Source organism: Dipodomys spectabilis, unplaced genomic scaffold, assembly GCF_019054845.1.
Source record: "Dipodomys spectabilis isolate Male_0828 unplaced genomic scaffold, ASM1905484v1 ptg000039l, whole genome shotgun sequence".
Classification (NCBI taxonomy): domain Eukaryota; kingdom Metazoa; phylum Chordata; class Mammalia; order Rodentia; family Heteromyidae; genus Dipodomys; species Dipodomys spectabilis.
In genome coordinates this window covers 2,270,484-2,340,048 of record NW_024870716.1, presented here as the reverse complement: position 1 = coordinate 2,340,048, position 69,565 = coordinate 2,270,484, and the positions used below count along the sequence as shown (strand labels likewise).

The window sequence follows — 69,565 nt, the reverse complement described above, 5'->3', positions numbered from 1 at the left end:
GTTAGAGTTCTAGCTGTCAAGGTAGCAGGTGTACATTGCCCAGGGCACATGGAAGACATTGTATCCCACACATGAACATTGCTGTCATGATTGTTGAGGGCAGGAAGCAGGTTGAGATCCGCTGGTTGGTCATGATGGTAATTTGTGTGCATGCTTTTACATAAGGACCCCTAAAGCCAGGCCCATCTGGATTTCACCCCAGCCTGTGAAATCAGATGCATTGTTCTCAGCCTCTGTGAACACCCTGAAGCAGATTAGGAGCAAGATCAGGAGCAACCCCAGGTTTTCACATAGCAGCCTAGAATCAGACACTAGCACACCAGACTTTCCTCCAAATGCTGCCTTTCAGGCACTGAGTTCCTGGTGGTTCTGATTCCCATCTTGACCTGACCAACCACTGCTAACTTAACATGAATCCCCCCCACCAAATGGACCCTCTGGTGAGGTAGGCTGAATAGGCTGTGGGTAGCTGGGCATGGGGACATAAAGATGCTGATTGTCCATGGGAGAGGGGAACTGCCCAGTACAGAGTTCCAGCCAGGGCCAGCCCTGAGCCTGTGGTGAATGAGCTAAAGGGGGAGCTCATAGGCTGGCCAAGGGAGAAATGTGTCCCCACACTCAGGCACAGCTGGGAGCCATGTGGCCCGCCTGGGTCAGGGCCAGGAGCACAGGCAGACTAGCAATCAGAGGCCAGAGGAGGAGACATGAAACATCTGGCTATACAAATAACAGCTTCCAGGGAGACTGCTTCGTGTTCCACAGAATGAGCGCAAGGATGTGAATCGCTATCAACCCATCAGTCCTACCAGCTAAGTCAGCAAAGCAAAGCCCAGCAACCCCAAAACAATGTTAACAAACACGTTTGAGATACTGTATTGTGTCAAATACATGGTCTCCTAGGGGCTTCATGACAGCCTCTGGGGATGTGGGTATTTAAGACTATTATTATTTTGAAAAAGAAGAAACTGAGTTTCAGCAAAGATAAGAAACTATGGACATATGTCATTCTTGGAACGCCAGGCCCGGTGTATTTTCTGTCTTTGCTTGTATGGTTCACCAACCAGCAATATCAACCTATCTGGGAGCTTCTTGGAAATTCAGAACCTCAAACCTGAACCTAGTGAACCAGAATTTGCATTTTAACAAGATCTCTGACAGTTCTTGTTTGGTGTACACATAAAAGTTTGCCAGATGCTTTCCCCCCATATCAGATTCGCACTTGATGATCTACTTGAGTGATAAACTCGGGAGATATTTCAGTATTTTCTTCCCTTTCCTTATCCTTTTCCCTTTCCTTCCACTCCTCTTCTTTCCCTTTCTCTCTGCTGAGAGATTGGACTCAGGGCCAATCTCTTGGGCAGAGGATAGTACTCAATATTCAAAACCTTCCACTTTCTACATAAGCACTGTACCAGTCCCAGACCTTTTGCTTCTTGGATTTTGTTTGTTTGTTCATTCATTTTGTTTGTTTGTTTTTTGAGTATTTTTTCCAGGTAGGGTTTCACACTGACTGCTTGAGCTGGCCTCAGACTCTGATCTACTTATCTCTGCCTCCCAAGAACTGTGCATCATTACCCCTAACCTGACATCTCAATATTTTAGAGCTGGAAGACTAATGTTTAAAGCAAGCCCCAAGCAGATATAAGGGGGGAAAAGCTTTCTTTTGACACAAAAGACTCCAATTATACATGCCCTTTTGCCATTTATTTGCTTTTATTGTTTATATTTGGGGTTCTTTCCTTGGCACTGCAATTTAGACTAATGGCAAACATATCTCATTTTTGGAGCACTTGTTAACAGAGAATGCAAAAAAAAAAAAAAAAACCCAGCAGAAGCAATTTCTAGCACGCTTTCTTTCAGTGTTTTCATGCTCAGGAGCAGTCACGTGACATACAGTGGCAGAAAATCAGCTGGTATGAAAGATGAATCCCAGATAATCTGGGACCATTTCCAAGTCAGTTGCAAATACATATTAGATGTAATAACATGTGGAGAGATATACTTAATAATAAGGTATAGGGAGATATCTTTGTATCTGCAAAAATACAGGCCACCCTAAAGTGTCCCAAGTTCAAGACTTGGGACAATTTTTGGATTAATTTGCTAAGTATAAGTGGCCAAACCAGATCATTTAGGCACGTAGTTAGTAGATCTTTTAAAAATTATTACTTAAGTATTATATATTTTCCAGGTTTTTAAAATCAGGTTAATGTTTGTTTCTAATCAAATGTTAGCATGCTTTTTAAAAAATTCAGTATCAGGGCTGGGAAGGTGGCTCAGTGGTAGAGCACTTGCTTTGCATGCATGAGGCCCTGGGTTCGATTCCTCAGCACCACATAAGCAAAAAGAAAAAAGCCGGAAGTGGGGCTGTGGCTCAAGTGGTAGAGCACTAGCTTTGAGCTGAAGAGCTGAGGGACAGCGCCCAGGCCCAGAGTTCAGGCCCCACGACCGGACCAAAAAAAAAAAAATTCAGTATCAGTTTATGAGTACAATGTTTTTTATTCGTGGGGGAAGGGGGGAGTGCGTGCATGCACACGTACTCGCGCGCACACACACACACACACACACACACACACGCTCAAGCCTAGTGTTCTGCCACTTCAACCACACCTCTACTTTCAACTTTTTGGTGAGTAATTGGAGATAAAATGTCTCACAGATTTTCCTCCCTTCAAATCCTGATCCTCAGAAATCAGCCTCCTGAGTAGCTAGGATTACAGGCATGAGCCACCTGCACCTGGTTGCGCCTTGTTCAATGTCACCCCTTCTATCATTCTCCCCCATCTCCCCTAGCCCCACCCACACCCTGAAGTTACCCAGTTCAATTTCCACATATGTACATTCAATATCCTCTCTTCATTTGTGTCCCCTTCCCTTTTTGGCCAGCCCCCTTCCCTTTGGTAAAACATGTTTCAGCTTCCTGGTTTTCATTTTGTTAAACTGTAAGTTAATTGTTCAAAATAGTTACACCACTATAATCCTCCTGGCATGTACCATACTTCAATTTGTTTGTGTATCTACATATATGACCCTGTATATGCTTTCATATCTGTTTTTAATTTAGATCTAACTTGCAAGGGTTCGATTATTGTGTGTAAATATTCTACTTTGGTGGTCTTCACTTATAAAGTCCACATGACTTGCCATATCTCTGCTTGTGTCGTGCTTTAGGAAAGGGAAAGAAATGCGTGTGTGAATGTGATCACACACACGTGTTTCCTGTGTACTTTTGGAGTGTAATGTGAACTCACATATTCCTTTTATTTCCTCCTAACATCTCTATGAATGCCTTGGGTGGGAGTGGGGTTGCATTTCCATTTTTTTCCCCAGTCACCTCTACTATGCATTTCTGCTTCTTGGAATTTTCTCTCTGTTATAGTGTCTTGTGTCTTGTAGGAATTGCCTCTTTCTACTTACATTTATTCAAGCATGCAATTCACATTCCTTGGTAATTTCTCTAAAACATCACTCACCAAGGTGAGTGAAAGTCCATTGTGTGTAGACTCTTCATAAATCTGGAAGCATCTGAAAGTGTAGTTCATAGTAGAAGAGTCTGGAATGTCAACTTGCAGAGTCTTGCTCCTTAAAAGTCTTGAGAACTACTCAGCTGGACACTGGTGGATCATACCTGTAATCCTAGCTACTCAGGAGGCTATGATCCAAAAAGTATCATGATTCTAAGTCAGCCTGGGCAAAAAAAAAAGTCCATGAAACTCTTATCTCCAATTAGCCATGGAAAAGCTAGAAGCAGAGATATGGCTCAAGTGATAAAGCATCAGTCTTGATTAAAAAAAAAAAAAACTAAGATATAGCACCCAGGCCCTGAGTTTTGAAGAAAAAAGTCTTTAGACCATTCTTTCTCTTCATATTCCAACAATGTTCCTCTATTTGAGCTTAATTTTTCTTCCTCATCCAATCTACTGCTAAGCTAACCAGCAATTCCTAGTTTGATATATATATCCTATATAAATATATAACAACTACAAATATATATAATATTATATATATAAACCATTGTAACACGTGTGTGTGTGTGTGTGTGTGTGTGTGTGTGTGTGTGTGTGTGTGTGTGTTGCTGGTCCTGGGGCTTGAACTCAGGGCCTAGGCACTGTCCTTGAGAATTTTTTGCTCAAGCCTATCACTCTACCACTTTAGTCACAGCTCTACTCCCAGCTTTTTGGTGGTTAATTGGAAATAAGAGTCTCATGGATTTTCCTGCCTGGGCTGGCTTTGAATTGTGATCCTCAGATCTCAGCCTCCGGAGGAGCTAGGCTTGCAGGTGTGAATAATTGGTGCCTGACCCAGAGAATATCTTTAATGTCAACTGTATGTTGTCAAATGTTGGCTTGCACTACTGCACATCCAGGAAGCTTGGCCAGGCGTGTTTTAGAAAGTCCTTCTTCCATTCACCTCCTCCAACCCCACCAGACAACTCTGACGCTTTGATCCTCCAGATGGATCTACTTCTCCAAGGAATCTGGAAAATAGTCTGCATCCCAGCTCCATGGCTTACTTCCTATGTAATCTTTGCTACATGACTGGCCATCCTGCACATCTGTTTCTTTTTTTGAGAAGTGACCATTGTAATGTCTACCCTGATGGTTAAATGACATGAGTCTAGGGAAGCACAGAACTTTGTATCTTGGGGAGGGGGCTGTGAATGAGATGATGACTTCCCCCCCCCCCCCAACATCATGATGTTTCCGATCTCAGGCACTGAGTACCTGAGGGCAGATGTTTAGTACCTATAGCTCCTGGCAGAGTGCTCAGCATGCCCTAGGGCATCCAATAGGCTTACACTGACAGGAGCTACATTTGACAAGTCAAAAGAGAAGGAAGCGGGTTGGGAAGGTGGCTCAGTGGTAGAGTGCTTGCCTTGCATGCCTGAGGCCCTGGGTTCAATTCCTCAGCACCACATTAGCAAAAAGAAAAAACGCCGGAAGTGGTGCTGTGGCTCAAGTGGTAGAGCGCTAGCCTTGAGCTGTAGCGCTGAGGGACAGCGCCCAGGCCCAGAGTTCAGGCTCCACGACCGGACCCAAAAAATAAAAAAATAAAAGAGAAGGAAGCATCCAGTGCTGGTAGCTCATGACTGTAATTCTAGCTACTCAGGAGGCTGAGATCTGAGAATCCCAGTTCAAAGCCAGCTCCAGGAAGGAAAGTTCATGAGATTCTTATCTCCAATTAATCACCAAAAGGCAAGAAGTAGCATTATTGGCTCTAGTAGCAGAGTGTTACCCTTGAGCAAAAAAAAACAAGTTCAGGGACTATGCCCAGGTCCTGAGTTCAAGCCCCACAACTGGCACAGAAAATAATAAAGAAAAGAACAAAGAAAGAGAAGGAAGCAACTGAAACTGTCTGCAACCTCAGGACAGGGGCTAAATCTCCACCCCAACCCCAGGATCCAACTCCAAATTTCCCTACTGAGTCTATGTCTCTCAGAGATTGCTCTTTACCTCCTTTCTCTCTGGCCTTCACCCTGGGAGGGCTGCCTACAGAAGCCAGGTTTTGATATGCTCTTCCTCCATCTGACCCACATACAAAACAGCCTAGGCTAGGACCCTCTCCCACACCACCCCTCCGTCATCTGGTTGCTAATAAAATATAGGATGCCCGTTGACACTGTATTTCATACATATGAAAAAGTGATTTGTTATTTGTTGTTAATCAAGCATTCAGAGGCTCGTCTTTGGGCTAGATGGAAGGAAAGAGGCCTTGGGGTGAGGGAAGCATGCCTTTGCTCTGGAAATAGAAAACCAACCCTGGTAACTGAGTAACTCCTGGAGAAGGGGGACAAGGCACTGGTAAGATGTGAAGAAACAAAAATAACCTGTCCTGCTTGGGCAGCGAAGTGGATCGGATGTGAAAGGGCCTTGCAGGGCCCCTTATGGCCCTTTTCAGCTTCTCAGGGCCACAGCTAGGATCAATGGGTCTTGGTGGGAAGTGCATCTCCAAGGAAAGGCTCAGTGGCCAGGACAATAAGTTCTAGTTCCTCTTCTCGTGGCCATTGTCTTCTCTAGATTATAAACTGAGCCCCCACACAGACAAACAGATGGACAAAACAGGGCCCTACCAAACTCCATCCACGTAGCTGGAGTGCATGGGAATCTAGAGGTATCTCCCTTACTCTTCAAGTCTACTTTCCTCTCCCTGCTGGATTACAATGGCTAGCCAGTCACAGCTCACCTCCACCCTCAGGAAGCAAGAAATCCTGACTCCCCACTCCCAATCTCTCTAACTTCTCTCTCCTGGATATAGAAGGCTTAAAGCTATACCTGGCTTTATATACAACCTCTATAGGTACCAGATGATGTTTCTCCCAGAATAAGATGATTTCCTAACAGCATCTATGATCTTACCAAGCCATCCCGGGTGGTGTTTTTAAAATTTTTTTATAGTTATTATAAAGATGATGTATAGAGGGGTTACAGTTACATAAGTCAGGTAAAGAGTACAATGCCACCCCTTCCCTCTCACTCTCTCCTAGATTTTCCCTCCCATCCCCACCCACAAGTTATACAGTTCATTTGAGTATCATTGCTGTATTTGTTCATCCTTTGTCCTGGGTATTGTTGTTTGAGGATGATCTCGGCCTTCCTATTGCTTGTTTCTATATCTTTGCCCTCCTTCACTTGGGGCTGGGACTTGTGTATGTCCGTATGTACCCATCTGGGGCTTGAACTCAATACCTCACACTCAAGAGCCACAGCTCCACCTCCAGTCTTTTGACAGCTAATATAAGAGTCTCAGGAGCTTTCCTGCAAGGGAGTGGGGGGGAGGGTGTGCTCGGGTGGCTTCAAACTGAAATCAGCAGATCTCAGCCTCCAGTGTACCTAGGAGTACAGATGTGAGCCACTGGTGCCTGGGTGGGGCTGGAGCTTTTGTGACCCTGCCTGGCTTCCTCTTCCCATTCCCTGGCTCCCCTGTATGGTTATGGGGAGTTCCCTCCCTGGGATGGAGGTAGGAGAGGGGGCTAGGAGGCCCCAGCTCTAGGTTTAGCCCCAGGCCTACCCTCCCCTGTAGCTCCAGGACAGCAAGGCTGTGAAAGAATGAAGGTGCCAGGCCAGGGAAGAGAAGTTGGCCTTGCTCTCCTGAGCAGGAAAGGAAGTTGAGAGTCACTGACCTGAGACGTTTCTATGAACTGTGACCATGAAGGAGAAAAGGAGGTGGAAGGAGACCACAAGGAGAGGCCACCTTGGGGGAGAGGGGGTGGGGAGCACCCCCACAGAGTTCGTTCCTTGCCACCAACTTTGCCTTCTTAATTCAATAGGTGTAGTTAGTCTCTAGGAAAGGATAAAGGTGGCTGGGAACTACTCCCCATCGCCCATGGCACTAGAGGAATTGGAGGTGTCTAGAATATAGGTCTTTGGCTCTGGTAACTTGGGGTTCAATCCAGGTGGCTCTGGTAACTTGGGGTTCAATCCAGGTGGCTCTGGTAACTTGGGGTTCAATCCAGGTGGCTCTGGTAACTTGGGGTTCAATCCAGGGCAGCTAGCCCTGGAAGGACAGTCAGGGTTGTATCCACACACACACCCATATCCCCTCCCTCCTTCCCTCCTCCCAGGGCCTCTTCTGTAGAAGTGCAGGTTGTTGATGGGTAAGTAAGTGTGTGTGAGAGAGAAGGCGGGAGGAGAGGGGAGGGGAGCCGTGGGGAGAGGTCATTTAGGTCCAAGGAAGTACCAAGTTCCTACCCCCAGAGGCTGACTCAGCCAACTCCCCTCCCCTCCATTAACACCTCCCAAGATGATGAGAACAAAGACACACCGAAAGATTCCAGTTATAAAAATGGGGGAGGAACCATGGGGAACAAAGATCAAGGCTTCAGATTTTCCATGACATTGGTAGCAGGGGCGGAGGCACAGCTACAATTCCCACCCCCAATGCCCTCTGGGAAGAAAAGGACAGCTACCTGGGCGTGGCAATGCCTCCCCTTATTAGCATAGCTCCTCCCCTTGGGTCACCCTGGGCAGAAGGTTGTGCTCACTTCCAGGTAGGCTGTGAGGGCAAAACCTTCTGACTCCAGGTCTTTCAAGCCTCCTGGATCTTTGAGATCAGCCCCAGAAGCCAGGGAACCTAACACAGCAGAATCCCCCACCCCAAACTTGGTGGCATGAGTCAAAAGTTAAGGGTGAGGAGGGAGAAGGGCAGAGAACAGAAGACAAGAGGTCAAAGGGCAGTTGGAACTCTCTGGTCAAGGGGAGCTGACATCTTGGCCTCTGCTTCTAATGGGGGGCTACAGAGGGGGATGTGTCCAGCCCAGTTTATCTTTATAAGAGTGCCTCCAGCTGTTGAAAGTAAAATAAGTACTGGCACAGGTGGTTCACACCTGTAGTCAGGAGGTTGACATCTAAGGATCACACTTCAAAGCCAGCTGGAGTAGGAAAGTTCATGAAAGTTGTTTTAATTCACCACCAAAGAAAAGCCAGAAGTAAAGCTGTGGCTCAAGTGAAAAAGCTAATGGACAGCATCCAGGCCCTGAGTTCAAGCCCCAATACTGACATAAAAAGAAAAGGAAACAAAAAGTGAAATTAGTCCATTCTACTAGGACTGAGAACAAACATATTAAGTGGGCAAAAAATAGTAGATTTTTAGCTGGGCGCCAGTGACTCACACCTTTAATCCTGGCTACTCAGGAGGCTGAGATCTGAGGATCATGTTCAAAGCCAGCCTGGGCAGGAAAGTCAGTGAGACTCTCATCAGAAAACATGGAGTGGAGCTGTGGCTCAAGTGGTAGAGTGTTTGCCTTGAGTTGAAGAGCTCAAGGACAGCACCCAGGCCCAGAGTTCAAGCCCTACAACTGACCAAAAAAAAAAAAAAAAAGTTGTAGATTTTAATATATTTTTGGTAAATCAATAAACAATATTACTACATTTGGAGATATGTGCCTACATTATGGGCATAAAGGCTTTTATGCATTAACTTCTAAACATAGCCTGTGGGTTTTATATTCATTCAAAAGAGGTGTGGGGGAGATAGTTCAGAACAATTTGAGCCTGTGGTAGATCTGGGCACCCCCCCCCCCACACACACACCTCAAGCACACCTGGTCTGCCAAGGATGGCACACCTGGTAGGGCTGGCACCACTTAGACAACACCTGGCTCAGGTGCATACTCACAGTCCTCAGTTCCCTTGAATTGTACCACTTAGACAACACCTGGCTCAGGTGCATACTCACAGTCCTCAGTTCCCTTGAATTGTACCAGTCTAGGCCCCAAGCTCTCTAGGCACCGATCCCATCCCAAATCAACCACAGCTTTTCTGGCTTCCCTATCTGCAATCTGTCGCCTGCCAGGTTCTCAAAAAGCAGGGCCCTCAAGAGTCAGAACAGCCAACAATTCCCTGTAGGAGTTACCGGCCTGGCCAGGGAGGTGACATCTCCCTTCTCTGGGACACTGGAGTACCTGTTCCCAATGCTGGAGTTGTCCCAGAGTTTCTTGTGGGTTTGGGTTTGACCAAGGAACTACCTTAGAATGATAGCCAATCTTAACTATGATTCTGCTTCTGGCCTTGGACTAGGTATTTTAACCATTCTGAGCCTCAGTTTTCTCATCTGTAATATGGGAATGATAAAGTTATTGTGAAATCCAAAGAGGATAAGAGCTAAGAAATTCTTAAGGCTTTGGAAGATAAACAAGGACATCATAAGGGCTGGGAAGGTGGCTCAGTGGTAGAGCGCTTGCCTTGCATGAGGCCCTGGGTTCGATTCCTCAGCACCACATAAGCAAAAAAAGAAAAAAAACGGAAGTGGCGCTATGGCTCAAGTGGTAGAGCGCTAGCCTTGAGCTGAAGAGCTGAGGGACAGCACCCAGGCCCAGAGTTCAGGCCCCACGATCAGACCCCCCCCCCAAAAAAAAATGAGTGACAAGACATGATAGTCACAGATGTCCAGACACCCCTTCTTTCAAGGGCAGAGAAGGACACAGGGACTTCTGGGGTGTGGGTAATATTCTGTCTTGACCTGGAGAGTGGAAACAGGTATTTGATTTGTGATTATTCACTGTATGCATGCATGTATCCATGTAATGTACATGCATGTGCTGTTTTGTTTCACAGTATAAGAAAATATGATACATATGTGAGACATTTTCTTGCCTAGTATAAATATTTTTCAAAAAGTATCAGGAAGGCATAGAATCATTTGTGTACCCTCTGAGAAGCCTCTAGCACTCCTGATTTTTACCTTCTTTCTCAGTGAAAATGGAAAGTAGAGGATGGATGGTGAGGATCTGTGAAATCCAGCTACCATTTATAAATTCAGACTGTATTGTTTTCCTTGCTGGAGGCTGCCTGGCAGAACAGAGGAGCCTGAGAGGTGCGGAGCACTTGAGGAAAGGCCTTGAGGAAGGCTGTCAATCAAAATACTTCGAAACAGCCTTGGCTTCCCCAGACTTCACTTCAGACTTCTGGGAAGATCAGGCCCATCTTTCACCCTGACTTCCTGTTTGAGGTCATCTTCCCTGCCTCCCAGCATCCTTGCAACACCACGGGCTCCCACTCCCCAGTAGTTTCCAACTGTATGGCCCCTTTCTCCTGTGAAATCCCCAGGCTCAGCACTTTTCGTGCTTCACGGGTATCCCCCTTGCTTGCCAGGGGAATCTCCTTCACCCCCATACCACCGCAGGCTCCTCTAAACAGACACCAGCTATTCCTCAAGACTCCCAGGGCCTAGCTTGCACCCAGAGCCTTCTCTCATCAAAGTGGAGCCCCCCGGAGAAATTAGGATTCAGGGGGCAGGCCCTCCCTGCTTCCAGGCCCAAGATCCCATGCTGGACCCCACACACTGGCACAAGACAGCCCTCAGGGCTGAGTCCACCCAGCCATCAGAGGCCACAGGAATGTCACCATGCTAATGACCTTCATTCCCTTGCCTTACATTCCTTCCTTTCTCCCTGTCTCTCTCTCTCTCTCTGACTTGGCTTCTGTTTGACTCTGTGATTTGGCTTCTCCCTTGTGCTGAATTTTCAGTGGGCTTCTGTGTCCAGTCTACTCCAGCCAGCATAGGGCAGCACTGACCTTCCCTCTAAGTGTGTGTGTGGGGGCAGGGGGGGGGAGGGGTGTTGAGGCTGGGTTCAGAGTTGTCTGAGGCCTTGAACAACTGGAATGGAGATGGAAGTTGAATTCTCTAGAAGAAGTCTGGATTTGTAAAATAATAATAATAAAGGTGATTATATGAATAGGTTCTGATAGCGTGAAGTTCTTTCCAGTGTTTAACCTCTCTCAAACCTACCTCTCTCCTGTGGGTTTGTATCTTGCACGCTCAGAGTCCTGTGAAAGCCAGCACTAGAGAGGTGTCTATGAGGGACACGGTGTCTTCCTCCCTGGCCTGTGAAGCCACCCTCCCCGCCCACCTGGTAGAGCCCAGAGACCACACTGCGGGCGGTGGCAACTCAAAGCCATGTAGACAGTCTTCCTTTCACACGCTTATTTATTATTCTTTCCCCACCTCTCCGCCCCTTTCCCCACCAGCTGCTTAAAATATGTTTTCAAACAGAAAAAATCCAACCACAGCTGGAAACCAACCCTAAAGTTAGTCCAGATCGTGGGAGCTGCCAGGGAAAATTGCTGGGGCTCAGGCTGGGCTGCGGGAGGAAGAGCCTTCGCGCTGGAGGTGGCCACTCGGAAGGGGCCTGCAGGGGGCGCACAGATCCCGCCTCCTTTCCCCAGCAGTCAGAGATGCCACGCAGCAGGGCACTTTGGGGGGACACAAATGGACATTCCAGGAGAAGACACAGGCACAAACACCCCCAGTGACTCCAAAGTGTGTTAGAAAATATTTTTTTTTATTTTATTCTTTTTGCTGGTCCTGGGGCTTGAACTCAGGGCCTAGGCTCTGTCCCTGAACCTCTCTGTGCTCCAGGCTAACACTCTACCAGCTCTACAGAGCCACTTCCAGCTTCTGGGTAGTTTATTGGAGATAAGCATCTCACGGATTTTCCTGCCTGGGCTGGCTTTGAACCACGATCCTCAGATCTCAGCCTCCTGAGTAGCTAGGATTATAGGCATAAGCCACTGGCACCCAACTGTTAGGAAAGATTTAGACCAAAGGAAGTTTGTTCTAAGCAGTGACTTGTTTGACATACAGTGACTTAAACTTCTTGCTAACCTTTCGAGTAGGGTGTGCTGTCTTCCTGGACCCTACCACAGCTGAAGAAGATTAATAAAGCTGGGTTATTATAGGTGCTATTATTATGATCCCTCCCAGCTTTTTTTTATGAGTTTTCTTTTTTTAATTTTTATTTATTTTTTGGAGTTCGGTCATGGGGCCTGAACTCTGGGCCTGGGCACTGTCCCTCAGCTCTTCAGCTCAAGGCTAACGCTCTACCACTTGAGCCACAGCGCCACTTCCGGCTTTTTTCTTTTTGCTTATGTGGTACTGAGGAATCAAACCCAGGGCCTCAGGCATGCAAGGCAAGTGCTCTACCACTGAGCCAACTTCCCAGCCCTCCCTCCCAGCTTTTAGAGGAGGAAACTGAGGCACACAGAAGGGAAAGAATCGTATACCATACACCACCCTACAACAGTAGTCAGGGGTTGGGCTACTGTGTTCTGGAAGGACTCCATGGACAGACTCCATGCAAGCTGCTATGGCGCCCATGCCATCAGGTCAGAGAGGCAAAGATCCCACGAGAGAAATACAGGTGACCCTTGCTTCCCATGAGGGATTGGTTTTTTTAACACTCCTCCTGCAAGGACACCAGAACCCAAGGGTGCTCGATCCTCTTATGGAAAAATGGCCCAGTATTTATAAATAACCTTGAAACATCTCCCCACGGACTTTAAATAATCTTTAGAGTGTCTACACCGCCCAAAATAAACGCCTTGTGAATAGGGGTTTTACTGTAAACATTTATGGAGTCGTCACAAGAAAAAAGTCTGCACGTGTACGGTTCAAAAATACATAAGTCATGCCAGTACTGGGGCTTGAATTCAAAGCCCTCACACTCTTGCTTGGCTTTTTTGCTCTAAATTGGTGCTCTATCACTTGAACTATATACATCTCCATTTCCAAAGTGTGTGTGTGTGTGTGTGTGTGTGTGTAGTTTTTGTTTTTTTATTCTGATCCTCGGGCTTGAACACAGGGCCTAGGCACTGTTTTGAGCTTTTTTTGCTCAAGGTCACCACTCTACTACTTGAGCCATAGCTCCCCTTCTGGCTTTTTTGGTGGTTAATTAGAAATAAGAGTCTCACAGACATTCCTGCCAGGGTTGGCCTTGAACCATGATCCTCCAATCTCAGTTTCCTGAGTAGCTAGGATCACAGGCATGAGCTACCAGAAGCATCCTTCCCCCACCCCAGAACTTTTCTCTACCTCTCCACTGCCCCCTCCCCAATTTTTTTTCTTTTGATCTGAGATTGGTTGAAACCTTAGAACTCACAGGGCTGAGGGCCAATTGCATTTGAATCAAAGGATTGTGTATTGAAAAAAAATCATGTCTAAGTTGAACATGTGCAGGCTTTGATGTTTGCCATCGTTTCCTCAACAATACGGTATAGTAATGATGTAGCATTTACATGCAAAGCCTCATGTCACTTGGAGGCGGCTGAAACCTGGGGAGGCACACAGCTTGTGGGCAATCACTGCCCCATTTTTACACAAGGGACCTGAGAATCCAACTTTAGGATCTTCCGATGTCCTGAAACAATCTTTATAAGCTCTACTGAGGGTAACCATGTAAAGAACAGGACAGTTCAGAGAGAGATGGTCCTGGGTAAATGGTCATCATCTCTGTGAAAGAATGTGTACATTGCCGGGCGCTAGTGGCTCACGCCTGTAATCCTAGCTACTCAGGAGGCTGAGATCTGAGGATCACGGTTCAAAGCCAGCCCGGGCAGGAAAGACTGTGAGACTCCTATCTCCAATAAACCACCAGAAAACCGGAAGTGGCGCTGTAGCTCAAGTGTAGAGTGCTCGCCTTGAGCTGAAGAGCTGAAGGACAGCGCCCAGGCCCAGAGTTCAAGCCCCACGACCGACCAAAAAAAAAAAAAAAAAAAAGAATGTGTACATTGTAGAGCTCCACCTGGAAGGACAATAGGATTTTCTGTGTATTGGTACTGGGACTTGAACTCAGGGCCTAGGCACTGTCCCTTAGTGTTTTCGCTGATGGCACTCTACCACTTGAACCACAGCTCCATTTCTGACTTTTTGCTGAGTCTCATAGACTATTTTGCCCTGGCTGGCTTTAAACCCCAATCCTCAGATCTCAGCCTCCTGAGTAGCTAGGATTACTGGTGTGAACCACCAGCGCCCAGCTGACAGCAGGACTTTTGAGTCTCTACCCAGAAACAAAGACAAAGGCAAGCCAGTAGAGTGAGCTGAAACAGGGCCCAAGAGGCCATTTCCCAATATACAGTGCTTCCCCTTGAAGTGCTGTCCTCACAGCAACTTAGGCCCACAGGGGACAGTAGCTGGAAGAAAATGCCCAGCTAGGCACAGCCCAGTCACAGTGCAACAGCAATTCAGAGCCATTTTCCTCTATCTCCGGCACCCTGGCCTGCCTCACTTCTCCCAAACCCCGAAGAAGTCTGGCTTGACATGGTTGAATACAAGAGGGTGGACTCCAGAAGAGAGAGTGCCAGGCTAGAAGGCTGGACTTTTCCCTCCCTACTTCCTCACCTTGCATCTGTGGCCTTTCCCAGAACATTCGACACCTCTAAGCATCCCCCCCTTTCCCTCCCTCTCTCCTTCTCTCTCTATTTCTGTTGGCTATATTCCTTTTCTCTTCCTTAAGCTTCCTGTTGTCTGTGTCCTCCCTCTCTCCCCCCTCCCTGGCCCCTTTTAGAGGTCTGAAGCCACAAAAGTTCAAGGTAAAAATTGTTCTTCTCTGTAGCTGGATAAATCCCTGACTATCCTCCAAATGGTAGCAGAAGGGCCTGGCTGCGCTGCTGAGGGCCTTCAGATACAAGTTTCTTATGGATGGCTGTTTGAGGACAAATAGCATGCCAACTGTGGTTGACACTGAGTGAATGTCTATTTCTTAACAGGCATGGTTTCAATGAATGAACTTACTTCATGGTTTCAATGATGCTATTCATCAGGAAACTGAGGCACAGGAAGAGTCACCTGGCTTGTGAGCACTTACTCCCCAGCCCCCAGAGCTTACATACTTGATCCTTGGCAGGTTCTGGTTGTTTCCGTCAGCGGGAGGCAGGGAGATCATGTCAGTTCATCGCTGCATCACAAGGCCTGAGACCAGGTCTGTCTTAGGGTGATTGAACAAAGGTTAAGGTTCCTGACTCTGGCCAGAAAGATTGCCTTTGACTGGATTTGGGGTAGCAGAGGAAGAGAGAGCAACAAGTCAAGTTTCTAGAGCCCTAGAATTGGTGCACATGACCTTCTCGTTGCCCATGATGCAATATGGGCAGGATTGTGAGCCTTTCCTCAGCTCTGGAATCAACTAGACTCCAGCCATAGCCTTCAATTGCAAGTACCTACCTGTTCCAATGAGGGCCTTGCCTGGGGGGGGGGGGGGGGGGTGGGGAGGGGGGACGGCACCCAGAGCCCTTCCTGTCCCACCTGGCATAAACAGGCCAGGCCAGTACCACCTTGGTGTTACAGGTAGGCCAGCTTTGGATGGACTTCTCTCTGGCCTGGCTGTCTCCTGAACCATTTTGCAGAATGGACTTTCTCATGGGTCTAAGAAGACAGCTGTCTGAATCAGGAAGTCCTGACTCCCAGGCCTTCTGCGCCCCCTAGTGGAAGCATTGGAATATCTGAGCCTAACAACCTCCCTCACGTCCCCCTTCTCCCCTACTCTTCTTGCCTTTATTCACCTACCCTCTATGGAATTCTTGTCTACTGGGTTCCGGGACAGGTGCTTGCCAAGCTGCTCTTCTCAGTCACTCAGCCATCCACCCAATGCTCTAGCAGCCTCTTGTCAATGTCCGGGGACATTATCACACTGCCCTCACCGGGCACGGCCTGGCTGACAGTCAGGATACTCTGGAGAGATGCAGGTGACAGAGGGACAGAATGGCCGGCCCTGCAGGGGATAGCGGCCAGATGCCTCCACAGTGACACTGAGCTGAGCAGTGGGTGGGGAAGGCACAGGAATAGCAAGTGTGTCTGTATGTTCCTCTGTGTGTTTCCGTGTGTGTCCATGTGTCTCTATGTGTCCGTGTATGTCAGTGAGTGCCAGTGTGTGTCCATGTGTGCACCTATGCATGTCAGTGTGTATGTGTTGGTGTGTGTGCATGTATGTCTGTGTGTTTGTGTATGGGAATGCAGGGTGGGGTAGGAGGTGTGTTTGCAGAGTCTCAGGGCACCCTCTGGTGAGGCTTGAACAGCTAAATCGGGTTGTCTAGGTGTAAGAAATAGGGTATAATGGGGTGCAGGACAGAGGAAGAGACCATCCTAGCTAGAGAGGAGAGAGAAAGACCAAGCACCTGCAGTCCAGACTGTTTAGGAGCCTGCAAAGAGTCTCCAGTGACTGGTGTGTACGGTGAATGGGGAGAGGGTAGAAGGGAGTGTGAGGATTGGGGCTGATCCTGGGGCTGTTAGGATCTTCTGGAGTTTTAGGCACAGAGGTGAGCACAGTAGGACTTTTGGAAAGAACACTAGTCTAGATCACTAGACGCATAGAGTGTGGAGAGATGGAAGAGGGATGGAAGGACACATATCGGAGATGAGGTAACCCTTGGCTCCCAGCTGTGTGATGCCAGAAAAGTCCTGAGGCTTCTTTGAAGTCTGGACCCTTTAGCTATCAGATAGGGGTGGGTGATGATGCACAACCCATAGAGTTAGGAAGATGAGGGGAGCCAGGGCACAGAAAACCCTAACTACAGGAAGGACACAGGATACTCATAAATGATCTTAATTGAGTCAGAGGGCCAAGCACACAGCAATTGCAATTGTCTGAGTAAAGCTGTAGATGGCCTGAATGAAGCCATGGGCCCTGGAAGGAGAAAAGAGCACTCGTTTGACTTTTTTTTTTGGGGGGGGGAGGTTGGCCAAGGATTTTTGTCTTTCCAGAAATCTCTTGTGAGGCAGTTCTGTCTTTCTTCCTCCAGTATTTCCTGGGTCTCTTCCTCCCAACCTTCTGCACCTGGCTTGGCCACCTGCAGTTTGTCTGGCTGGGGTGAGGCACAGGCCCCCTGGGAATCTGGCAAAGGCTCTTCTGGCTGAACCTCCAAACTCCACATCCAACATGACAATAGGTGTTGACTGGAGTTTCAGTCAAATGACAGTCAGATGTAGCTTATCTGTGAAGCTGGTGGAGGTGGTGAGAAAGGAATCGTGGAAAAGGCAGCCATGGAGACTGGCTGGTGGCATCCAGGCTTCATCCCTGACTCGCTAGGGAGTTAACATCAAGCAAGCTCACTTCTGAACACCCCATGGACACAGCCCCTTGAAGTTTCTAGTGCAGGCTGCCTTCCTCCCAACCCTGACCCCAAGGTGTACAGCTCGTTTCTCCTCAGAGCATGTGTTCCTTGGGTTGCTGGCAATGGGTGGGGAGTTGGAGTACAGCAATGATAAGGGGGAGAGAGGGAGGGGAAGAAGAGGGGAAGAGGGAGAGAGAGAGGAGGGGAGGGGAGCAAGAGGGAACTAACTTGAGAGCAGAAAATCCACAGATTCCCCATGTCTCAGTTTCTCCACCAATAAAATGGAAATAGCCAGGAAATGGTAACTCACGCCTGTAATCCTAGCTACTCTGGAGGCTTAGATCTGAGGATCATGATTTGAAGTCAGCCCAGGCAGGAAAGTTTATGGGTCTCTTATTCCAATTAGCCACCAAAAAGCCAGAAGTAGAGCTATGACTCAAGTGGTCCAATGCTAACTTTGAGTGAAATGGCTCAGGGACAGTGCCAAGTCCCTGAATTCAAGCCCCAGGACTGGCAAAAAGAAAAAGAAGAAGGGGAAGGGGAAGGAGAAGGAGGAGAAGGAGAAGAAGGAGGAGGAGGAGGAGAAGGAAGTAACAGCTGTTTCCCACTAAAGCAAGTTCCTTGTAAGTGGGAGACTGGTCTGTGGTGAATTTCTTTTTTTTTTTCCCAGTCGTAGGGCCTGAACTCTGGGCCTGGGCACTGTCCCTCAGCTCTTCAGCTCAAGGCTAGCGCTCTACCACTTGAGCCACAGCGCCACTTCTAGCTTTTTCTGCTTATGTGGTGCTGAGGAATCGAACCCTCGTGCATGCAAGGCAAGCACTCTACCACTGAGCCACCTTCCCAAACCCTGTGGTGAATTTCTTAAATGCAAGGGACCTTCTTTCCCTCATCTCCTTTCCTACTCTTATAGAGTTGAACCTGGAACCATTTCCTGACTTTAAAACACAGGGGCCTGACCAAGCTTTGACAGTTAGATACAAAGGCTTTCTGTGCCCCCTTTAATCTACCTGGGTACCTCAGTGGCTATAGCAGAGGGGCTCCCCAAGTATGAAGGGGTTGTGACCCCCAAACAAGAAGACTGAGACTTGGAGAAGTCTTTGAACTTCAAGCATGGACTAAAGCAGGCAGAACAGAGACCAGGAAGAGCATGCCCAAGCGTAAACCCCAGCTTCTATCCAGGCTAAGCGTCCTCCCGCCTCTCCTGTCCCCAAATGTGAGTAGGAGGAAGGAGGCAGATCCAGGCAAAGCTCAACCGTGGCCTCTTCTGCTCCAATGGCCTTTCACAACCAGCAGATCTTTTGAGTCTCCTTTGCCCATGACCTGAAAGTCCAAGAGGCCATAATAGCCATGGAGAAGCTGAGGAGACTACGAGTAGAGGAAATGTTCCCATAGCCCCTCCACTGCCCTGGCCCACCCCAACAGCCCCAATGAGCTCATGTCTGCAGGAACCTCAATGCTTATAACCAGGATGCTGAGACAAACTTGGAAGGCAGAACTAGGTGAGAAGTACTGGCTTGTCTCCTCAGGAATGTACGGGCCAATTAAAACTGCCTCCCAGATGGCTCTAGCGGAAGCTAGGGCTGCCCCCAACCCCAACATGCTGGCTAGCCTCCAGGGTGAAGCTCTAGTGGGCCTACTCTGTGTCAGACATCAGGGTGGGTGCTGGGGAGACAGGAAGCAACAAGAACTACAACAGACAGACACACTGTGTGTGTGTGGTGTGTGTGTGTGTGCATGCATACGTGTGCATGGGCCAGTCCTAGGGCTTGAACTCAGGGCCTGGCTCTGTCCCTGAGCTTTCTTGTTCAAGGCTAGCACTCTACCACTCTCCCACAGCTTCACTCTTGGCTTGTTTTGTAGTTTATTGAAGATAAAAGACTCACAGACTTCCTGACCTGGCTGGCTTCAAACTGCTCATGATCCTCAGATCTCAGCCTCCTGAGTGGCTAGGATTACAGGCATGAGCCATTGGAGCCCAGCCATACACACTTTTGGTAGCAGATGGCCAGAGGTCTCAGGGGTCTGTGATGGCCTATATACCACACCATCTCTAATCTCTCATGGGCCACCAGACCTGCCTCTTCCTAACCACAAGTCCTATGCTTTTAGTTTGTCTTCTTCCATTTGATCCTTCCTTCCTTCCTTCCTTCCCCCCTCCCCACCCCCACTTCTCTTTATTTTTTTATATGCTGGTCCTGGGGTTTGTTTCTGAGCACTTGGGCCTGGACAATATTTCTAAGTCTTTTTGCTCAACCACAGAGCTCCACTTCCAGTTTGGGGGCTGTTAATTAGAGATAAAGTCTCACAGACTTTCCTGCTCAGGCTGACTTCAAACCACAATTCTCAGCTCTCAGCCTCCTAAGTAGCTAGGATTAGAGGCATCCAGGCATTTTTTTCTTATATGAGATAGAGTCTCTTGCTGGTCTTGGCATTGTTAATTCTCCTTCCGCAGCTTTCTAAGGACAGGGATGACAGGCATGCACTACCACACCCAGATCTCTCTCCTTTCACTTTTTTTTTCAGTGTACTATTTTTTCTGCAAAAACGTTACACTCATAGGATGACAAGTATATTATGGTGAAATAAATCAAGACTGTTGCACGTGCATATTTAAATGAACTGACCAAAAACATTGCCTATAGTTCACATTTGAAAATTTTAAGCGAAGAACTCAAAGTAGAACAATCAGGACGGAAATGATTTTCCTGTATTTCATTTGATGAATCATGTTGGTCGCAGATTTAGGAAAGGCCTTTTAGCATAGCAGCTGGAAAGAGTTCATAGATCTACACAAGTGAACCGTTTATTATATTCCGTTTCTGCTCACTGATGGGCTGAGTGTTTGTACTGCTGATGGGAGCCGGCACTCTAATTAGAAGGCGATTGTCTTTAATCCTTCAGCTGAATGAGCCTGCTTGGCAGCAGGACAAGGGAAAGACTGTAATGAGGCCAGTTCCAATACCATGGACTAGCACAGGGCACCCCTTTACTCTTGGGATAGATTTTTCTCAAACTTCCTTCCTCCTTCCCTCCCTCCCTCCCTCCCTTCTTTCCCTCCTTTCTTCCTTCCTTCCTCCCTTCCTTCCTTCCTTCCTTCCTTCCTTTCCTTCCCCTTCTCCTTCCCCTTCCCCTTTTCTCTTTCTTTTCTGGGGTGCTAGTACTGGGGCTTAAACTCAGGGCCTCCTATTTTCACTGTTTTCTTGCTCACAGCTGGAGCTTTACCACATGAGCCATGCCTCCAGACCAGCTTTTTACTGGTTCATTGAAGAGGGAGTCTTGATGACTTTTCTTCCTTGGGTGGCTTCAAACCTTTATCCTCCAGGTCTCAACTTCCTGAGTAGTTAGGATCACCGGCATGAACCACCAGCATCCAGCTAGTCTCCACATTTTTTAAAGCCTATAGAAGATAAGAGAGCAAAATAAAGATGTCTGGAAAGAAGGGTTCATTCACAAGGAATAGCAATTGCTGGGATATCAAGGAAGAATTTCTGACACAAACCAAAATGGTCATGTCATATTTTTATTGTATATGTGTGTGTGCGTGCATGCATACATACGCACACATGCCAGTACTGGGTCTTGAACTCATGGTCTTCAGTTCTCCCTTAGCTTTTCACTCTAGCTGGCTGGTGTTCTACCATGTGAGCCACAGCTCCACTTCCAGCTTTTAACTGGTTAATTGGAGATAAAAGTCTCATGGGTTTGTCTACCCAGGCTGGCTTTGAACTGCAATCCTCAGAACTCAACCTTCTGAGTAGTTAGGAGGAATTCAAAAGATAGGCATGCTATCAGAGACTAGGATTGGAACAGGAAACAAAAGGTTAAAGGATCAGATGAATCCTTCCCCCCTCCCACACACACACCTTTAAGGAACTTTCCCAGAAGTTCAACATTACATTTTATACCTCACTGGCCAGAGTAGTGTCACATTGCTACCTTCACTGCAAGACAGGCTTGGAAGTGTATTTGTAGTTGATAGTTTGCTTTTCCCAACAATGCTGGATTTCTTTAGATTTAAAAAAAAAATACAAGCTAGGGCTGGGAAGGTGGCTCAGTGGTACAGTAATTGCCTTGTATGCATGAGACCCTGGGTTTGAATCCTCGGCACCACATAAGCAGAAAAAGACAGAAGTGGCACTGTGGCTCAAGTGGTAGAGTGCTAGCCTTGAGCTGAAGAGCTGAGGGACAGTGCCCAGACCCAGAGTTCAGGCCCCATGACTGACAAAAATAAAAATAAAAAATACAAGATGGAGCCAGGTACCCATGGCTTATGCCTATAATCCTAGCTATTCAGGTGGCTGAGATCTAAAGCTCGTGGTTCAAAGCCATCCCAAGCAGAAAAGTCCTCATAAGACTCTTATCTCCAATGAACCACTCAAAAACCAGAAGTGGCACTGTGGCTCAAAGTGACAAAGTGCTAGCCTTGAGAAAAAAAAAAAAAAAAGCTCAGAGACAGTGCTCAGGCCCTAAGTTCAAGCCCCGTGACAGACCAAAAACAAACAAAAAACACCTAAGCTGGTATAGAACTTGCAAGGAAAGAAATGAAAAACAGATTTCAGGAAGGAGGTCATGTTGGGCAGAGTTGGGAGAAAGGAACCAATAGCTTCTTATTACTTCAGACAAAGCCCAGTGTGGAATTGGGTGCTGGTGGCTCACACCTGTGATCCTAGCTACTCAGGAGGCTAAGACTTGAGCATTATGGTTTGAAGCCTCCACAGAAAAGTGTATGAGAGTCTTATCTGCAATTAACCACCAAAAACCCAGAAATGGAGCTGTGACTTGCGTGGTAGAGCACCAGCCTTGAGTGAAAAAGCTAAAGGACAGTGCCCAGGCCTTGAGTTCAAGCCCCAGCACCAGCATGAAAGAATGAATTAATAGTGCCATATGGTCAATACAAGATGTAGCCAATCCAGATTAGAATTTCAAGAACCAACCCCCAAATGTATACATGCTATGCAAAAGCAACGGATGGTGCGTCTTTGATGCTTGCACACTCCCCTGAGTGTGTACCTGTGCTTAATAAAAGACTATAGAGCTCATGTCTGACTTTCTCTGAATGCTTCCTTGCAGCCAGAGTCAAGGCTCTGAGGCTGAGGTCCCTGCCACTGCAACGGGGAGGGACCTCTGCGTCCTCACACCCAGCAGCAGGGACACATCATCAAAACATGCATCCGGATCCTGTACCGGACCGCACCGAGAGCAGGTTCTTATGTGTTTGACTTGTTGGCATCGTCAGGGTCTACACAGCAGTGTCTACACAGCGTTGACCCCAGGTGCTGCCTATCTCCTCCACTCACAGAGGTAAATCGATCCACTTGCTCCCAGCTTTTTCTGGGGGAAAAGCCGAGCCACCCGGTCTCCCTGCTCAGCAAGCCGCACCCAAGCTGCACCTGGTGCCGCCCTCTATCGCCCTCTGCCGGTAAGGAGCGGACTCTGCCGCTACGCCGAGGCCGAAAAGCCGGGAGCTGCCAGAGTGCGCAGGCGCGAGCGCAGGTCGACGTCCCCCTCCCGACCCCAGCCTGCTGGCATTCTGCACATGCGCATCAAGTAGCGGCCAGCTGGGAGGGCTGGGGAAGACTGGTAACAAACGCGACCCAGTGAGGCAGGTGGCCGAAGGAGAGTGGTCCGGAGAGGAGCTGCCGGGAGTTTGTGCCCTAAAGGTCCGGGAACGTCAACGTTTGTCTCCCCCCCCACCCCCGGCGGCTTTGGGGCTGGGAATATCGCCTTTGATTGGTTGATTGATCTCTTTAGGCTGGGGGCGTGACCTCAGGGGGCCTCGGGGTGACCCCGAGGCCTGCCATGGACCCGGTGCTAGTTGTTTGTCCCCTGGTGGAGGACACCGAGTTTTCCGATGGCGGAGAGGAAGGGCCGGGGGTGGGCCGGATGGTGGGGGGGGGGGTCGGTGAGGGGCCGAGCAGGTATAGGGGGTGACATGTCAGGGTAAAGGATGGGGCGTCCTCCTACAACAGTGAGGATCTGGGTAGAACTTCTTGTATCTCCACTGGGCTTGCAGGAAGAAGTGGGTTGTTTTTGTGGCCTGATGTGTGTCTCCTCCTCGTTCTAGGACATGACCCAGGGGATCCAGCAAGGCCATGGGGTCTCAGCATTCTGCCTTGGCCCGACCACCCTCTTACCAGCAAAGGAGAGGAGAGGATGGGGAGGATTTGCTAGCCGATCCAGAGCAGGAAGAGGCCATCGCGCAGTTCCCCTACGTGGAGTTCACCGGGAGAGATAGCATCACCTGTCTGACGTGCCAGGGAACGGGCTACATCCCCACAGGTGAGACTCCCGAGTGATCAGGGAAGGGCTGGCTTCTCCAGCAAGAATCTCCCAAGGATTTCTCACACACATCTTCCCCCAACAGCTCTTCTCCTAAAGAGGAGAAAAATAGACTGGCCTGAATGGAGCTAAGCTTGGCTGACTTGATCAACTTGGGCAGATTTCACAACTTCCACTGTTCTCCTGTGTTTGAGAACTCTTTCTGTTCATGGCTTGTGCACTTCCATTCCTCTCCCCTGGCCCAGTTCAGTGGGATATTCATTTATGTTGTAAGATTTTGTTGACAGGCATCTTTATTTTTCTTTCCTCCCTTCCTTCCGCCTTCCCTCCCCTCCCTCTCCCTCCCATCACACACACACACACACTCTCTCTCTTTTTGTTTCCTTTTGTGCCAACGCTGGAGCTGGAGCTTGAACTCAGGGCCTTGTTTGGCCTATGTTTCTCTCAAGGCTGGTGCTCTACCACTTGAGCACCTCCAGTTCATCTTTTTGCTGGTTAATTGGAGATGAGTCTCATGGACTTCTCTGCCTGGGCTGGCATTGAACTATGATCCTCAGATCTGAGCCTCCTGAGTAGCTTAGATGATGACACTGAGCCATTTAGCATGCTACTCTGGAACCTTCTTTACCAGGAAGCAAAAGAATTACTAGCCGAAGGTATACACCGTGTGTCAGATATGGGGGAACACATGCTCAGAAGTAGAGACTGAATTCAGTAGAGGAATGCCTATTGCTAAATTGTCTTTCAGAAAGTTTTAACAGCTTAGATGGAGAGTCACCAAGTTTAGAACTGGTAAGAACCTCAGAAAACACTGAAAGCAAAACTTGGCTTTAGAAGAAACAGTAACCAGCGCCATGAGATAAAGCTGTGGTAATTTCTCAGCTGCCTTGGCAGCACTGGTAGCTTTTGCACAATTTGTGGCACTCTCTGGGTTTTTTTTCCTTTCATGTGTGTATGTGTGTATGAGTGCACATGCACATGCGTGTATGCACCAATACTAGGCTGTGCACTCAAGCCGTCTTGTCAAGACTGGCATTCTGTCACTTGCGCCACACCTTTAATTCCAGCCTTTTATCAGTTAAGTAGAGACCAGAGTCTGTCAGATTTATCTTCCTAGGCTGGGAAGTGATCATCATGTCTTAGCTTCCTGAGTAGTTAGGATTATAGGTATGAACCACCAGTACCTAGCATCCTTTTATGATTGTTGTTCATTAGACTTAAAATTTGAGATTAATTTGTTTTTTGTTTTGGGGGGTTGTATGTGTCCATCCTAGGGCTTGAACCCAAGGCTTAGGTGCTGTCCCTAAGCATTTTTGCTCAAGGCTAGAACTCTATCACTTGAGCCACAGCTCCACTTCTGGCTTTTTGGTGGTTAATTGGAGATACAAGTCTCATGGACTTTCCTGCCCAGGCTGGGTTCCAACTGTGATCCTCAGATCCCAGCCTCCTGAGTAGCTAAGATTATAAGTGTGAGCCACTGACACCTGGCCCAAGATGAATATTTTTGAAGCAATCACTCAAACAGATGTTTGCTGTAGTGGGCTGCCGTAAGGTGGGGTGAGAAGGAGCGTCCACACATGGGAGTTACAAAGGGAGTGTTTGGTTCTTTTCTAGAGCAAGTCAATGAATTGGTGGCCTTGATCCCCCACAGTGACCAGAGACTGCGTCCTCAGAGAACGTAAGTTCCCTGCCTCCTACCTGTTAACTCGCTTCTGTTCCCAGTTCCTTCTTACATGTGTGAATGCCAGGTAATTCTTAGAAAATTGCATCTATCCTTGTAAAATGTCCTATTTCTTTCATTGCTATTTACCCAAGCAGGGAAAATAGCAATAAATGCTATAAATGTTCTGCCTCCATCATGAACTGGGTAAAGAAACTTGAGGCTAAACATGTCCTAAGGGCCAAATAAAGAGATGGGTATCCTGGGAGGGAAGGAAATGTCTAGGAAAGGCACAGATGAGCTTCTCAGGGTGCAAACAATGTTTCCATGGGTTTAGAAAGACTTCTTGCCTTGTCTGTGGTTCCTGAGTCTTTGGACTCTGTTTGGACTCTCCTCCAGTTTTGAGTTTTATATTAACTTTTAACTGCTTCCAACCTTGATATCTGACTGCCCAGTTGGTCACATGCGTGTGTGCTTTACTGCAGTAAACAGTATGTCCTTCTGTCGGTCCTACTGTGTCTCCTGGCATCCGGTCTGGTGGTCTTCTTCCTGTTCCCACATTCAGTCCTTGTGGATGATGATGGCATCAAAGTGGTGAAAGTGACGTTTAACACACAGGACTCCCTTGTGATCCTCGCCATCACGGTATAACACTGGCTCTCTCTTTCTCTGTTGAGCACTTTCCAATCTAGGATCCAGGATGTTTTTCACCCTTGTTTCCTTCCTTGCCCTGATACAGGCCACACTGAAGATCAGGAACTCCAACTTCTACCCCGTGGCTGTGACCAGTCTGTCCAGCCAGGTTCAGTACATGAACACAGTGGTTGGCACACATGTGACTGCTAATGCGTCCCTCATCCCCCCGCGGAGTGAGCAGCTGGTAGGTGTTGCTTTCTGGGTCCCTGCCCCTAAGCCTACAGTGAGAGGAGGAAGAAAGAAATGCCACAGTCTGCCTGTTTGTTTTTTTCCCTTTTCCTCTCCTCATTTGCACTTGAGAAAGATCTGATGGGCTCTGAAATTACGAGCAGTTGTTCACATGTGCATATATGGGGGGAAATGGCATGTAACTATTCAGGGAACAATATTGTTTGTAAGAAAAAACAGGCCTGCCATGATGTGCCAGAGAGATGCTATATTCAGTCTAAGGGTCATTAGCCTATCAAAAGCAAAGAGATTGGAAGTATTTATTAGAGGCTCTGTGGACTGTCATGGGAGTCTTGGGGACATATTTACACATTTTGAAAATTATCTCAGGCCTGTGGGTTTCAGGCCTATAGTGCTGCACCATGTGAAGCCTGTTTCACTGCTGACGGATGCCATTGCCTTTTTTCCAGGTGAATTTCACAGTGAAGGCTGAGATGGGAGGACCCTATTCCTATGTATAGTAAGAACAATGCTTGTTTATGTGTGCTCTTGACCAGAGGAAAAGATTGGGAGCTCTGTTCAATTAACTGAGGCCTGGCCCTCCTGATCTAAATACCCAGCCTTTGGTACCATAGGCTCCCTAGCTTTATTTATCTAGAGATTCTTTTAGAACAGATATCAACTCACAGGAGAATGAATTCCCAAAAGAGAATGTTATGCCACTAGAAACATTACTGGGCCATAGTGTTCATGGTTTTTGTTGTTGATTTTAATCGATCACAGGGTTTGAACTCAGGACCTGGGTGCTATTCCTGAACTTTTTCACTCAAAGCTAGAACTCTACCACTTTCAGCCATAGCACTACTTCTGGTTTTCTGGTAATTGATTGGAGATAAGAGTCTCATGGACTTTCCTGACTGGGTTGGCTTTGAACTGAGACTCTCAGATCTCAGGCTCCTAAGTAGCTAGGATTATAAGTGTGAGCCACTGGTGCTCAGCTGTTCATGGGTTTTAAAAAGAAAAAAAAAAAGCTAGGTTCCAGTGGCTCATGCATATGCCTATAATTGTAGCTACTCAGAAGCCTGAGGTCTGAGGATCATAGTTTGAATCCAGCCAGAGCAGGGAAGTCCATGAGACTCTTATCTACAATAAACTACCAGAAAAGTCAGAGGTGGGGCTGTGGCTCAAGTGGTAAAGCTCCAGATTTGAGCAAAAGAAGCTCAAGGACAGCACCCGGCCCCTGTCTTCAAGCCCCAGGACAGGCAAAACAAACCAAAACAAAAAAACACCTCATCCTGATGCAGAAAAAATGGTATTTGTGGCCAACAACTAGCAGACCAGCCAGTGCTTGAGTCAGAGGGTGGGTCCCAGGGAGAAGACTTGCCACAAAGACACGGGCAGGGCAACTCCATCCTCTTTCTACTGATCCTCTTGGATTCAAAGTCACCGTGTCCATATTCACTGTTTGGCAGCTTCTTCTGTACAGTTCCAGGTATCCTGGTGCACAACATCGTGATCTTCATGAGGTATGTCTCTTGGTTCCCTCTCCTGGTGACCTTGAAGTGGACCTATACTACCAGGTCCTGTGGGCTTACATCATTTCCCCAGTGCCTTACAGCACACATGCCAAAGAGCCTCAGGATGCTTCCTGTGTGGAGTCCATGATCACAAGTCACTGACTTCCCAGTCAAGCATGCATTTTTCTCCATGAAAGAGTCTAAACACGTAGCGACCCCCTTACAGTCCTAGTGAGACCTGGGCAGAGCTTTCTCAGGGTATATACATAGAGGGTGTGTGACCAGTTATACACACATTACCACGTTATGGACCTTTTCAGGTTATTCTTAGGACTGTTAGCTTTTCAGGTGACAGGCTCTGCTATAGACATTTGAAATATAAGGATTCTTAGGAGTATTGACATTTGGGATCAGACAGACCGTTCTTCCTTGTAGAATACATTTCTGTACATTGTAGGATGTTTAATGGCATTCTAGTTTCTTCCTACTAGCTGGTAAGACTCCTCACCCTCAGCCTTCCTCAACTGTAACAATTCAAAGTACTTCCAGATATTTCCAGAAGTCCCCTATGGGTAAAGTGATCCCTGGTAAGAACCATTTATTTAGAAAGTCACCTATGACAACACATCTTTAGCCATGGAAAGAGCCTCTATCCTCCAGATAATATAAATGTGAAGATACATGCCTAGGGTCCAGATGGGTGATGGGGCTTGGACTTAAAGGAAACTCTTTGGGTGATTTTTCTTGTTGATTTTTATCTCTTGGTTTTCTTTTCCCTAGGACTTCAGTGAAGATTTTGTATATTGGCCTCACAACCCAGAGCTCCCTGGAGACACATCACTATGTGGACTGTGGAGCGAATTCCACAGTTGTGTAGCACGTGCTCTTGGCCAAAGTAACTGTGGTAGTAGCCAGCACCTGTTCCCAGGGCCCCAGCTCTGTGCCAGCTGTACATTGCATGAGTAGAAAAGGAATCAGTTCTCTCAAGTCCCAGCAAACAGCCTCCTGCCACACGGGGGCAGCGGCTCTTAACAACACCAAGTACATTTCTCACAATCAGCAGGAACACAACCCAGTGCCTAGTTTATACCAAGCAAATAGCACTCAATAAAAGTTTGAAGATTTTAATTCAGGTCTTTTTGCAGCTGTTCTTAAGCATTGTAAGCTAAAACCATAGCAGGGTCTAGGTTGTCAGACTAGAGGTACATGGAGGGAGGTCTATAGATATAGCTGAGGACGCAGCCATGCCTGATCTGCGAGGAGAGCACAGACTCACTCAGTATGGACACTTGTTTTTCCTGTTCCCTAGGAGCGTTTTTTTTTTTTTTTCCTGTGTGTGTACATGTGCGTGCATGCATGCATGCACGTGTACGTGCTGGTACTGGGGCTTGAACTCTCCTTTGGCTCTTTCACTCACAGCTGGTACTCCACCACTTCAGCCACATCTGGCTTTTTGGTGGGTGGCTAAGAGTCTCATAGATTTGTCTGCCTGGTCTGGCTTTGAACCAATATTCTCAAAACTCAGGCTCCTGAGTAGGATTATAGGCATGAGCCATAAATGCCCAGCTCCCAGAATATTTTTAAAACAACAGTTGTGCCAGGAAAGGTGACTCCTACCTGTACTCCCAGCAACTTAGGAGGCAGTGGTAGGAGAATTTCAAGTTTGAGGCCAGACTAGACAAAAGATAACAATACCGTCTCAAACAATTAAAAGGTAAAATCTAAAAGGGCTTGGAGCATAACCCAAATGGTAGAGTGCTTACATCACACCTTGGCTCAGTCCCCAGTACTGAAAAATACAAAAACAAAAAGGTAAAGGATTTTCTTCCTATTAAAAAGATAATGTTTCTACTAAGAGTTTATATAAGGCTTGATTCTCTCCATCCATCAGTGGGAACTTGGATTGGAGATGTGATAGAAAAATAAACTCTGCTTTTGATTCATCTCTGTCTCCTGGGCCCTGATGGGTTCATAGTTCTGGGGAATCAGAGCATGGCTGCCTAAGTGCACATGATGCACTTTGGGGAGGGAAGAGAAAAGAGTTAGTAAACACATGGTGTCTACCTATCTGAGCACCTGTTAGAACAACACAAGGCTGCCCTGGTGCTCTTCCCAAATAGAGCATGCAGCACCTCTTAGAAGTCTAAAGAGGTAGGGCAGACATGCCCAGTGTGAGAAGCTACTTACCTAAGAGGAATTCGCCTCCAGCCCCATCTGGCTTTACTCCTGAAAACCTGGTTAGAGGGGGATTTTTGTTTGTTGGTTTGTTTTTTAGAAAGGTTTCTTGATGGGGCACTTGTGGCTCATGCCTGTAATCCTAGCTACTTAGGAGGCTACGATCTGAGAATTGTGGTTCAAAGCCTGACCAGGAAAGTGAGAGGCTCTTATTTCCAATTAACTACCAAAAGCCAGAAGTAAATCTGTTACTCAAGTGGTAGAGTGCTAGCCTTGAGCAAGAGAAACTCAGGGATAATACCCAGGCCCTGAATTCAAGCCCCAGGACCAGCATACACACAAAAAAAGTACTTCCACTACATCCAGTGTCTGAGACACAGGAGCGTGGGTTGCAGTTATAAGAGGGCAGAGAACACAGAAGCTTGAGTGGTCAGGTGCGAGATGGACTCTAGCTTTCCACAGAGGCTTCAAGAAACACCAGCAGAGCAGCGTAGAATGGCAGGGCCTGTACATTAGGTAATGTCCTCGTTCTCTTAGCTTGGCTTTTTGCTACTTGCTTAATGTTTGCTCTGCAAACATGCCAGGTTTTATGACTGGCTGACAGTAGCCATGATCGAGTTGCTCCATAGCAGGGTTGAACACTGGCGTCCCAGAGTCAGCTGAGCTATGTGATGTGTGCACAGCAGTGGCAGCAATGGTGACAGTGACGAGTTATAAAGCAGCAGCAGCTCCCATTGCCAAGGGCGTTGCTCTTGGTTTTATCATGGGGGCTATCAATTCTTGAACAACAACAAAAATAAATCTAGCATTTTCTCTTTAACAGTCGTGTAGATTAGAAAGGAGAGTAGTGGATTCATGTGTGACTTCGTTACCATTGTTTTTCCAGCCGATTGAAATGAGGAATGTGCCTTGGAGGTGAGGCTTTGCTGGAGATTATGTCTGGGTTCCAGCGACTCACCCCTATAATCCTAGCTAGTCATGAGATCCGAGCATCACAGTTCAAAACCAGCCCAGGGTAGTCAACTCTAAGAGACTCTTATCTCCAGTTAACCACCAAAAAGCTGGTGTGGTTGAAGTGGTTTGAGTGCTGGCCTTGAGTAGGAAAAGACAAGAACATAAGGCCCGGAGTTCAAGTCCCAATGCCAGCACAAAAACAAAAAAAAGAACAACTATTGAGAGCCTGGTGTATGCCAAAGATCACAATTTCTGTTGTGTTTTGTCCAAAGTTGAAGCTAGAAGTTTATAAGTCCATCACAAGCCTTTCATGCTCATCAGGCCTATGTTGCCTCCACCAGCTATTCTGCAGCCCTGCCCCACGGTAGGACTTCCGAGATCTCTAGGTCACCTGTACAACAATTTACTCATAAGTCAGCCTATTTGCTAAAAGCTCTGCATCCATCAATAGGACTTTGATTTTTGCCTAGGCAGAATAGTCATTCTTTCCCATTATAAATATAATTCTTGCCGGGCTGGTAGTTTCTACCTAGAATCCTACACAGGAAGCTGAGATCTGAGGATCCAGAGTCGAAAGCCAGCTAGAGAGTGCTCTCAGACTGGTAGAGTCTTATCTCACAGTTAACCGGCAAAAATCTCCAAGTGGAGCTGTGGCTCAAATGTAGAGCACCAGCCTTGACCAAGAAAGCTAGGGGACAGTGTCCAGGCCTTGAGTTCAGGCCCAGCACTGGTACAAAAAATAAAAATAAATAATTCATTCCTCATTACCTTGTTGACACTCCTTTACAATTCTGTTCTTTTAGTTGCTTAGTGGGTGACTCTATTTCACAAATTATCCTTTCATTTACTGTGAATCCAGAGGACTGGAGAGGAAGGTAAGTCTTGCATGGAGTTCAGGCAGCTGGCTCTTAGCGTACAGCCTTTTGACACCAGATACTTTCATAGAGAGGAGGAAATATTAAGCCTGGAAAAGTAACCTGATAGAACCCTCATGTCTAGCCACCCCATTCACTCATCCTGCTGGCACGGAAATTTGACAGGTTCTGACCAGAGAGACCCTCTGCATAAGCAATCTGGGGGATTAGCCATGACTCTGTTTAGGACTAAGCAACAGTAGCTAGTACAGCACTGTCAAGCAGGATGTACTTTAAGACTTCGTCTTCCATGCCCCCACCTGGGATTCTTCTGCATCCAGATGTGTCCTTTAGAGATCCTTGTGTTAAAAGCTTGGTCCCAGGATGATGCTATGAGAAGGTACTGGAACTTAGATTGGGCCTAGAGGGAGATCTCTCCATCCAACCCTGGGAACACTTGCTATTATTTGCAGGTTTTACTGGGCATTCAGGACGTAGATGAGCTGCAAGCGGTCAGCCATGTGCACCATGACTCCTCTTGCAGATGTCTAAGTGGTCACAACCTACTGGATTTGTTTATTCTAAGTAGGAAGCTCTAACCTAGAAGGAAGCAGCCTTGAATTGACAGGTTGGAACCATCCATCTCTTTAGCACCACCTATTCATTTAGGGCAGGTTTCACAATCATCTCCCTTACTCACCCTTCTCACTGGGTAGAAGGGTTGTTTACTTTTTAATTATGAAATATCTAGTCCCTTTGTTTTTTGAGTGGAGGGCAATCCTGGCACTTGAACTCTGGGCCTGGGTGCTGTTCCTGAGCTTTTGTGCTCAAGGCTAGCACTCTATAACTTGTACCACTTCCAGCCTCTTTTGGTAACTAATTGGAGATAAGAGTTTCACAGACAACACACACCTGCCCCCTTCCCTTCCCCCCCTCCCACCTCCTGCCAAGGCTGCCTTTGAACAATGATCCTCAGATAATAGCTTCCTGAATAGCTAGGATTATAGGTGTGAGTCACTGGCACCCTGCTAAACTACCTGCTCTTAACTGTATATCTTCATTGATTATGGTTTTATTTTACTACAAATTGGTCCTTTTAAGATACACTTCATTTAACTTAAGTTTACATCAGAAATTGGGCATTGATATAAACAAATCCAATTTAAAAAACTTTTAGTAATTTTTATTGTTTCTTGAATAGAAAAATCCATCAATTTTCATCTTAAAAGAATGGGAGAAAGATGAGAGAAAGGGGTAGAAAAGTTCATGACTCTCTAGTTTGTCTTCTGTGCCAGACAGCTTTGGAAGTTTGTTTTACGAAGTATTGCTGTCATGGATTCTAACTGGTTTCCTGTCTCTTATCCATGATACATCTTTGCCACCATGGCCCTCTAGTGGAAAAGTGAATAGCTTGCTTATCTCTGACACACATATCCAAGGTATTGGAAAGCAAGGGACACCAGGTGGGAGGGAAAATGGGAAAACTGATTTATTTACTTATTTATTTCTTTTATGGGAGCTTGAACTCAAGGCCTAGGCACTTCCCTTAGTTTTTTTGCTCAAGGCTAGTGCTCTAGCACTTGAGCCACATTTCCACTTCTATTTTTTGTTTTTGTTTTTTTTTGGGGGGGGGGGGGGTTGCTGATTAATTGGAAATATCTTAGAATCTCATGGCCTTTCCTGCCTAGGCTGGCTTCAAACCTCAATCCCCTAATCATAACCCTCTGTCAGTTCCTACAGTACCCAGAAGGCTGTTCATTCTTTTTTTCTGGTTGGGGGTCCGGTCGTGGGGCCTGACCTCTGGGCCTGGGCGCTGTCCCTCAGCTCTTCAGCTCAAGGCTAGCGCTCTACCACTTGAGTCACAGCGCCACTTCCGGCTTTTTTCTTTTTGCTTATGTGGTGCTGAGGAACTGAACCCAGGGCCTCAGGCATGCAAGGCAAGCGCTCTACCACTGAGCCACCTTCCCAGCCCCGAGGCTGTTCATTCTTAAGTCTGGTTCATTCAGAGGAGGTATGTAGAAGCTTTCAGAGTAGCTCCAGGAAGCCAGAGTGGAACCAAGAGAGATAGGAGAAGACAGCAGCACAAAAAGAAAAAAAAAAAAAAACAGGAAAAGGCCAGAGAACCACATCTGTGCCTGAGAATCAAGGATTAATGCAAAACAAGAACAAAGCAACATCCATGTGTACTTTCCAATAATTTTTTTAATTTTTTCATATCAATTGATGTTTTAAAAAATACAGAGGTGTTTGACACAGAATAGCACCATTGTATAGGACACATAGTTCCTGTGCCCAGCACCTGTTGGAGGGGGGCGGGTCTTCTGGCCTGGGCTGTGGGCAGTCACTCAGGGGGGGTGTTTGACTCACATCAGTTAATTTCCTGCCTCTGCTTTGACCCAAAGGTCGTACAGGAAGACAATAAATAAATAGAACACCGAGATTTTTATTTTGCAGTCTGCCCAGTTCAGGTCTCTTAGAAAGAGGGGGAGAATAGTTGAAACTGTGAAGTTGGGATGAATGGACATCGGTCAGGTCAGCCATTCAGTGCAGAATCCTAGGGTGACTGAGATTGGAAAGTACTTAGGTCCTTTGGGTTTGCAATGGATTGTTTTTTTGTTTTTTTTTTCCTTGATTCGGGTTTTACAAGAAGCAGACAGGTCCTATGTCCACACCAAATTCCTGCTCAGGCCCTCCGATGTCCATGGGTGCAATGTCAATGATGGGGAGGCGTGAGGTCTTCTGTGACCGGTACTCGATGACAGTCTTGCCCCACTTACCAGTGTGTTTCTAGGGACAAAGAGAGAGCATGTTACTCAGTCGATGCATTGCAATCCAGTGATGGCTGCTTGGGATACCCAAAATCAGCCACCACAATGTGTGAACCATAGTGGATGCGCCCCCAGACACTTCAGGGCTTGTCAAAATCTCCAGTGTCTGTCCCTCCTCTACTTTCCTGCTTCTCTCCCATGGTAAGCTCCCATGGTGATCTTCAAATCTCTCTCTCTCTCTTTTCCTCCCTCCCTTCTTCCTTCCTTTCCTCCTTCCCTCTTTCCCTTTTTCTTCCCTTCCCTCCCACCCCCTCTTCCCCTCTCACATGCCCATACCATTACATAAGCACTGTCACAGAAGTGGCTAAGCACGCTGCATAGGGCCTTATTTCTCCTGAGCCAGGACACTCATAGAACACTATGTAGCTTTCCCTCACCTGCCAAAGCATCTCAGTATGCCCCTCCCACTCAAGTCTCTGATCATCCCATCACTCTAGGAGCAGGACTGACCCACAGTCCTAGGCAAGCCAGACCCTGAGCAGAGAGAGAGGTCCAGACACCCCTCACTCACCGTGCAGCCATCCTTCAGGGCGGTGTATGTGAACCTGCTGTTGCCCTCAGCCCTCATCTCTACATCATTGGAGCCCTGGATGAGCAAGGCCTTCTTGAGGTTGCCAGCTACTTCATCCAGGTAGGCAATGCTGTTCTTGCAGTGGTAGGTGATGTTCTGGGAACCCTCGGTGGACAGCAGGCGCAGGAAGGTCATCTGGACATTGGCGGTGTTGGGAGCCAGGTTGTCATCTCCATAGCTGAACTGTAGGGACACAAAGCCAGGGTGTCAGACCTGGGAGCCAGAATTGGTGGAGATCAGGGACTACAGGTATGCTAGCTGTTCAGGGCTCCTCAGAGCTTGAAGATGGTGCAGGGGTGGCAGAGAGCTGGAAAGACATTTCTGCTTTCAGGAAAAGGAGAAAAAACTCAAATGGATTTCTTTTCTAACTCTAAATGGGGGTGGGAGGATACTTGTCCTCTTCTCCCCTTCCTCTCAAGCGGTGGAGAATATGAAGGAGATAGCTAAAAACATCCAAGGAGAAAGCAGAGAAAGTTCAAGCAGTCAGTTCAGACAGAAACACCCAGACACTCACATGGAAGCCACCATTGATGGTTTCTCCAAACCAGATGTGTTTCTTCTCCTTGCTCTTGCTGCTCCACCAGTTCTTCTTGGGCACACTTGCTGGGTTGGGGTAGACGCAGGTCTCGCCTGTCTCCATGTTGCAGAAAACCTTCATGGCATCCAAGGTACAGCCCTGGTTGGGGTCAATCCAGTAGTCTCCTGCAGGGGAGAGTTGGGACTCCATCAGCCTCAGAGTCAAAGGCCAAAGAAGGCTGAACTGGGCTGGCCAGGAATGTTGAGGGGCCACAGGAAAACCAGGGAGTAGGAGGGCTGGTCTCATGAAGAGAGGGGAGATGGGAAGGCACGGGGAAACAGGGGGAGAGGGGGAGATCTAGATGGACAATTTCAGGCTAAAAGCTAAAATTGGCCCAAGCCAAAAATTGCAAGAGCAGTGCCCCCTGTTGGGTGGAATCCAGCCTGAAGTCACTTCCTGCCATGGCAGGACTCTAGCTATTCTGTTGTAGGATGGTGAAGCAACCATCTATTAGAAACTTCCCAGTCTGTTTCTCCCTTATACTGAGGACATCTCTGCCTTGCTGTTGATGGTGGTTGGGCTCGGTGGGCTGACTTTCCCCTTTCTAGGGATGGGGCCCCTGTCCTCCTAGGCTTACCGCTCTTCCACTCTGGATGGCAGAGTTTCAGGTCACGGCAGGTGCGGGCAGGATTCTTGCGGGAACCCTCAGGACTGCGAATGCTCTCGATCTGGTTGTTGAGTGACTTGAGTGTGGCATCTACCTCAACATCATGTTGTCTCAGATTACCAGCTGCCTGGTCAGCTCGCATGTACTGCAGGGGGTCAGGACCCTTCTCTCTCTGGCCTAGGCCGGCAAAGGCGGACATGTCGATACCAGGGCCAGGGGGACCTGGAGGACCAGGGGGTCCAGGATTTCCAGGAGGACCCTGCAGCAGGAAATGAAGAGATTAGCCAGCAATGGTGGAGAGGAGCCCATCTGGGCCTATCCCCATCCTCTATAGTGTGTATTAGCAGATCCTCTTGACAGGGCTGGAGGTAGTAGGCCAGGCCCCAAAACAAAACCCTTAGCAGTTTCTTCTTTTTTCTTCCTGGCCCCTGGTTTCTGTCTCTGAACACCAATTGTGTATCTTCCGACCCTCTGAGGGGACCTCAGCATAAAGGATGCATTCTGACACCCCCCCCCCCAAAAAAAAAGAATCCCTGAGCTGGGTGCTGATGGCTCATACCTGTAATCCTAGCTATCAGGAGGCTAAGATTGAAGGATTGTAATTGAAAGCCACCCCAGGCAGGATTATTGGTGAGATTCTTATCTCCAATTAAACAACAAAAAGCCAAAAGTGGCTCAAGTGGTAGAGCGCTAGCTTTGAGCACTAGCTCAGGGACAGTGCTCAGGTCCTGAATTTGAGCCCCTAGATCAGCACGTGCACACACCACTCACACACAAATCCCTGAGCACCAGAAAGAGGCTGGGGAGAGCACAGAAGGAATCAGGATACTCACAGCAGGGCCAGTTTCGCCTGAACGTCCACGAGGACCAGGAGGCCCAATGGGACCAGGGATTCCATTAGCGCCATCTTTGCCAGAGGGACCCACAGGACCAGGTGGACCCTACATATCAGGAGAGAAGGGATGGTGATTAAAGAATGGGCCTCCCGGGTTAAGGAGCTGTTTGGCTGGATAGGTGGCCAGTATGGTGGTACCAGCTACCCTGTCCTCATTACTTAGGCATAGACTCTCTTAAACTTGCTCAAGGACAGTCAGTGGGCACCATGGCGCCTCCCCTCCTACATGCCTCTTTGTTCTATTTTTTTTAAGAAGGAATCAGTATCTGATACTTTTGCTCATTGGCTGGAGCACTACCACCTGAGCCATGCCTCCAATCCCCTAAGCTCCTGTTCGCCTAATCTGTTACCAGGGTACGAACAGTGAAGCTGCTTTTTCTTCATCACCTGTGACCTCAGATACTTTCTCAGGGTGCTTCCTGAGTGAGGACAACTGAGCTCCAACACCCCCCCCCCCCACATCTCCATGTCACTCACCCGAGGGCCAGAAGGACCAGCAGGACCAGAAGCACCTTGGTCTCCAGAAGGACCCTGTGTGGAAGGAAGTGACAGATGTCAGCTCAGGCAGACATAGGGATACATCCACCTTGGGAGTGAGGAGCAGGGGTGTGTCCTCAGCCCGCTGCCTCTTCTCTCCCTTCCACCTCCCTGGGGGGAACCTCAGAGTTTCTAAGGATGTCTTAGCCACAGGGGCAGCTCAGGAGGGGCGTTAAGCAGCAGGAAGGCTTGGCATAGCACCCTACAGTGACACTTACGGGAGGGCCCGGAAGACCCTGAAGGCCAGTGAAGCCACGATGTCCCTTCACTCCCCTTTCACCAGGCTCTCCAGAGTCTCCTTTGTCACCTCGGGGGCCTTGAGGGCCCTGGGAACAAGACAGACATGGATTGGATTAGTTCAGGGCCAGAAATTCTCTGTATCCCCCCTGAGCCAAGGAGTTGCAAGAAGGGCCACAGGGTCCTTGTGGCTCTCTGGCCCTGCCTTGGGTGGGAGAGGGGACCCAGCACAGGAAGCAATGATACTTACTGGGATTCCTCGGGCTCCAGCTGGTCCTGAGGGTCCCATGGGGCCTTGTGCACCCTATGAGGACAGAGTGAGCGTAGTGTCAGAGAAAAGTCAGGATGGCTTTCCTCTGCATCTGTCTCAGGGCTGGGCACCAAGGCTGCTGCCCCTCATTCCCTCCATTTAGGGAATTCCTCTGGCTCCCCGCATTAGGTCAAGAGGGCAGGGAGGGGCAACCATGGGATTCTCCTGTGTCATTCAGCCACCCTCCTCACCCCTGACTTTACTGGATTTGGGGGGTACTCACAGCCTCTCCTCTGTCTCCCTGCTTTCCAGTTGGGCCAGCAGGGCCAGGAGAACCAGGGGGGCCAGGGGCTCCAGGAGCTCCCAGGGCACCAGTCTCACCACGATCACCCTATCAGGAGAGAGGTCTCAGGTTCAGAGAACGTTCCAGATGGAGCAAAGACAGAAGATCTTGCAGAATGTGATGAGGCTGACTCCAGCTGTTAGGTCTCCTTCGTCCTCGCACATCAGATACTCACCTTGACTCCAGCTGCGCCATCTCTACCAGGGGGGCCATCAGCACCAGGACTGCCCTGAACAGAAAGAAGTAAGAATGTAGTTAGAGCTGCTCCCTGCACAGAGGCCCTCTCCCAAGGCAGAGCCACCCCAGGATGGGTCCTTGCTTACCTCTCGTCCAGGTTCACCTGCAGGACCTGTCAGGCCAGGAGGCCCCACGGGACCAGGGGGGCCTCGGTCTCCAGATGCACCAGGGGCACCCTGCTTGCCAGGCTCACCCTGGAAGGACAGAGATCTTTGAGTGTACGTGCTAGCATCCTCGTCCAGTGCTGTACTGCCCCCTTCAGGGGATAGGGCTGGTAAAGGGGGGCAGTTTCTGACAGTGTTGCATGAGTGGAAACTTCAGGACAACGTTTTGTTTTGTTTTTTGTTTTTTTTTCCCATCCCAGAGCTCACCGCCCAGTAGCCACAGAGCTAAAGGCTCCTGAGCCCAGATGTGCACAGCTGGACCAGAAGGAGAGCCGTCCTTCACTCACCGATGGACCAGGTAGGCCAGGGAATCCTCTCTCACCACGCTGCCCAGGTAGACCAACAATGCCCCTCTGACCAGCCAGACCCTGGGGACCTGGAGGACCATCAGCACCCTGGGAAAGGAATGACAGGTGATGAGAAGTGACAGAACACTGGCCAGACAATTTCTGTACCACCACCACCCCCAAGATGGCAGGAGGACAGTTCTCTGCACAGCTACCCACCCACCTCTAGTCCCTAGTCCCCTAGTCCCTCCCCCTGCCCATCCTGCATCCGCTGAGCCCAGGAGTCTCTCACGGGCCTGGCAAAGGACTTACAGAAGGACCATCATCTCCAGCCTCTCCCTTCTCGCCAGGGGGTCCTGCAGGACCTTGGAGGCCAGGGTCACCAGCTCTGCCAGGGGGGCCGCTGTCTCCTCGTGCACCTTTGGGGCCATCTTTTCCAGAAGGACCAGGAGGACCAGGGGGTCCAGGATTGCCCTAGAAGGAGCAAAAATTTGGCCTCACTCTTCCCATCCAGGCTGCTGAAACCATGGTGGCTTCAGGGACTTCAGGTCTTCCAGGGGGATGCACCAATCTCCCCACCCTGATCTAAGCTACCTTTGAAATCTCTTCTCCCCTGTGAGAGCTCTGGGCAGTCAGCCGTGCTCTGCCAGGGCCTGGTATGTTTTGTCCTTCCTGTCCATGTGGAATCCTTCCTGCCTGGCTCCTTTTTGTCCTTAATGCTCAAGAAGCAGCTCTAACACTGCTGCTGCTGCAACTTCGAGCCTTCTGCTCGCCCCAGCCCATTCACGCTGCACCTGATGCTGGTGAGCTGAGTGAGTTCTCCCCCTCTCTCCTCCCTCAGTGTAACCCTTAAGAGTCAGGTCTGGGGCTTGAGAGCTTCCTTACAGTGATGGATCTAAGTACATACAACACAATCAAGAATCTATCTGTGTTTCTCTGTTTCTGTTCTCTCTCTCTCTCTCTCTCTCTCTCTCTCTCTCTCTCTCTCTCTCTCTCACACACACACACACACACACACATACACACACTGAAAGAAGGGCTGAATATATCACTTCAATGGTACAATGAAACACAATGCATTCAAATTTTTCCAGGTGCTGGTGGCTCATGCCTGTAATCCTAGCTAATCATGAGGCTGAGATCTGAGGATCATAGTTTGAAGCCAGCCTAGGCAGGAAAGTCCATGAGACTTGTCTCCAATTAACTACCCCTCAAAAAAAGACAGAAATGGAGCTGTGGATCAAGTTGGTAGAGTGCTAGCAAGGAGCAAAACAAAGCTCAGGGACCATGCCCAGGCCCTGAGTTCAAACCCTAGGACTAGCACCAGAACATTTTTTTAATCACTAAAAAAAATGTCCCAGATGAGGACAATTATGCCAGCCTTCCCTGTCCACTGAAGGAGAGGAGCCTGAAGTTGGAGGGCTGAGCTCAGACCAGCAAGGAAGGCTTCATGTTCCCATCTTTGCCCCCAAGCTGTCTTCAGGGATACAAGTCCAGTGGCCAATTCCTTACTCCTCCCAGGAATAGGAACAGACAAAGAGGAAAGGGGACTTAGCCTCCAGCTCTCTAGATTCTATTAGGGGCATGGTTCAGATTAGTTCACTCCTGCCCTGCCTTCCTGGGCCAAGAGTAAGGCAGATAGCAGCAAGGGATGATACTTACATTAGAGCCTGGGGGTCCAACTCGGCCAGCAGCTCCAGGGAATCCAGTGGCTCCCTATGGAAGGAGAAGAGAACATTTGAACACCCCAGATCCTCAGGAGGGTGGAAAATCAAATTGGTGGCTAGGAAGTTAGTGGTGTTTTTTAAATAAATCTAGTCACTTTTTAAATGTTCAGTGTTTTTGAAGTAACTCTTGCAGGGCATTTTCCTAAAATAGCATTTGCATCCTGACTTATCAACATCCTGAGAATATATATATGTGTGTGTGTGTGTGTGTGTGTGTGTGTGTGTGACATTCACACACCTATGTACAAATGCCCCTCAACTTATGATGTAGTAATGTCCTGATGATCCCCTCATAATGGGAAATAAAGCAAATCAGAATGCACTTGATATACCTCACCCACTATGTATCACAGGAACACTGTATCCGCATCAGCTATGCACCCTCATGATTGCATCGTTGTGTGTTTAATATGTAACCATCTAGATTCCATCATGTTCCTAACTGAAATGTCCAAGATTAGTCAGCTTTTATCATGGTAGGCTAGAATGAGCTCAACACACCCCATGTAAGCTGCCTTGATATAGACAACTCTAGATGACAATGGTTCTAAATACTTGTATTTATTAAATGGCAACATTCAAAAACATGTATCTCCAGTCATTGACTTGAGTTTGTTTGTATTGTATGCATAATCTGAAAGTGATCTGCTTTATTTTATATCTCACAAAGAAAGACTAGGGCAGAATTAGAAAGAATATTTTTTCTGATCAAAAAGTCAAAGAAGAAAGACTATTGTTTGGATTTTATAAACAGAGGTCTCTAATTTTTCTACTTGAAAACTTCACGTTTTTCTATGATGTTAACTTTTTCTTCTGTGGCAATAAAATGTATTCAACTCTCGCTATTTTACAATTTATTTATGAATACTAAATCAGTTAAAAAAAAAACATTGGTTATTGCGAAGGAAAAAAAAAAACCAAATTGGTGGGTCTGGAGGGGTCGCCCCAGAGGTGGGCAAAGGGCATGGTGCTGCTTAAGAGTAAGGGTGAGCTAGAGAGAGGACAAGCCCTTCTGGGCCTGGCTATGGAAGCAGGCACCTTGGCCTCCACCTGTTGCACAGTGTGCTTCAGTGAATTGAGAGGCCAGGACTAGGGTTGGGGGGCTCCCAGGATAACTAGGTATCCAGTGGAGAGGGGAGACCCCTCTCCCACCTTGGCTGAGGAATGGCCTTAGTCTGGGGCATGAGCAGGAGGAGATGGGGGAGTCCTGAGCATGGCCCATGGGGAAAGCCTAGGACCAGAACTCCTTTGTGGGATGGGCTAGTAGGGAGAGGGATCTCACTTACCGGAGGGCCTTGGGCACCTCGTGCTCCTTTAGGACCAGTCACTCCAGTAGGACCCTGGGAAAAAGACACAATGAGAGCAGGTGGCCTAGCAGCACAGTAGGCTTCTGGCTAAGCCCCATCAATGGACTCCTGAGACTTCCTGCAGAAGGTGCCACAGTTAAATCTTTCCACCTCATCAATGGCATCCACAAAGCCAGTCCCCAGTGAGGGGGATGGGGGGTGGTAATCTCCCCTACTGGCCTCCCACCTCCCCCAGCTGCTTCGTCCCAGTCACCTGTGGTGCGTGGAGATGCAGCCTGTACTCTGTCAATACTCCCATTCCTACCCATGTACCCCACATGCCACACCCCAGTGAAAGCTCTCCTCACCAGCCAACAGTGGGGGGGTGACTTCTAAACTCCTAGCCAAATCTGTCTGGTATCTCCTCTTGCTCTGGCAATCCTGTCTCATGGGAACAATTCTGCAGAAGCTTGGCTCGACCTACCTGTGGTCCAGGAGCTCCAGAAGGACCCTGAGGGCCAGGGGCACCAGCATCACCTTTCTGTCCAGCCTCTCCCTGCTCACCCTTGGCACCAGGTTGGCCATCAGCACCCTGTAACAGGAAGAAGGGGCAGATGAAGGAGGGACAAGCCACGCATTCATAGCTCTGCCAAAAAAAAGGCCAGAGATTCTATGTCTGTCTATCATCTGTCCGTCTCTACCCTGGGCCTACAAATGTGATCTGAGATGGGATTGGTATATTCATATGGGAAACATGAGAAGAGCAAGGGAGAGTCTAAATTCCTCTGCCTCGTGTGCTCTTCCTTCCTACCTCCCCGTAGGTTAGACGGGTGCCTTTAATGAGGAGGTGAAAGTTAGGCGAGAGATACTCACAGGAGGTCCAGCAAATCCAGCAGGTCCTGGGGGACCAGTCTCCCCACGTTCACCCTGTGAAAGGAAGTTAAAGAGAACTTAAGCCCTGCTGCTTGCCTGCTCCTGTGCCTACCAGAGAGGTCAAAGCTATCTGTTCAGCCCAGCCATCAAGGAGGCATCTGAAAATGATCTGAGCCCTAAAGAAAGAGACTCAGGGTGGAAAGCCTTCCTGGGATCAAAGGTCCTGATTCCTGACTACATCCCAGGCCCATATGGCTTCTCCCCTGCTTTCCTATCTCTCTCCTGTCCCAGGCCCAAATAGCAAGGCTGAAGGCAGAAATGGCTTCTGTTTAGGAGCCCAGAACCAATCCAGCTCAGAAACCCAGCTCAGAGACACAGATACTCACCGGAGCACCACGAGCACCAGCACTTCCAGTGGGCCCAGGAAGTCCAGCTTCGCCCTAGTTGGGGGAAGGGGGAGACCAAGAATGAGTGGTGGGGATCAGGGTGGGGTCCTGGTGGTAGGAAGGAAATGGGTTCCTAGCCCCTTCCTGGCCTGGCCTGGCCTGTTTTCTTTGTTTTGCCCACCTCTACAGCCTCTTTGCAGCAGGTGTGTGTGTGTGTGTGTGTGTGTGTGTGTGTGTGTGTGTATGTGTAGGGGGGCTTGAACTCAGAGTCTCTTGCTCTTGCTTGCCTTTCCCCTCCCCCCCCCCCCCCCCAAGGCTGTCACTTTACCACTTCAGGCATACCTCTGCTTCTGGCTTTTTGATGGTTAGTTGGAGATACACGTCTTTCACAGATTTGTCTACTTTGACTGGCTTTGAACCTGGATCCTCAAATCTCAGTCTCCTTACTAGCTAGGATTATACGCATGAGCCACCAGCACCTGGCTTTCTTCACAGCTTTTTTTTTTTTTTTTTACTCCAATCTAGTTGCCTTGCCCAACAGATCCCACAGTCACAGGCTCCACTGTTAAGAGTAGTCCCCACCTCCTTTCTCAACTGCTGCCCCAGTGGCAGGCCGGTGATGGTGGATAGGGAACAGGCTTGCTGGGGAGGCTGAGGAAGCTTGGGCACAACTCACCTTCTCGCCATTGGCGCCTGCTGGGCCGGGGGGACCGATGGGACCAGTTAAACCCTGGAGGAAGAAGGCAGAAATGAGAGAGGCAGGGAGAGTGGGAACAGGCACACAGGGCTCTGCGGGACTCTAGGGACCCCATACCTAGTTGAACCCTTCCAAGACCCCAGGTTAGTTTCTATTTTGTTGTGCCAGTCCGTAGTCTTGCAACTCAGGGCCTGGGTGTTAGCGCTTTTTTGTTCAAGGCTAATGATCTACCACTTGAGCCACAGCTCCACTTCTGGCTTTTTTGTGGCTAATTGGAGATAAGAAATCTCATGGATTTTCCTGCCCAGGCTGGCTTCAAACTGTAATCCTCAGATCTCCTGAGTAGGTTGGATTACAGATGGGAGCCACCAGCACCCTGGCTTGGTTCCCAGTTTTGACAGTGAATTTCCTGTGGTTTTCTAGTCCCCTCCTCCGAGTGTCAGACTCCCATGGGATCCTCTGTGGCTGTCCTCACCCCAATCTTCAGGGGCCTACAACTAGCAGTTACTTACTCGTGCACCGTCCTTTCCAGGGGCTCCCTCGGGGCCTTTCTCACCAACATCACCCTGGAGAGAAAGAAACCAGACACTTCAGGGGTGCACTCCAAAACCCTTTGCCAGCTCATCCCCACTTGGCTGGGACCCTCGGGCTCAGTTTCTGCCCAACAGGGGTTTGCAGTGGAATCAGAGCAATTGGCAAGGAGTCACAGGAGATATAAGGATGTGTGTGTGTGTGTGTGTGTGTAGGGGAGCTTGAACTCAGGGTCTCTCAAGGAGGGGTAACCAAGACCCTCATCTCCAGGTGGCAGGGAGTAAGGTTTGGGAAGTGGCAAGGTTGTAGTTTGGGGAAGAGGCATGCTAACCCTGGCACTTACCCTGTCTCCTTTGGGTCCAGCGATACCAGCTGCTCCTCTTTCCCCCGGCATTCCTTGAAGACCTGGAGGGCCTTGAGCCCCAGGGGGACCAGCTGGGCCAGACGCACCCTAGAGTAGAGACAAGAGGAATTTGTCATGGGCAACACCTCTCCCAGAGCCCAATGTGTGAAGCCTGGGAAACCAGCATACCCTTCCTTCTTCCCTTCCTCCTACCCAGACCTGCTTTGCAGTGCCATCTGTGTGATGTGTGTGTGTGTGTGTGTGTGTGTGTGTGTGTGTGCGCGCGTGCGTACGTGCATGCCCATCCTAGGGCTTGAACTCAAGGACTAGGCTCTATCCCTGAGCTTTTGTGTTCAAGGCTGGCATTCTTTCCACTTGAACCCCAGCTTCCCTTCCAGCTGTTCGGTGGTTGATTGGAGATAAGAAGTCTCACAAACTTTCCTGCCCAGGCTGGCTTTAAACTGCAAGCCTCAGCCTTTAAACAGCAAGCTATCAGCCTTCTGAATAGTAAGGATGACAGGTGTGAGCTACCAGCACCCTGCTCCTGTGCCTTCTTTCATTCATCTCTCTTACACTTCATCCCTCTTGAGCCTCCTCCCTTTGCCTTCAGGGTCTCCCAGAACTATCCAGAAAGACCTTTTGAGAACAACCCGCCTCACTTACTTTGGGACCATCAGTGCCAGGAGTGCCAGGGAGACCACGGGAACCTTGAAGGCCCTGGGCACCGGGAGAGCCGCGTTCACCTGGGAAACCTCGTTCACCCTGTAGCAAAGATCACCAAGGAGCGATCAGGCAATAGTAATTGAGAGGAGGCCAGGGAGACAGGGAGGGGAGCAAGGCCCCAGGACCTCCCCCCAGCAATGGCCAGTAAGATACTCACCCTGGGACCCACAAGGCCTGGGGCTCCAGCTTCACCAGGAATACCCTAGAAGACAAAGATGGATGTAAGAATGAAAGCTGCATGTCCCAGATGCTGGAATAGCCTTCCCCCTTCAGCAAGGGTTGAGCATTTCCCCCAGGGAGAGATGAGCTCAGACTGTCTTCTGTGGAGAACTGAGACAGATGAAGGACACTCCAATGCCACACGTGGGTCTAGGTGCCCCCTTGCCCTCGTCTCCTCGATGCCAGCCAAAAAGGTTCCATGTTCAAAAAATCTGGTGCTCACCTGGTCACCTGGTTTGCCACCTTCACCTGGGGGACCAGGAGGGCCTGGAAGTCCCTGGAATCCAAAGTGATATGTGTTAGCAAAGGGGTGAGGGTGCTTCCCCAGCCTCTAGTGAAGCACAGAACAGATACACCTAAAGGAGGCAGCCATGGCAGCCAGGGAAAGCTCATCAGAGGGAGATGTCCCATGAGAGTGGTGAACCCTCAGTTCAAATGCAAGTATCAGAGAAAGAGAAGAAAGAAAGAAAGAAAGAAAGAGAGAGAGAGAGAGGGAGGAAGGAAGGAAGGAAGGGAGGAAGGGAGGGAGGGAGGAAGGGAAGGAGGGAGGGAGGGAGGGAGGGAAAAGAAAAAAGAAAGGAAGAAAGAAAGGATGGAAAAAGGAAGAAAGAAAGAAAGGAAGGAAGGACAGAAGGAAGGAAGGACGGAAGGAAGGAAGGAAGGAAGGATGGAAGGAAAGAAAGGAGGGCTGAAGCCATGGCTCAAAGCTAGAAAGCTTGCCTAGCAAGCTCAAAGCTTCAAGTTCTAACCCAAGTACCAAAAGTAAAAGAAAAAGGGAAAAGTAGTGAACCTCCACCCATGGTGCCTGTTGCTGCCAGAGAGCTGTGAGCACGGTAAGGGACTGGATAGAGAGCTTGATCGGGACACCTTACCTGGAACCCAGATGGCCCAGGAGCACCCTGTTCGCCTCGTTCACCAGCAGGTCCCTGCAGAGGGGGGAAAAAGGGGGAGGAGGGGGTGAGCTGAGCCACTGCTCCAGAGAACCTGTGGACCACATCTGTAAGCGCCTCTATGGTCAGCAAGCCAGACAGGACAGATGCCTGCACTGTGTATGAGTGTGTGTGCCTGTTCCCATCAACCCACCAGGGCGGGTCCCCACCATCTCCAGGAACACCCTATTTCAGCATGGGATGACTCTGGTATCCTAGATCAGCCCAAATCCATGTCTGTTAGCTCCCTTACTAGATGGGCTGAGGTTCCCTGACTCTACCAACCCTGCCCACAGGGCCAACCCAGGGAGGCCAGGCAGTACTTACAGCGGGGCCAGGAGGTCCTGCAGCACCTGTCTCGCCATCTTTACCAGGAAGACCCTAGAGGCAGAGGAAAGGGTGATGTGATGACGGAACATTCTTTTTTCAGTCCCACAGTTCCTGGCAGATGCACTTCTGTACACAGGATTTCCAGACCTCTAGTGAGCTCCATTTCCACCCTCCTATTTGCCCTGCCATCAATGATATTTTCCCTCAGCTTGCCCCCCAGATCCCCTTCCTGCTGCTCCATAGCCGCCAGAGGCTCCCTGGGTAGATGGCAAAGGGACCAGCCTAACATGGGCTCAGCCATGAAAATCGACTCCTGCTAACCAAGGATCCAAGGACCATAGTGAGAAAGGCCATCCTATGTCTCCTGGAGACATCCAGCCCACACCAAGTCATGGGTGATCTGTGGGGAAGGGTACTTACTCTAAGACCAGGAGCACCAGGCAGTCCCTTCTCACCAGCTTTACCAGCCTCACCCTAGAGAAAAGACAAAAAGATGATGAGATGGAAGGCTGAATGAGAGGTAGAGCAGACTGAGAGACTGAGGCTTGGGGCAGTCAAGTATCAATCAGCCTCTCTTGTGTTTAAAAGCAACCAAGCCACCAAATAGTGCCTCAAGGTACAATCGTATGTCTGTGGTAGCCCAAGGCTCTAGTGAGCCCTGGGTGTCCCCAGATTATATGTACTCCCTTAGGACATGAAGGCTGGAGCTACTCATGGCACAGAAATCTCATTCATCCCTGTTCTAGATCCAGCCTTTTCCTCCAGGAGCAAAGAAGGGCATAGTACCACGTAGAAAAGAACCAGAAGAGAGAATAATCACTTACATTGGCACCTTTGGGGCCAGGGAAGCCCATGACACCTGGCTGCCCACGAGCTCCCTGAGGACCCGGAGGTCCAGGGCGACCATCTTCACCAGGAGTTCCCTGAAAGAGAAGATGCCGTGCTCAGAACATGGACCTTCTTGACTACATTCCTTGGTCATCTAGGACTGACCAAGGCTGTCACTAATAGCGGACACCACACACATAGGTCATTATGTTACAAGACACTGCTAAGCCCAGACAGTCCACCCTGAGACTGCATTGCCTTTCTTCCTAGGAGATGCTCAAGTGCACAAGAGGGTGGCATTTTCCCAGTTTGCAAGAACCGCCCAAGATGTACCTGGCTCCAGAATCCACTATCTTAAAATTCACACAACTCCCGAGTGCCTTCACCCAAACTCCTGTCTCTCTTCCCACCACCTCCCCAAAGATATCACCCACCTACCCTCCCAACATCCCTGGGATGAGGGACTTACAGAAGGACCAATTTTGCCTTGAGGACCAGCATCACCAGGGCGGCCAGTGAGACCCTTTGTGTGGGAGAAAAAAAGAGGGTGGCTTCAGGAACAGGTGCACCATCTTCGCAGCACAGATTGTAGGAAGGGAGCTGGTGGGAAGGGTCTGAGTATCTTCTCAGAATCTGAGGCCAAGAGTAATTAGCAGCCTCTCTACTTACCCGGGCCCCAGGAAGGCCAGGTTCTCCAGGACGGCCAGGGTCACCATTGGCTCCCTTGGGGCCAGCAAGACCACTGGGACCTCGCTCTCCAGGGGCTCCCTGTATCACAGGAAACAGGAAGTCAATGGGATGTCCTCTAACCAGGAATGCAAGGAGGCTCATTCCCATTTTTTTTCCCACTCACCTTGGGACCAGCCAGACCATCCTGACCTGGGAAACCTCGGTTGCCAGGAGCACCCTGGAGGAGAAGGGGGAAGGATTCAGTGAGTGGTAATGGCTCCTCACAGAACCAGGCCTGGAAAGAGCCCCAACCAGCATTCAGGAGTCAATTCCATCTACCCACCAGCTATAATCTCCATGGCGCAGCAGCTGCAGCCTGGGAGATTCAGAGCCATTAATTTCTTAGGCCCTGCCTCCATCATTCTGTTCACTGCTTTGCATCATCTAGAGAGACTAGGATCCTAGCTATGCTCCTGATAGTGGATGGAGAAGTGAGGAGAATCCTGGCCAGAAAAACCTTGGCAAGACCACAGAGCCATAGGACTGCACTTGAGTGGAGTGGCTCCTTGTCTACTTACTCTTTCTCCAGGGGGACCAATGGGCCCAGCACCACCAGGCTCTCCACGGGCACCTCGTTTGCCTTCTTCACCAGCAGGACCTGGGGCTCCTTGGGGGCCAGCAGCACCCTAAGGATGAACCCAAAGAAAGACATTAGTGAGTCTTTACCTGGCCCTGGGGAAAACACTGTCTCCTGAACGCAGGACTAGAGGCCTGAGTAAAAGAGAAGACCACAGCAGGATCAGCCATGAAAGAGCAGATAGGGCCCAAGAGAGAGAGAGAAAAATGGTGCAAAATAATAGAAACGAAACCATCTGGGAGCAGCCCTCTCTGGTCCTAGCAGTCCCTTTAAGCTTCCTCCTCTTAGGTACAATGGGAGAGGGCCTGCATTGGAGGATGATCTGGGCTGAGGGATACTCTGTGCCCTCAAACAGACCAAGGAGAGATAAGAGTCGGCAGGGTAAATACTCACAGGTTCTCCTTTGGGGCCTTGCTCACCCTTGAAGCCAGCAATACCAGGCTCACCCTAGGTGAAAGAGAGACAGGGGCTCATCCTGGGCCTGCCCACCTCCAGCAGCCCTGTTAGAGATATCCTCAGAGCACACTGGGTGAATCAGGGCAAGAGAACTTAAGGAGGGGCACTGGGAGGGGGGGGTGTCTGACTACAGGAATGTAGCTGGAGCTCTAGAGTTTTCTTTAGGCTCTTACCGTCTGACCTTTGGGGCCCAGAGGACCAGTTGCACCTTGAGGGCCAGGAGGACCACGAGGTCCAGGGAAGCCAGGAGCGCCAGCAATCCCAGGAGCACCCTGCCAGCGTAAGCAGAAGGGAGGAGCATCAGAAGAGGAGACCAGGGCAAGGAGGGACTGAGCTCACCTGAGGAAAAAGCCCAGGGGCAGCACTTACAGCAGATCCTTTGGCTCCAGGAATACCATCTGTTCCAGGGTTACCCTGAACAAGAAGATGGGGAAGGGGGGGCGGAAATCATTGTAATAAGCAGCCATCAATAATCTGCAACCCCCTCTCAGCCCTCCAGACCCCAGTCCAGGAGCTGGGAGACAAGTGCCATCCATTTTAGGGATGTTCCTGCAGCATGCTTCAAGGAGAAGCAGGGAATCAAAGGAGACATGTCTAGAGGGCAGAGGGAGGTCATTGAGCCAAACTAAAAATGACTGGGGATGCATGTTATCCAGAAAGGCCAAGATCACAGACCTCAGATCCCACATCCTCCCAGGCCTAAAAAGAGCTTCACTTACAGAAGCACCAGCAGGCCCAGGGGACCCAGGGTTGCCAGGTTCACCTCGAGGACCTTGAGCACCTTCAGGACCCCGGGCACCTGTGGGGCCAGCTTCACCCTGGAAAGAGAGCAGGAGGATGAGGTAGGGGGAGGGGGAGGAGGGAAGCCACACGTCTTAAAGGGCCAGCTGCGTGGATGGCTCTGCATATGCTCCTACAGCTGAAAGTGAGCATGGGTTGTTCACCTATGGGGCTCCCACTCCTGTCTTCTCTCTTTCCACCTTGTCTGCACACACAATTGTACAGTGGCCTGCTTAGTTTTAGCAATGAGCAGTCAGTTGGCTCCGCCAGAACTTAGCAGAAAAGTCTGAGTTGGATTTGAAACATGAAGCCATAAGATAATGGACAGATGGGCTAGACGACATCAGCAGTTACCACTGTCTCTCCTGCCTCCTCCTATTTTCTTTTTCTTTCCTCTCTTCCTCTGTCCTTCCCTCCCTCCCCTCTTGCTTTCCTTCCCTCCTTCCTTCCTTCTTTCCTTTCTTCCCCTTTCTTCCTTCTTCTTTCCTTCCTTCCTTTCCTCCTTTCCTCCTTTCCTTTCTTCCTTTCTTCCTTCCTCTCTCTCTCTTTCTTTCTTTCTTTCTTTCTTTCTTTCTTTCTTTCTTTCTTTCTTTCTTTCTTTCTTTCTTTCTTTCTTTCTTTCTTTTCTTCTTGCTTGCTTGCTTGCTTTGCTTTCTTTCTTTCTCTTGTGCCTATACTGGGTCTTGAACTCAAGAATTGGGTGCTTTTTTTTCCTCAAAGCTGGCACTTTACCACTTAAGCCACAGTTCTATTTCTGCTTTTTCTCTGGTGCTTAATTGGAGATAAGAGTCTTACAGACCTTCCCGCCTGAGCTGGCTTTGAATATGATCCTCAGATTTCAGCTACTTGAATAGCTAGGATTATAGGCATAAGCCACCAGCTCCTGGCCTATTTTTCGATACACTGGGGGAACAGAGGCTGGCAAAGGTGAATGCCCAGTCACCTGGCTTTTGGCTTCCTGCCCACAGCTCACAGCCTCTGCTTTGCTTTGGCCTGACCCCTGGGCCATCAGTGTTGCCCCCAGGCACTGGGCTTAAGTGTATTTGAAGTACCAGAAGGTCAGAGCAGAGCAAGCTAGGACAAGTACCCTCATTCTACTTTTCACTACTTTAACTGTGGTCTCTGGCCGCACCTTGCAAAAATTGCTTCTGCTTTCTCATTTTTATTTTATTTTTTTAAATTTTTCCTGAAAGTTACAACTTGCAGACTCTGGTTCTCTCATGGAATCCCAGGGGAAGGGCTACTGACCTGGAGAGAGGGCAGAGCCTCCTCAGGTTTCTTCTCAACATTCTTGCTTCACTTTTGTAAATTATTATTTTCTAAAGGTCAGGCCCCCTCACCTTCCGCTGTCCCTCTTCACAATGGGTCTCCTTCACCCGGCTCCCAGGGGGCCTCAGACACTGTCTGGTTGCCATAGAAACCCCCAGGAGGGGAAAAGCAACCTGATGCCAGTGACACATGGAGGCTCCTTATTCATTTTCAGGGACACTGGAATCCCTCCTGGGCTAAGGGGCCTTTTCCCTGAACTGGCTGGCCTCCCACTGGCCTCTATTAATCCTTGAAGAACTCCATTCGAAAGGCTTGGAAGAGCCCAGTTCCCCAAGTGAAGCAGAAACATAGAGGGGGACAGAGGGAAACAAGGAACTATCTCCTTGTTCTGTCCCCTCCCCCCATGCCCTTCTTCCCCAACCCATTTCCCCCCTGCTCCTCCTGGGTCTGCCTCACTTTTAGATTCTTCTTCCCTTCCCTCCCTGTCTTCTGCTGCCTCTGAGGTCTTGTCTTCGGTCACCTTCCCCCACTCTGACACTATCATGGGGCCTCCAGCCTCTATCACCGCCATTTTATAGCCAGCTGGGGAATCTGGGAAAGCCAGTTTTTCTTCCTTGTTTCAACAGAGTCTCAGTGAAATGAGTGGGGGACCACAAGAGATGGGAGACTGCCCCAGGAAGGGAAGCTCCTAGCAAAGAGATCAGGAGCTTCCCAACCCTCTAAGACTTCCCAACTTGATAAGCAGGGCACACACCTTAGCACCAGGAGCGCCAGGAAAGCCAGGACCACCAGCAGGACCGACAGGACCCTGGAGAGAAGAAGAGGTACAGAGGTGGATGTTGTATCCAGGTAGAATCTCTCCAGTCCCTCCAAAGAAGACACTCCCACCCCTCACTCCTTCCTTATTTTGCTCTATGTCCATTATGGCTAGTAGTCCCTGGACATAGACTGCCTGCCTGCCCCCTGCCATTGCCTGCTGAAGGAACTCCAGAAAGATGCCTTGCTTTGTTTCTCATTGCAAGGCAAAGAAAGTGTCTAACTTTTATACACATGGTGAGAATGGATGTACTGGGACTTGAACTCAGGACCTAAGCATTTTTGCTCTCAAGGCAGGCACTGTACCAAGTGAGCTACACCTCCACTTCCAGCTTTTTACTAGTTAATTGGAAATGAGTCTGACAAACTCTCCTGCCCGGGCTGGTTTTGAACCATCATCCTCAGATCTCAACCTCGTGAATTAGCTAGGATGACAGGTGTGAGCCACTGGTACCCAACAGGATCAGGTGAGAATGGACATTTCTTTGATTTCCCTTCTCAAAATGACTGTTTCAAAGGGTGTTGGCTTAAAAAAAAAAAAAAGGCAAAGCTACAAAGCTGGTTAAGGATAAGGGCATGGAACATCCTTCCCCTTCCTCCCTTCCAGTTGGGGCAGTTGCTACAGCTGCGTCAAGGATGGTGGAAAGACTGTGTGGCTTGCTTAACAAGGCTGAACAAATGACTGCAGTGGATGCAATGTACTTACCGGAGGCCCAGCAGGGCCTGGCTGGCCGTCATTGCCCCGGGCACCCTGTAAGCAAAGAGAAAAATAAGCAAACAATGTGAGAGGCATTTACAGGTCCAGATGTCCCACTGCAACCCCCACCCCCACCGCCGTAGAGGACACTGTGCCAGGTATCCCTGGACTAGGGAAAGGACAAGGTATAAGCTGCAGGACAGTCCACTGTACAAGCCCTTGTGTCATCTGTGCAGGTAGGTGGTCAATGGGCTAGCTCTCCTGGTTAACAAAGCTTAGGTAATTTCCCAACAATGCCATCATTTCTCAAACTTCAGTTGAGACCTCAAATAGCCCTAACTTTAAGGCTGCATTATCACTGAGATTTTGAACTGGATGAATGGCAAATGAAATAATAGTTCAGAAACAGTCCAACTCCAGCATTAGTTGACTATACATGGGCCTTGTTATCCTTCATGGTTAAGGCTGAGCTAAGATCTCCATCATTTTGTCTCTGTGCTCTGGCTCAGATAAGCTACTCTTAAGGAGAAAAAAAAACTTGCATTTTCCTCCCACTGCGTCAGAAAGCAGTTCCCTGAGGGATCATAAGGCCCCAGCTATGGTCCAAGAGCTACACCTGAGAGCTTGCTCAGGCCTGGGAGGCTTGACTGGGAGACAGAGCAAGGAAATATTGCCAGTTCCTTCTCAATGGGGCTTATGCTTTGAGACTTCCTTCTGTTTGTGGTGAGCATCCCCTAGATCCTCTTCCAGGGACCCCATAGGATCTAGGAAGCCATCAGTCTGGACACAGCTAGACTAGGAAGGGACTTTTCCCCAGCTGAGCCCTGACTACTGGTTTCTGCCCCTCTTGAGCAAAGGAGAAATGCCTTATAGGAGTTCAGTCTATCACCTGGCTGAGGTCCATTTGTCCTGACTGAGATTCTCCAGATTAGCAATCAGCGGGAAAGCAAGACAAGACTTAACTGAAGAAATGACAGAGGAACCACACTCCAGTATTCCTTGTAGCCTTTCTATGCTGGCCTGGCTGCTTCCAGAAACTGTGTTCCTGGGAAGGCCCTGAGAGCATCTTCTCCCCAGGGATTGGCCTGCAGAGATCCAGGGCTGGGCATGTGCAGAAGAGAGCTGCCTTGCCCCAGGCCAGCACCAGGCTAATCCACAAAAATGCAATGTTTCTTGGCAGACCCAATGCACTCTCATCCTCCTCTCATATAAAGTAACCCTGAAGCAAGGCACTTGGGCCACACTGGCTGACAAATGAGAGACAAAGTCTGCTTGTTATTTCACTAATCTGCTACATGGGGAAATCTCTGCCAAAGAGATGCATGGTCTAAAAGCAGTACCACGGAATGAAATTAATTTAGCTTGGCCAGCCCTGAAAGGATGTAAGGCAGGAAGGGCTCTGAGCTTTGGTGGCTGGGTTTGGAAGCAAGACAAGGCATAATCTTGCTAAAATAGGCCTTTTATCACATCACTTACCTGGCCAAGCACCTACAAGACCTCTCTATTGCCAAAGGATCCAAGCTAACCACCTCCATGGGGCATCTGGGTCCTCTACTGCCTGCCAGTCCCCTCACTTGTAATTTTCTTTATTAACTAGAAGTCAGCAGAGTCAGAGGCTGCAAAGTACCATTTGTGTGAAGCTAGTTAACTTTTTGTGCTGCTATTTCCTCTTCTGTAAACTGGAAAGGAGACTAGAACTAGCCTAATATATGGGCATCTGGTGACATCTGATTTGCAGATGACTTACCGCAGCACCAGCAGGGCCGGTCCGTCCTCTCTCACCAGGCAAGCCTCGGGGACCCTGGAATACACACCAGCACAGCCCAAAGTGTGAGTTGCTTTAACAGTGCTCTCTGTGATGACTTCTACCTAAAGTCCTTCCTGGATGCAGAAGGTAAGACGGCCACACCCAGGAAGCAAAGACAAGCAACTCCTTATGGTGCTTCCTTCCTGGCCCAGCCACCACACTCAATGACAAAGCATACAGTTTTCTTCCAGGCAGAACCCGTGTGTGCTCCCTTGCTACCTCTGGGGAACCTTGTTGCAGGCACAGCTTGTGTCTTACGATGGAAGAGCTCTCCCAAATGTTGAGAACTTTTAAAAAACGAAAGCATGCTTAAGCGTGTGACTATTTCCTAATCCAAGGAAAAGCTGGTAAAAATCTTAAGTCACCCATCTCCTCCTACATGCTGTTTTTGCTCATCATCAGATCAAATTGATTAAATTGAATATGTGCTCTGCAGGAAGGGAGCTTTAATGTTAGGAGTGCATCTTTCCTCCAGGTGTCAGGAACATAACATGTCTGCTGGCCTTTCTGTACGCAGGTAGCATTCATACTCACCATTGGGCCTGGAGAACCATTCTCACCAGGAGAGCCACTTTCACCCTGGGGGAGAGGGGGACAAAGGGAGGCAGAGGAAAGAGGCACAGGTCAATGTTCTGGACTCTAGTCTCTAGACATCTCTCAAAGAAGCCACTGGAAATTGGGGGTCATTCAGCTAGTACTGACACAGTCCAACTTTACTTCTGGGAGGGACAATTCCGCAAACTCTGGGACCTGCTGTCTGGGTGTTTGCAAACAAGGATGTCCCAGTATCCTACCCCTATCAATCCTGCAGCACCCCATGATCCCCATCCTCTATCACCATGTGCGTGGCAATCCTTACCTTCACACCTGGAGCACCAGCTTCTCCTTTAGCTCCATCTAGGCCTGGGTAGCCCTAAGGAACAAGAGAAAGTATTCAATCACATGTTGAGGGACCCAAACAGAAAGGAATCTACATGCCCTTAAATGCTTCCTCGCCCCCAGACAGCCCCTGCCCTCCAAAGCTCTCACCCATCATACTTACTCTGTGACCTTTGACACCAGGAAGGCCTGGGGTTCCTGGGAAGCCTCGAGCACCCTGCAATCCAAAGGGGAGACACTCAGGACTAGAGTAGAATGGGGTAACTGTTGCATGGAAACCCTGCAGAGCCAGCCCACTGGAGCCACCAGCAAGGGGAATGCATCCTGGTTCCCGGATCCTCATCAAGCCAAACCCAGGTCCTATCACATGCTTTCACAAACATGATCCTAAGCATAAATGCATAAGACTCTTAGGCACCATCAGTACGTGTGTGTGTGTGTGTGTGTGTGTGTGTGTGTGTGTGTATCAGAGAGAGAGAGAGAGAATGCTTGGGCTTGAACTCAGGGCCTGGGGGCTATCACTTAGCTCTTTTGCTCAAGACTAACCCCTTATACTTGAGCAGCAGCTCCACTTTTGGCTATTTGTTGGCTAACTGGAGATAGGAGTCTCATGAACTATCCTGTTCAAGCTGGCTTTGAACCATGACCTTCAGATCCTGGCCTCCTGAGTAGCTAGGATTACAGACATGAGCCACCGGCTCCCGGAAGTACTTGGTTTTAAACTGACCTAATTGAACAGGATGAGCTGAGTCTGGGTAAGATGTTTGTGGCTAGGAAAAGTAGAGCTTTACCTGAGGGCCAGGAAGGCCTCTTTCACCAGATTTTCCAGGTTTTCCAGCTTCACCCTGGAAGGAGAGAGAGATACTTAATTTTCCTCAAAAGATAAATTAACACAGTTGGCCTGCCTGCTTTAGAACTGATGTCTCCCCTGGTCCTCCATGTCTTTCCCTACCTGCCTACCCATCCTGGGCATCTCCTATAGATGAATGCCTTCTGAATGAATGAACCTCCCTGAATGCCTTCTCATGGGTCACAGTTTATTCATTTGCAAGCTCCTTGGTCCTCACAGACTCTGACAGGCTTTTCTGTCCTTTCCTGGGCTCTGAAGACTGGGTTAGCATGTCCTTGACCTTGAGAGACTTGAATGTCTGATGCGATTCATGCCAACTGCTTGAGAGAGCCAGCTTCTATCTCTCCACTTCGTTTGCATCCTCCATAGACATCCTGACTCAGACTGAGCTTTCTCTAACTCATTTGCAATTGAGATCATGTTGGAGGCGTTTGTGAAATGATTTTTTTCTTTGTTTTTCCTTCACTATATCTTTCTGCCTTTGTGGGGGTTCCCCCCCTCCCTCTTCTCTCATTTCTCCATTTCCCTTCCTGGAGCCAATGATGTTTTCCTTATTCTTCTCATTGGGCCCAAAATAGTCCCCAGGGAACTGGCGAGATTAGTCAGAAGTGAGCATATTGTGGGCCTTCACCCTGGGGCCTCCCCATGACCCACTAACCTCCACCTCACCAAACTCCCTCTCCAGGTCCTTTCCAATGAAGTAGCTTCTCCTTGACTACTCAGGCATACTTACGTCGTCACCAGGTTTTCCAGGGGGGCCAGGAGGACCACGGGGACCCATAGGACCCTACAAATAAAGGAAGAGAACTTAAGAGATCGATGGAAGAGATACCTAACAGTAGACAAAACTCAGGGGCAGTCATTTTGGAAGCCAATGTTATGATAAGAAGAAAGATGGAAAGATCAGATCAAAGGCACGACTCGGATCATAGTGGAAGATGGCACACAGAGCAGGCTGGGGCAGCTCTCAGAGAGAGTTCCTTGGTAGTCCTGTCACTTTGGGCTCTCTGCCAGAGTTGTTCCATAGCTAAAGAGTGACATCTGAATATCCTTTGAGTTACCTGACTGTGGGAAAGAACTGGCAGAGCCTAAGAGGAGAAAGTAGCTGAAAGCAGGGGGGGGGGTTGGGGGGGGGTTGTCATCAGAGCCCTCCCCCCCCCCAAAAAAAAAAGACAAGTAGATCTACAGGTACTTACAGAGACACCAGGTTCGCCAGGTTCACCGGGATTGCCTTGAAATCCTTGAGGGCCCTAAAAAAAGTCAAGTGAGGATATCAGGTTGAGCCTATAAACTGTGCTAAGGTGTAGAGGATTTGACGTGTCTGTAACACTGAGAAGAATAAAAGTCCCAGTACTTACAGGAGCACCAGCAGGACCTGGGGGTCCTCGAGGTCCCATAGGGCCCTGCATTGGAACAGAAGATGAGAATTTTACTGGACATGCTTTATCAGCAGCCTCCTGGGTACCACTGTCTTCCAACCCCAAGCCCAGACAAAGGACAAAGGAGATACTTTGTGGGCAGGGGGCCCACTATGGCCGCTCCCTCTCATTTCCCACTCCTCACACAACCATCTATTTTGATTTATAGGCGCCATTTAGACAGCGAGGCTGGCCTTGCTTTCTTCTGGACTACAGCCATGTTTACTAAAGTCTGAGTTTCATTTAGCTTGTGCCAAGTCGGAGCTGCAGGGCTGAGATTTCCTGCTGGAAGCCTGGTGGATGCTGGGGAACAGTAGCTGCTGTCTACATTCTTCAGTTCTCATTCCAAGAGTAACAGTGATCAGCCTTCTAGCACATCAGCTCTATGCATCTCTCCATCCTCATTCTTTAAGTCACTCCAGAGCATCATTAAAACTGGCATCCATCACCATTAAAACCCAAATGCTTTGGGTTAACTAAATGGAAAGGTTACATAACTGAAGGCAAATTGCTGCTCTAAGCAATTATCTGCTAAACAGAGGTTGTCAGATTTTTCTGGCTCTGCTAAGGGTCACTTTCTGCCATGTTGGCTGCAAAGCACTGGGGTCTTTTCTTACCATTGGACCTTGCATTACTCCCATCTGGGCGCCACCAGCCTTCTCATCAAATGCTCCAGCCATCTGGGCAGCAAAGTTCTGCAAATTGACCCAACAACATGAGGAAACAGAAGTCATCAGTCCCCTCTCCTTGCTAGGAATCTAGATCTGGAGAGAAAGAACTCTCCTCTATGGTCTCTTACTATTAGAGACTAAGCAGGCATTGATCAAAATTACCAAAGAGACCTAAGAGTCATTTCCCTGAAAGATGAAGAGTTATTTGGAGAAGCATACTTTTTTGTGTGTTTGCTGGTACTGGAACCCGAAGTCAGGGCCTTGAGTATTGTACCTTAGCTTTTTCTGCTTAAGACTAGCTAGCACTCTACTGCTAAGCCGTAGCATTGCTTTTTTTTTTTAATTTGAGGTGTCTCTTGGACTTTCCTGCCTGGGCTGGCTTTGAACTTCAGTTCTCATATCTCAGCCTCTTAAGTAGCTAGGATTACAGGCATGATCTACTAGTGCCTGGCTTCTACCTAATTATTTTTGTAATCTAAAATATTACATATTACCTAATATGTGGAGAACCATAACTAAAACCTCACTATTAAAGGTGTTCTTTGTTCTCTAAGACTACTCTTCAACAAAGGACTAATGCCAACAGTCTTGAAATAATTTAATAAGAGATGTAGTAGGCGGCTGTAAGCCTACTTAAGTTTAAGAATTTAAAACATAGCAAACACCAAATGGCCAACCTGCAAGAACTGAGCAAGCATATAATTTATTGACTGGTTTGATTCCAAACACGACTAGCCACACACCTTCACTCAGTGGGGCTCTTTCATAAGAATGAATAGTTGCTTGGAATGTACTTGGCAAGGACCAAGAATAAATGTCTCCAGAGGACAGTGGTCACTCTTCTTTCAGAGAAACACAAGTGACCAGTCATCCCCTCCCCAAGTCCCTACACCCATCTGCAAGAGTCAACCACAGGGTACAGATGCCAAGAAACCAGGTAACTGAAAACTTTCTTTACAGAACCCAGTGAGTTTTTAGAAAAAAATCATCCCTTAACACAACAGTCTTAATATGTGATTCTACCCAATTTTAGGCCTGGGGGCGAAGTCCACAGACCGGCTATGTACACACTGGTGACAGCCTAGGGAGTCAGCCAGGTAAATGCAAGTAGCAATTTAGAAGCCACATTTTTGGAAGGACAACCAGAAGAAAGGGGGAAGTAAGGACACTTACCCCACCAAGGCCAGGGGGACCAGGAGGGCCTGGAGGGCCAGGGGGACCAGGATTTCCAGGGGTTCCAGGCTCTCCATCTCTGCCACGAGGTCCAGGTGGACCCTTAGCGGAAAGAGAAAAAGGCATCGTCAGAGTGCAGCACTGTGCCTTGTTTCTGTGCCTGGGCAATTCTTACGAAGTAGCCAGGCACATGGTTGGGCCGTGTGGGACCTGGGAAGTTCACTGAGGTCAAGCAACATTGATCTCTACTCACTTTTTCTCCTTTGTCACCACGATCACCTCTGGGTCCTTGTTCACCTACAGGTCCCTGAAGGTGAATGACAATGGTGAGATGACAGTGTGTCCGGGAGTCTATAGAGCAGTAACTTGGATACAGTAAAAGAAGACAGAGAAGGGGATTCCTCTCTTTCTTACCTGAGGTCCAGGAGGTCCTTTAGGTCCTATGATCTGTGAAGGAGATTCAGGGGTTCGCTATTAGAGGGTATGCCCAGGAAATGTAGATACATATTGGGAGAGAACAATTTGTACTTACATCCTTGATGTCTCCAGGTTCTCCTTTCTGTCCCTGAAATATGACACATTCACAGGATTAGACTGAAGAAACCCATTCATTCCCAAGCACAAAACCCTGTCCAGCAGCCCCAGTGTGGAAGTGCCCACTGCCACAGACCTCCTCTGGTCTCTTTAAGAAACAGCCACCAGCCACAGCCACATCACACTACTTCTGAAGAAGAAAATAGAAAGGAAAGATAAAAGGTCCCTTACCTTTGGTCCTGGTTGCCCTGTAAGGGGGGTAAAAAATAGAAAAGATCAGATGCCGAAGATGGATAAAAGATACAGCCAAGGAAGGAATAAAACATTTACTATTATTCCACTGACCACCCCCCCTCTGCTGGGGGTAGGAAGGTGATAGCTGTTCTGAAGTTATTGAGGACCCAGTAAGGAATGGATGGAGGTGGCCCCAGATTTTGTTATTCAAAAGGAAGGCAGAAGGCATAAGAATAAATGGAGGGCCAGACAAGGGAAAATAAAGACCTCAAGAAGGAAACCAGCAATATAGAAGATATAGTGTGTGCACCCCCCCCCCCAGAAGTCAGCAGCTCTCCCCCTACCCAAAGCCCTCCCCGAGGAAGAATTAGGAGCTTAGGAAGTCTTACATTAGGGCAGCATCTCCTTGAAGCAAGCACAAGAAACAGCAGTACATAGGAGTTACCATAAGCATCACAGACAGCAAGCCCCTCCCCCACCCAGCAGCAAACTCCTACAGGCCAGGCGGTCCACACTTCCCTGGCATGGGCCCCTCAGAAATGAACTGAGAGTCTGCACAAAGGTGCCAGTGTTCCAGAAGTGTTTAGGAAAGGCAACTTCTCACTTCTCTTTTCAACTATCTTCTCAAAGTTAAACAGAAAGGGAACAGGGAGGGCTACCATCTCTGCAGAGAGTCAGGACCTCTGTTTGAGAGCTAAGGAGGGGCTCACCTGCACACATAACCAGCACTGGTTCTGGTGGGGAGTTAACTACCCAGCAAAGCTCAGGCAAGTGGGGCTCTCACCCAGCCTTCACTACGTGAACTCCTAGAGTCTGTCTATTTCAGCAAACTTGCTTCCCCCCCCCCTTCCTTCCTACCTTCCTTTTGTGGCATATGTTACATTGTATATATAATTGTATATAGGGCTTTCTTCATGCCACTTTCAATCATACATGTAATATACTTTGATAACTTGCTTCTTAATTGGTAGCCAATTCCCAGAAAGGCAAAAACCATGAGAAAATGCCACCAGTGTCCCATCCCTCCAGGAGTAAACCTGACCCCCTCTGATTCCTGTCTCACTAACAGAACTTTCTCCACACTGAGGACCATATGTACACCTGAAGGTCGTCCATGAAGAAGACCAGGTGTACGTGACAGCGGAGAAATTAACTCATGATTTGGCCAAAACAGAGCATTTGATTTCCAGTGTGGCTTTAGTAATTTTCAGAGATGATCTCGGAGTAAATACTCCTGTAGACTTGAACCTATCTATCCTGTGTGCTGGAAGCATCTTTTGGAGGTATGAGCTAGGGAATGCCTCTTACAATGTCCCAGTCTCAGTGAGTTTTAACCTGCACATGAGAAGTGGCCTTTCCTTCCTGCCCTGGCTGCTGGAATCCCATGGATAACCAGCCCCTCTGCTTTGCCGAGGTGACCATCATCCATGTGAGGGTATTTGCTGCAACTGCGAGTAATTTATTTATGTTGAACAAGAAATAAATAAATTACGACCACTGGCAGTGGCGAGGTCAGCTGGGCAGATGGGGCAGCACTCTCCGAAGGGGATTTCAGGGTGGAGGCAGTCTTTCGCGTCTTCACAGATTATGTCGTCGCAGAGGACAGTCCCATTGTCACAGACACAGATCCGGCAGGTCTCGGGCTTCCATACATCTTTATCATTATACCTCTGCCTGCCCTGCAAACAGCTGCCAGCCTCCTCTGCACCCAGTGGAGCAGGAGCAGCAGAGAGTGAAGGACAGGCCAGGCAGGAGCCAGAGAGAAAGAAAAAGAGGTTGAAGTCAACTTGACATAATTCAAATGCTGATGGATGGGGACTTGGGTCACACAGGAAAGATGGAACATAGAAGTTATTTTTTCTGAAACATCATTCATTCTTCTTTGTATTCCACTATATTTATTATGTGCCTGACAGTCTATTCACCAGTGAAAATTCTAGACCACTCCACTACCCCTAAAGTGAAGCAGAGTTACAGGACTTCATCCTCTGCATCCATTTAGTAGGGGAAAGATCTATTGTGAGAGACAGCAAGTTGGAAGGTGAGTGGGAGGAGATAAGACTCTGACCAGGAATGGAAAGAAAAGAAGACCTGAGCTTGGGATGTAGTTCAGTGATAGATTAGTTACTTAGTCTGTGCCAGGCCCTGAAAGAAGGAGAGAGAGAGAGAGAGAGAGAGAGAGAGAGAGAGAGAGAGAGAGAGAGAGAGAGAGGAAGAAGGGAGGAAGGAAAGAAAGGAGAGAGAGAGAGAAGGAAGAAAAAAGAAAGAGGGAAGGGAAGAGAAGAAGGGAGGGAGGGGGATGGGGAAATACAGTAGCCCAAGAGCAGAGAGGTCATTCTACTTTCTTCTAGGAATTATGAGATTTGCTAAATACAATTATCAGCTAACATTCAGAGAAAATGCTGAAAATTCTACCCACAACCATTAGAATCCATTCACAGCCAGGTTTCAGAAAATGAAGATAGAATGAGGAGGGGCAGTGAACTGAGAAGCAACTAGAATTAGGATCTTTTCTCATTCTGTATATCAGGACTAGGACCAACCAGGGAAAGGGCAGACCCATTCAAACAACACACTTGGGGGTGGGGGGGCGGTGGATAAATAACTCCAGAGCCAAACTGGGGCAAAAGATTCTAAGTGCTGGGCTCCAGTTGTATCCTTCCCTGGAGAGGCCCAGCCTCCATCTGTGGACAGCACCCTAATTTGGAAGACAGGAGGCCTTAATGCCTGATCAGAACTCAGATTGACCAGTCCAGGCCTGGCCTCCAAGAATGCAGACTTAGGGAAAGCAGGGACTGGTCCCTCTCCACAGCGCCATGCTGTCTGGAATTCCTGCTACAGATGAAACCTGTGCTGACAAGGGCGCTTCTCAGAGCGCCAAGGGCTGAAGAGTCCGGACCACGTGCTAGGGAGCGCCCAGTGCTGTTTTTCTCATCAAAATCCCCAAAGCAACGGCAACAGTAGGAGATGAATAATAGCAGAGCAGCAGACTCGGTGGGCGTGGACAGAAAACGGGCCTGCCCCATTGCTCTTTAAGGAGAGCGAAAAATCTAAAGATAAACCTTTTGGTGTTTTTCCTTTCCTTTTTTCTTTTTTCACTAGAAGGAATCCATGTAGTCTTGAATCACGGGGAAGATGTATATGGAGGGGTGGGATGGGGAGGGGGGGTCCCAGGGAAAATATCGAAGCTACTGAAACACACCCACTGCCAAAATTGCTGGAGGTGTGGAATGCAGGCCGTGAGGAAACGGAGGGGGGGGGGGGTGCGGAGAGGGGAGGGGGGCGTGAGTTCACGGTGTCCAGGGTGGACTTGGGAAGAGCCTACCCTCACCCAAGAGAGCCCAGGGAAGAAGCTGGGAGTTGTCGAGGTGGTGGGGGAAGGGGGGAGGCTGCACGGCGAAAGTGGATCGGATTTCTTTCGACAGGCCCGAGGATGCGCGGGGCGCAGGGGCGGGGCCCCGCCTTGCTGCGTGTGAGCTCTGCTGGCGGATTTTTAGCTGTGGTTCTGGACACCGTTCATCCGCAGACAGAGGAAGAGTAAAAAATAAATAAAAAGAAAATAATAAAATAAGTGCGATTAAGCCGGGCACAGGCTCACGCCTCTGTAATCCTAGTTACTTAGGAGGCTGACATCTAAGGATCGTAGTTCCCAGCCAGCCTGGGCAGGAAAACTCCATTGATACTCTGATCTCCAATTAATCATCAGAATGCCAGAAATGGAGCTGTAGCTCAAGTGGTCGGGCGCTAGCCTTGAGTTCAAGCCTCAGGACCGGCACACACACACACACACACACACACACACACACACAGGGATTAAATGACTGCCCCCAGAGAGGAGCCTGCACCGTAAGTAGATCCCCACGGTGCGGACCGGGAGGCCAGCCCCCCCACCGGCCTGGCGCAGGAGAAGGGCTGCAGATAGCATCCTGGCGCGCCCGATCCGGTTTCCCCATTACCGCCGTGCTGTATAAGCGACTCTTTGTGGCAATGCCAATTAAAAAGCTACCTCTTTCGGGGAACTGTTTTTGCTTCGTCGCCGCTTCGCACGGGGCTGGAGCCCGGGAGGTAGCGGCTGGCGGGCACGGGGTGGGGGTGGGGGCGCATTGTGGGAGAGGGTGTCAGCGAGTCCGGGGGAACCCACCGGACCTCGCCTCTCATGAATGGGGCTTTTCTAGAGCGCATACAGAGCTCGATTCACAGGTCTCCGCTAGGAGCCCGTTTAAATAAATACGGGCAGGATTTCAACCCCATCTGGAAGCCATCGCTGCCAATCTCCCAACGCAAACAAAGGAGGATTGAGGTTCCCCCCCCCCCCCCACCCTCATCAGCCAGGGGCACTTTCGGAGGCGAGGGCTGCGAAATGCAGATGTGGGTCAAAGATGTGGGCCAAGAGTTTCTCAAACTCGTGGAAAGATGGGGAGGAGAGGAGTGGCGGACTCCAGGTTTCTGACATTCCTGAGGTCCACGCAGCCTGAACCCCCCCCCCCACCTCTTTCGCGTCAGATCTTTGAGTCCACTGACCAGAGGCGGGGATTTGGGGGGTGGTTACGTCTATGGAATCGGATGAACCGGGGCGCAAAGTCGAGGAGGAGGGTGGGGCGGCAAGTGAAAGACCTGGGGCCCCCAAAGCTGTGGAATTCACCCCTAGCCAAGAAGGATGCAGTAGTGAGAGCTCCCTGACACTTGAGCAAGCGCTCTAATAGCAGCTGGAGAATTGGAGTACATTATTTTGGTCCTCCAGCTAATTCCACTACTCACTCAAAGAGACAGCTTTGGGGTGCGGGGGGGTGTACTTGAAAATTTTCCCTCCAAAATATAGTCAGTCCGAACTCACAGGCCAGAGAACACAACTCCCTTAGTGCGCTTCCTTGGATGGCGCAGCCCGTCTCCGGCCCCCGCCGGGTAGCCGGTGCGCTCGGAGCTGCAGCCCTGCCCCCATCGGGGTCAGCAGGGTAATGAACAGAAAGCCCGCCTGGGCCTTCTGCCTTCCAGACCAGCTCTAGAGACAGCCTGGTGGCAGGCCCACACTTTCTAAGGCAGAAGGACCTCGAGTCCCCATTCCCACCCCCCCGCCAAGTTTCACCTGCGATTGATTTACAATCTGTACCATACAAAGACGGGGCTGGAATCTTAGCCTTCGGAAACGTGCCCAAACACGTGGAAAAAAATGCTCCCTACCTAATACACTTTCCAGGCTTCATTTTGTCCTGAATGTAATCCCAGACGGGTGCACTTTACCAAAAGAGGAGGTGAAAAGGTGCGGTCTGAAAAGCCCTTGGACCAGACTGTGAAACTGCTGTTCTATAGTCTAGATTCCCATGAAATAGTTACAGCAAATCGACTCTTCTGTTCCCTTTTCCTGCTAGAGAGAGAGAGAGAGAGAGAGAGAGAGAGAGAGAGAGAGAGAATCTGGTGGTTCGGTGAAATCTTGAAACTTACAGAAGTAACTCATTGTAGTACCATGGGAGGGGAGGAGAGGTGGGGGAAGACACTTCAGAGAAGGAGTGCTATTTGGCCGACGCATTCAGGGCAGGTCTAGTTGGGACGTTTTCACCTTTCCGATGGTCTCTGCTCTAATGGGAAATTTCTACAGGCTCCAGCAGAAGTGAGGGTGCACCTTACTCCAGGGCCAGACAGGAGGGGGAGGGAACTCAAGAAGGCGCTGAAGTCCTGCAGCGCCTCTTGGGAGCTTTTCTTTGTGGCCTTAGATTTCAGCCCACCAGTGTCAAGAGTTAAGACAAAAGGCCTAACTCCCTCCCCCACTTTGATCCCCGCAGCCTCTGACCTCCACCCCCATCCCCGGGATGAAGCTGCAAGACATCCCTGTGGCATTTACTCTCCGAGACGTCTCCGAGGGCCATGACCTGTTTTGCTGAGCTCTGAATACTTGGGCAAGCCGAGTTGTGCGTTTGTGCGCCTAATTATCAAAGCTGGTCGGGGCGGGGTGGGGGGAGGAAAAACAATGTGCGTTTATGTCGGTGCGCAAACCTCTCGGATCCGACACTTTGCAAGTTCAATATTCCTGCTCAGCACCCTAGATGATTCCAGAAGCAACCTGCAGGAAGGACGCTGGGACCCAAGCCCCGCATTCGCAGAACTCGCGTGGGTAAAGCAGACCCTGCAGCTAAGTCTCTGCGCTGCGACTCTGGGAGCCAGGCTACGGGAGCCGAGCAAGCTGGGGAGAAGAAGGAAGAAGAGGAGGAAGGATGCGCCGGAGGGGGGCAGGCGAGGGGAGTGGGCGACTTACGGATATCCTGGCCCTGACACCGAAGGACAGCGGCGACCAGCAGCGTCAGCAGCACCAGCGATCGGGGAGCCCCGAGGCGGATCATGGTTCACCGCGGGGCCTGGCAGAGCCGTGGCCCGGGCGAAGCGCAGCGAGGGCGGCAAGAGCACGGCGCGGGTCCGGGTCTCTACCGCGCCCTCATGCAGGAGGCCCTCGGAGCAGGAGGAGGAAGCGGGAGACCCGGCAGCCCAGCAGCGCTCTGCGTCCTCTGAGCTAGCCGCTCCCGTTATATGCGCCCTGCTCATCCCAGGCCGGCCAACTCGCCCAAACCGCGGGCCGCCCCCAAGCCCCCCGCGGGGCCGTAACCTGAGACCCCGCCCCCGGAGCCCGCCCGGCCCGGGCCACTGCCCGCACCTGCCGGGACCAGACGCGCCCCCCCACCCCGCCCCACCGACAGCCATGCTGCCCGTCCCCCGCCCTCAGTGTGCCCAGTGGCCTGATCGGGCGGGGCGCAAAAACGGCCCCAGGTTCTCCACTCCCCCCCCCACACACACACAATCTGGGACGGAGGCACTGCCCCCGCCAACCACAAGCGGGAAGGGGGGGGTCCTCCGGTCGCTCCCCTCTGAGTGCTGCGGGAGTCGGAGGGGAGGGGGGTGTTTGCAGAGACTCAGGCCTCCAGTCCCCAAACCCAGGACGGAAAAGTGGGGGGGGGGAGCGGGCAGAGGAGGGGGGCAGAAGGGAAGCAATGGAAAAGAGTAGCCAGGGGAGAGGGGGACCCCATTGGAGGCTTGGAGTTGGGGACATGGAAGTTAGCTGGGCCAGCTTTAGGGAAGGTGGGGTGCCTGTACCTATCTTCTAGCCCCCTTCCTCAAGTATCTAGCCCGAGGACTCCCTCCTGGAGGTTCCGAGCAACAGTCCCCAGCCCCTCAGCCTCTAGCTAGGCGCTGAAAGGGCCCCCACTCTGGGCCTGAGCCCACCTCCAGAAAGAGCTGGTGCGCTTCTGCACAGAGAGAGACCTGTGTAAAGGTGGGGAGAGGGGCAGGCCCTGGGAAGGGATGGAACCGCAGAGGACTGAGAGAGCCCAGACACAACCATGCAAGCTGCCCAGGGATGGGGGGGGGGGCACGACTGTCTAGTTCCAGTCTCAGACGCAGTGTCTGCCCTTACTGGCTGAGGTCCGGGAGTTGGGAGGGAGGTGTGTGTAGGGGTGGGGGTGGGGGGATAGGTGCTGCTGGACCTGGGTAGAGCAACTAGCCAAGGATGATTGGTTTCTGGGAGGCCCTGGCTAGGGAGCTAGGAGGCTACTCCAGCTGGACCAAGTTCTGTGAGCCCAGGGTGAAGCGCCAGAATTTCCTAGCTGGTCCCCAGGCCCTCTGCTTCCTTCCCCCCGCCCCACCTCACCTCATCTTCTCCCTGTTACACCTTATCCCAAACTGCCTTCTCTCTGGGGGCTCACACTAGCTCTTCCCTGGCTTTTTTGCTACCAATGAAGAAAAAGAAGAAAAAAAATACTGAAATAGGCTTTTCTCAGAAACAAGATGACCCCCCAAAGACTGTCAGGCAATACAAAACTCTGAATCTACAGCTTCATTTAAGCAGAATGTTCCATCCAGGATTTCTGTGGCATTTTCTTCCGAGTCCAGGGTGCTTAGTGGAAGCTCACTACATCTCCTTGGCTCAGGTTTCCAGGAGGGACTCTGGGCTCTCTCCTCCATCCCACCTCATGTGATAAAGCTTGTGACGGTAGAAACAGGAGTTTCAAGTGCACAACCCTTCATTTCTGTGCAAATGTGCTGTTGGGCAGGGAAAGACTTGTTGTTTAAGGAGGTTCCTGTCGTGATCTGTGCAGTGTGTGTGGAAGTGCCCCTTCCTTGTTTTTTTTCCCGTTTTCCCTCATCAGGGGTTTGCATTCAGCTCTGGGCCTTCACCAGTTGGGCTGAAGCCTGGCATGCCCCTTTTGGAGGTCATGGGTCCTGTCTGCTCTACCTGGAAAGTAGACTAGCATCTCTGAGAAGCCTTGCTCAATATCTCTAGAATGCAATGTCTGTCTACCTTTCTGGATCCTTCTGCCATCCATAACCTACTTACACAGTTATACTCTAAATCTATGTACATATTTCTCTGTGTGTGTGAGAGAGAGAGATTTTTTTCTCTCCTTAAGTACAATTTTAACACAAAGGAGGGTTTTATTTTGTTTTCCCCTGGGCTTGAACTCAGGGCCTGGGCACTGTTCCTGAGCTTCTTTTGCTCAAGGCTAGCACTCTACCACTTGAGCCACAGCACCACTTCTAGCTTTTTCTGTGTATGTGGTACTGAGGAATCGAACCCAGGGCTTCATGCATGCTAGGCAAGCACTCTACTATTGAACCACATTCCCAGGCCCATAAAGGAGGTTTTAAGTAAGTCCTTGAAGACCAATA

General features: G+C 49.3%; 2 protein-coding genes across 3 annotated transcripts; one reads left to right on the top strand and one right to left on the bottom strand.

Moving 5' to 3' along the window:
• The first annotated feature begins 22,851 nt into the window (after positions 1-22,851).
• Positions 22,852-28,766, top strand: Tmem106c (transmembrane protein 106C). Its single transcript, XM_042677587.1, has 8 exons — positions 22,852-22,978; positions 23,383-23,597; positions 25,212-25,275; positions 25,743-25,902; positions 25,997-26,137; positions 26,592-26,641; positions 27,594-27,647; positions 28,419-28,766. Exons 2-8 carry the CDS (start codon positions 23,411-23,413, stop codon positions 28,513-28,515), a joined length of 753 nt encoding a protein of 250 aa, XP_042533521.1. The 5' UTR covers positions 22,852-22,978; positions 23,383-23,410; the 3' UTR covers positions 28,516-28,766.
• Positions 28,767-33,807: 5,041 nt separating this feature from the next.
• On the bottom strand, positions 33,808-67,248 carry Col2a1 (collagen type II alpha 1 chain). 2 transcript variants are annotated; one of them, XM_042677643.1, is made up of 54 exons: positions 67,164-67,248; positions 62,412-62,618; positions 60,914-60,930; positions 60,681-60,713; positions 60,563-60,595; positions 60,402-60,455; positions 60,149-60,250; positions 58,922-58,999; positions 58,245-58,289; positions 58,083-58,136; positions 57,620-57,673; positions 56,828-56,881; positions 56,200-56,253; positions 56,017-56,070; positions 55,692-55,736; positions 55,098-55,151; positions 53,360-53,404; positions 52,592-52,645; positions 50,508-50,606; positions 50,158-50,202; positions 49,962-50,060; positions 49,726-49,779; positions 49,274-49,381; positions 48,880-48,933; positions 48,696-48,794; positions 48,496-48,549; positions 48,023-48,121; positions 47,619-47,672; positions 47,196-47,249; positions 46,812-46,865; positions 46,163-46,216; positions 45,878-45,922; positions 45,661-45,759; positions 44,998-45,105; positions 44,636-44,689; positions 44,103-44,156; positions 43,427-43,480; positions 43,041-43,094; positions 42,652-42,759; positions 42,168-42,221; positions 40,817-40,870; positions 39,467-39,628; positions 39,155-39,262; positions 38,790-38,897; positions 38,642-38,695; positions 38,407-38,514; positions 38,124-38,177; positions 37,855-37,962; positions 37,577-37,630; positions 37,038-37,145; positions 36,175-36,463; positions 35,535-35,722; positions 34,961-35,203; positions 33,808-34,408 (listed from the first exon to the last, which is right to left on the bottom strand). In XM_042677643.1, the coding sequence occupies exons 1-54, from the start codon at positions 67,246-67,248 to the stop codon at positions 34,262-34,264; spliced, it is 4,464 nt and encodes a 1,487-aa protein (XP_042533577.1). In that variant the 3' UTR covers positions 33,808-34,261. The 2 variants fall into 2 exon arrangements, with proteins under 2 accessions (XP_042533577.1, XP_042533578.1); XM_042677644.1 differs by lacking the exon at positions 62,412-62,618.
• Between the last annotated feature and the right edge of the window lie 2,317 nt (positions 67,249-69,565).

Bases quoted from the DNA above. Each gene is read 5' to 3' on its own strand.
- Col2a1 (XM_042677643.1), bottom strand. From the start codon at position 67,248: ATGATCCGCCTCGGGGCTCCCCGATCGCTGGTGCTGCTGACGCTGCTG. The intron at 45,760-45,877 runs GTGAGTATCTTA...TCTTTGCTACAG, and splicing joins CAGGCCTTGTGGGTCCCAGG to GGTGAACGAGGTTTCCCAGG. The intron at 38,178-38,406 runs GTGAGTACCCCC...CTGTCCTCATAG, and splicing joins AGGGAGACAGAGGAGAGGCT to GGTGCACAAGGCCCCATGGG.
- Tmem106c (XM_042677587.1), top strand. From the start codon at position 23,411: ATGGGGTCTCAGCATTCTGCCTTGGCCCGACCACCCTCTTACCAGCAA. The intron at 23,598-25,211 runs GTGAGACTCCCG...GTTCTTTTCTAG, and splicing joins AACGGGCTACATCCCCACAG to AGCAAGTCAATGAATTGGTG. The intron at 26,138-26,591 runs GTAGGTGTTGCT...CCTTTTTTCCAG, and splicing joins CCCCGCGGAGTGAGCAGCTG to GTGAATTTCACAGTGAAGGC.